Genomic DNA, 72,089 nt, shown 5'->3' on the forward strand with positions numbered 1-72,089 from the left:
AATAAAACAATTCATCCGAATAAAATAAATTTGACGTCTATATTGGTGATATAAAACAAGCAGACGCAAGTTAAACATTCATTTTAGGTAAAACATTTTCGAGTATAACTTGTCAGTCTCATGTTACACGTGCTTATTCTGGTTTAAAAAATTAAAATTGAAATGTCCATAAATACTTAGTTAAAATTGGAAAACATCGCTTGAATGCTTCAACTACTCATTATTTAAGGAGCAGTGGAGTATATATTTCAATACTAATTCATTTTAAAACGCACTTTAAGATGTCTTTAAATAATTGCAGAAAATTAATTTATTTATCGTTTGCATTTACGGTATTTAATCATCAGGTTGATTTCCCGAACCTTCATATAAATTTGAATTTCGTGAACCCTTTAGATACCTCAGAAATATAATCATTCCATTTGCAATGGTTGCAGCTCCTTACAAACTTTGTGTAAAAGAAAAAACTTGGCGATTAAAAAGATTGGCGGAGAGTTTATTGTCAGTTCTTCTGTTCCGTTCTACGCCCTTGATTTGGGAACTGGCAGTAAATGTAAAATTAGAAGCATTTAATGTATTTTTTTGACGCTCATAAGTGTACATTATGTTACCTACATCAATAAATGATTTTTGACTTTTTGTTCCACCTTTCCGAATAACGCGTTTTGGGCAAACATCACCGATGCCTGGATATCCATAGTTACTTCTCTGGCACTTTAAATCAATTTTTGTTTAGTTTTTTGTAATTTTAATTTTATTGATTAGTTTTGTATAGTATTTGTATGATCTCTTCGTGTATGTTATGTTTGCCTAGTGCTTGTGTCACATTAAAAATTGTATTTTCTGGTTCTTTTACCAATGTAGCAGTGTACCGAGCGTTGACAAGCTTTTATCAATAAAAAAACTCTTTAAATAATACAAATGTATATGACATTTGTAAATCTATAAAAAATATTATTTAAAGAAGCGAAAAAGTGATATAAAGAAATATTAACTTATTACAACGAAATAACATTTGCATTCAGCAATCTCAGAGGGTATAATAAAATGCTTGCTAAAATATTTTAAATTTAGAACCCGTTCAGTCGAACAGTTGAAAATAATAGGTTCACAATATGTAGACAATAGAATTACTCTATTCTCTAAAAACTGTTGAATTATTTAAAAAAAATCCCAGAATAGGTCCCGGATGGACGGCGGAATAAATTGGTAGTTATTTTCCGGCCCGCCGCGTTTCGTATTGACGTTGACACTTAACGGTACATAAATCTGTGCTAGAAATAATTAAACCAAATTGCTTTATAGACATTTTTGTACTACTCATTTTATTTCTATTTTTGAATTATGTCGCATTTAATTATAGGCAGTAAATTTTAAGTTCTCAATAAACTAATTTTAAATGTGTTTATTTTTAATTTATTCGGAACTAGGCACCCGTATTCTAGAATTGTCTGATGGTAACCATGGAAACATCCTAAACTTTTATTGTATTGTCTTTTATTAACATAACTTTTACACATTTAAAGGAAACACTTCTTCAACGAACGGCAGCTATGTATTATTATACATTTTTAATTATATTACATAATTTTAAATTTCGATTCATCTTCTAGTCCAACTCCGCGGAAAGAATTATAGATAATAACTTTTTCTACAGCTGTGATACTTTTTGACATTCATGGCCCCTTTGTCTTCAGTCACCGTGACCACACACGCTGTAAAGCACGCGAAACGTCGGAAAAATTTAAAATTATGAAATATAATAATAATTTTACAAAAATACATAGTTTCAATCCGTTGAAAAAATGTTTTCTTTATCCTTTTATTTCATCATCATCAATGGCTAGTCCCCTGTGATCCTTAGCACTTCAAGTACACTTGCATTGCAATAATCCTGCGTCCAACATCGAACCCCTAATGATTCAAGTTTCTTGACAACTCCATCCCACCAACATAGACATAACACTTTATACATATGTTTTCAATATGGAGTATGATACTTATTGCTTGAATGATAGAATCGTCTATGTAACTTAATATTCAACACACCGCCAAATTAATTTAATTGAAACCCAATCGAATCGTCTGACCGGTACGTATTAATTAGTTACATGTTCGAATCGACATGTTAGAAACAAGATATTTGTTTTGTACAGGTCTATAAACATAAATTCTAATTCTAAAAACCAGTCACCATATATGGGTTATAAATAGCAATGATCCATCAAGCTGGCGAAAAGTGCGTGTGTACAAAGTACACATTTCAGAAGTGAAACCTCTTTGTAAATTAATTATTACTAAAGTAAATGTATTTGTATACAATTATATAAATATATATATTTCTTGTGTGCGTGTGTATGTGACTGAACTCCTCCTAAACGACTGGACCGATTTAGACGAAATTTTTTGTGTGTGTTCAAGGGGATCTGGGAATGGTTTAGATTCACAATTTTGTCCGCTGGACAATGTTTTTTTAATTAATTTTCAATTTATTAGTTGTTGTTGATTTTGGAATGTTTTACATTGGATCCGACAGACGGCGCAGTGTCAGTTACCATCGCAGTGTCAAATTTTAAATAATATTCGAATTTTAATTTTAGTCTGTCCCAAAATTTAAAAAAAGTTTTATCATTGTATTATATCGTGTGTGACCATGTGCTGGATCGTTAGATATTGTCATAACATTTGAATAATAATTTTCATCAAAATGGCTTATTAAAAATTGAAATTTTGAAATTAAAGACGTGTAGACAGGACAACGTCTGTCGGATCCGCTAGTATAAATATATAAACAAATCTGCGTGTAGACGGTATGCGACAGAATTGCCATCTAAAGTTCTAATATATTACTACTAAACGAATAAATCAAACAATAACGTGTATATTTTCACGATCTCCCTTTCTCAACCAATAGCTCCAACTCATCCCATCGGTGGATTATTTTTAGAACGTAATGATCAATGTTAGACTGAGCAGGAAACCCCACAGATTGCTAAGATAGGGGTTATAATATACCGAGCACCAAAAGATCGTGCTGTTGTGTATTTTTTATGGAAAATAAATTCTCTACATCCAAAAAAAATCTTCCCCAGTGATATTCATAATAACATACGCCTGTAGTCTTACTGATTCAGTACATATTAACAGTTTGATTTATTCAAAATTTAAGGAGGAGATGAACATGTGCAACTTGTTGCAAATTGTCTGATTAAGTACTGTAATAAAATCAAAAGCAAAGAAATAAACTTAAAACACATCTGCACACCTGCTTTATATCCATACAATATCACAAATAATTTTGATTACATTAAGCAATTATATCTGTAATTAGCAGAATTAAATTACTATACTCGCGAATTTGGGATTCAGATTCGGGGTTCTCAGAACGAAACCATGATTGTGAAATATAAGGAGTAAATTGTTAATAACACTCTGTTCTGTATTTTGAAGAGAAACTTCTTTTAGGCGCAGATGTGCAGCAGCATGTAAAAAGGGAGAGAGCGATTGAGACTGATTAAGATAGAGTGAGAAAGGGAGAATATTATCGTTAGCACATATGAATATAGATATTCAAATACATGAAGCGATCATGTACTGAAACATGAGATCTACTATTGGGATTTTACCTTAGTAATAATTAATTTACAAAGAACTTCTGACGTACTTTGTACGCATGCACTCTTTTTTTCTTACAAATACATATCACCGATGTTATTAATGCAATATAAATTACAGTACCAGTTTTTTTCACTTGTATTCAACGAAGTACGATCACTTTCCTAGCGGTTTTATCCCTTGGCGTTGCGTAGATATGTGTGGTCTCTCTGCATCTTCTACATTATATAAGATGGAAAGTATTCAAAAGATTGTTCGGATCCTTTAGCTAAGTTTCATCATCGGTCGGTAGAATCCAAAATTCCACCCGTATCACCTCAACGTCCATAGTTCCACAGAAGATTTATTAAAGTTTTTGCACGCACCACCACTATGTGGAACCAGCTAGCAGCTGAATTATTCCCGAACCAATTTGAATTATGGTCCATTAATAAAAAAGCATATTGCTCTCTGATATTAAAAAAAAACATTAAATTTTTGGCTAGTTTAGAGTCTAAAATTGGCATTGTTCTCCTAAATGAAACATGTTATTGATAATTCTATATGCATAGTAGCAGTTATTTCAATAATACACGTACAACTTAATATGTATATGAAGCAATTGACATCTCAAGCACTTAGCTATTCGAGGAGTTGCTACAAACACATATAATATGTATCTAAATTGCAAGTTTCGCCGTCAAACACGAGTCACGATCTCGAATACTATCGCGTCTCACCTATGAGTCACTAGTTTACAGACCCCTTGACACACCGCGGTGTAACTATGTATATGCATTATCAATATACTTTATTCATATAAATTTCGAACGTAAATAAAAATATTTCTCAAATATATATTTTATAAGTGGCCCTTATTCTTAATAGCTATATGGCTAGCGAATCTCATCTTAATATAGATAATGTACCGAAAGAACTAATCAACCCTGAATGCAACATCAGGATTGTATCACTGTAATCATTAGATTTTGTGATTAAAGGTTGAATACGCTATATTAATATTACAGCTATATTAAAAAAGTATGATAAGTTACGCCTCTATGCATTTGAGGTGGTAAAAAACATCAGTAGCGTTCGATTCACGCACGTACTGCTAGAAAAATGTGCCAACCCTATACGAAAACCCTATCCACACACGAATCCATACCAAAACGTACATATTTATTTTCAACTAGAATTCCCGATTGTGAGCTGAAAAAGCGATGCGTATTCGAAAATATTCAACTCAAAGAAAGTTATTCCATTTTTGATTACGACAAGCAAATTTTTCTCTTTTATCAGTCTGTTCAAACTAACTTTTTAAAATTCAATGTTTGTGGGAGTTTGGTTGGTGTCAAAGTAGCAATATAGGTAGCAGTAGATTGACGTTGATTCTTTGACTGGTTTTGTATTTACTTCGTATACAGGTTTAACTTCTTTATTACTCAAGATGTCATATGGTACATGGTGTAATGGTTTCAGCTCCTTACAAACGTTGTGTAAAAGAAAAACTTGACGATTAAAAAGAGTGGCGGTTTATTGCCAGTTCATCTCTTTCAGTCTACGCCCTTGATTTAAGAACAGTAAATATAAAATTAGAAGCATTTAATGTATATTACTTTTTTTGACGTTCATAAGTGTACATTATGTTACCTACATGAATAAATCATTTTTGAATTTGAACTAATTATGATATGATGATAATGATAATGATGGCAGAGGTTGTTTTTATAAGTTCATGATATTGAAATCAGCTTATAAAAAATTGTTTCATCTAAATAACAGATGAGGGTATATTTTTCTAATCCCGGATCTTAGACTATTACTAAAAGCGAAGTTTAGTCGTGAACAACGTTTAGATAAATTCAGGTCATTCTTATTAGATTCAAATTCATGCTTAGCTTTTTAATAATACAACAAATAAATGATTACTAATAAGCTTTTGATTTTTGTCTGATTATCTTCTTTTTTTTATAGCGCCATTTCCTTGCGAAGGTTGGCAATCACTGGCTAGCTTAATTTTGGATCCCGCGCTTCTGAATAATGACTTGGTGCTTTGGCCAAACTATTGTCTAAGGATTATTCGACCAAGGCGTGCGTCTGCTGCCAGGTCTTCTAGAACCATGTGCGTATATGATAAGATGAAGGAGCTCATATTTTTTCGTGTGAAAATGATAATGATATCATACTCAAATACCATTGAAGCAATTTAATACAACACACGTGTTCTATTATACAAAACTCTCCTGTCTCTTAGCAGGCAGACACAAAGAGGTTGTTTTGATAACTGATAATTTACTATTAAAATTGCTTACTAATTATACCACCACACACTCTTCCTCAAAGCTCTGTTTGATAGCCATAACATACTTTATTCAAACCGCATTTCTAATTAGAATCTATTTTAGCTACAGTAGAGCAACTTTGATATGAAATACATTTATGTGCCCAAAGTTTGTAGTGTGCATAGCTTCCATTTGATGCTGGAAAACCGGAATTAAAACCGGTATGAAGATAAGAATATATTCGAATATTAATGACTCTTACATTAAAAATTATGTCCATGATTTTTTTAGTATATAGAAGCTGATATACACATTATCATATTTAAAATCTCGCCTTTTTATAGCTTTTACTTGAAAATCATGAATTTAAAATGCTTATAAAATTTATAAGTGTAGGTTTATTAGTGCACGCAATGTTTTTTGCCTATAAAGGTAGATGAATTAGATAAAAAAATTCAGCATTCTTGGTATGTATGCTGGGAGTTATGGGTATTCCTTTAGAAATAAAAGTAATAATAAATGATCGTAATTTGCCTTATAAATTTTCGTATTCGATTAAACCGGTTTTCGAGATCGGTTTTAAAAAGCGAATCGGTAAAATATCGGCTTATACTCCTAATTGCATGGCACAATTTGTTGGGTAATCGCCTTAAATTACTTCCATCTCTGTTTCATTCCAAGCATCTTTGTTGTTTTAATTAAACAATACGAAATATATTACAGTCAATTAGTATATTACCGAATAATAATGAAATGTCAAGTATTTTACGAAATAATAATGATATCTAAGTCATCGACCAAAAATGTATTGTCAATTTTTTATTATTTTTTTATAGAACAGGGGGCAATCGGGCAGGAGGTTCACCTGATGTTAAGTGACACCACCGCCCACACTTTCAATGCCAGAGGGCTCGCGAGTGCGCTGCCGACCTTTTAAGAATTATTGAATATTATTTTAAATTTGATTAAACAGTACTCGTCTCTAGGTGGATTTATTCTGTAGTAGGCTAATCGGTTTTAAGGAACGCATTGTTATATCCTATCGAACCAAATTAGCTGTTTTTCTGGTAATTTACTTTTTGCTTGACAATTATTTTTGATATTTTAATTTTATCTTGTATATTTTTTATTTATAGAGCAGTATCGGCCTAGTGGTCAGCGAGGCTGACCACCTACTTGCCTATAAGATTTAAAAATGATCATGAAACAGATTCAAAAATCTGAAGCCAAGACTTAAAGAGGTTGTAGTGCCACTGATTTATTTTTATTATTTTATATTTTTTTAAACATAAAATAAAAGAGTTTGTAACATATATAGATTTAGTACTATGTGGTAAACTTTAATAAATAAATAAGTAAAACTATCAGCATTGTTTTAATATATTAATTTGTTTATTATAATATTGAGTATATAAGTATGCATACATATGCATTTACATATGCCTACGATTCCGTCTCAGTGAAAAAAGCTCTATCGATACGATACTAATTCCATTTTCCACTTGACTGCGTGCAGTTAACAAGGAGTTGTTCATTTAAGTTCCCTTTAGTGCTCTAAGCGTAATAATAAACAAGAAAAAATAAATTGGATACCGTTCGTGTCGGTAGCTTTAACATTGTTCACTTTGTTCACTTAAAAAGCTAATTTTTTATACGCTTTATGAAGGAAAGTTTTATAAGGGTTTAGAAAATATTAACCTTCGCAACTAAGAACAGTTTATGCAGATAGCTATTCTAGAGTTCTTTAAGTAATTTATGTATTTAACGTTCTTTGTAGAACCATAACTGCCAGTAGTGCATTGATGATTTAGCATCGTTATAGATTACGTATAATTTCGATGAAGTATTTAATATATTTTAAAATTGCCAATACAAGTCACCTGGCCACGACTGGAACTGGATGGAGGAGGCCTATGTCCAACGGTGGACAAATCAAAACCTAACAAGCAAATGATTATTCATAAATGTTAAAGTGATTTTTTTTCTCAATTCAAAATCAATGAAACTATATATTATAATTAAGTTTTGGATATAAAGGCTATTACTATTACTAATACAAATGTAATAAATTAGGCACAATTGGGGTGAATCTCATATATTTGCCCATGATATAATACATACATGATTTACACTCACTCATTCAAACTTGCACCCAAAAACATACTCACGCGTATTGTAAACGCTTTGAAAAAATTATTGTAAAAAAAATGTTTTGGAATTAACTATGTTTGTTATTGAAGAGGGGGGAACGCTGACGAAACCTGTTTTTACTTAAAGGTTTCCAAATCTTACAGATAGCTTTGTAAATATTATATTTTCTTTTTCGTATTTTTATCTTTTTTAATCATACCATCTGTATTCAATTCATTTATTTTTTCAGACTGCCAGTATCCTATCTTACGTACAGAGTTATTATATCTCCACTAGAGCAAAGACTAACAGATATGTTTTATATTGCACGCTACATTCACACAATCACGCACACTTGCGCGTAGCCGACAACACTAAAGATGGCCATGGCCATTAGGAGAAAAACAAAACTTATAAAGACTATTAAATCAATATTACTATAAACGAGAATCAATTGCTGTATAATATACTTATGGTGACATCTTCTCCATCCAAAACATCGATAATTATTAATCATAGCTTTTATTAATACTTATTTTACTTATTAAAAGACAAAATATTATTTTGTTATACTTTACATTAGATAATAGTTAAAAAAGAGGTGAAGAACGAAAATTGTAATAGTAAATAGTTTCAACTCAATTTGAACATAGAAATGTAGCTTTATTGAAGTGTATATCATATTTGCATTCAATATGAATTGATGAGTAAAAGTTCCAATAGTATTCGCGCCGGTATTGCGCACTAGATAAACAAGGTTATCTAGTTGAAAGTTATCAAGCCTTTTAGATTCATTGAAAAATTAAGCTTTTCCCATGATAGCCACTCCATTTTTGTTGTAGTGAATTCCGACAAATATTGATTTTTTAATTAGAACTTAACTTATAGCAACTGCACAAAACGAACGAGTAATTTACAGATATTTAATACAACTTTTAGTAGGGAATTCAAATGTGAATTTTTTAACATATAGTTTCGAGTGCTCTTCAGAAATTATAGCTAAGCGACAGTCATTTAAGTATTATAATATGAACTAAAAAGATACCGTAGAATTTGCAAATATGAATCGATGTACCGGTCATATACCGGTATATAGCTTCATGTCAAGCCGTGAAGATAATTGAATAAATTAGTATTTATAACGATCGGATTAGTTTAGTTATTTAATGTATAAAGCAAATACAGTTTAAATTTAACTGTAACTTAATTTGCTAGACAGCTACAACATATATATTTTTGAAGTGAATCTTCTGTAGGCGCATAAGGGTAAAATGTTAGGTTTAAAGACTTTATTTTACGGATGAAACGTAATAATAATAATAGCGTCACGAATATGTGCAGCGAAAAAAGGGAGAGAGCGATTGAGACCGAGTGAGAAAGGGCAAACGTAGCGTGAAGCAAATAGCTATGGCGCGACAGGAGCAAGCAAGTGAGAAAGATCGAGAGAGAGAGAGAGAGTGATAGAGCGAATGTCGCCTCACACGCATATTACCATGGAGCGAGAGGTGAGAGAGATCTATACTGAGAAGGATTGAGAGTAAAGGAGATAGAGCAAAAAATATGCGCTATTGGTTGATTTTTTTACATTGTCTTCACATATAATTATTTAACTAATGTAGTAGTAGTAAGTGTGGAGTTTCTTGCACAATATTCTCCACACGAAACTACCTTTTGGAAGTGTTGTGATGTGAACGTTCAAAAGTGCCATTTTAAGTGGTTTAATTGGAATCAGGCCCAGTAGGCAAAAGAACAAAAAGTAGACCTATTACACGATGGGAAGACGACATTAAAGCGATAGCTGGTCAAAATTGGAGTAAAGTAGCTGAAGACAGAGATAAATGGGCGTCACTGGAGGCCTACACCTAACTTGGGGTTCCAGTAAAAAATATATAGAAATTTAGGTATAATTTAGATAAAATTTTGGAAATAAAAGGCTTTTTTATTTTATTTTATTTATTTTATTTTTAATTGAAATAAATGATTTGACTTTTTTTTCACTCCATGTCGAATTGGTTTAGCAATACTTCAGTAGGCAGCTGGTTCCATATAGGTTGTTTACGTAGATTTTTATTTAAAGGAATGTCAAATACATACCGAGCGTTTAAGGCTTTAAAAGCAATTGCGTCTTAAATATTAATCGATGAAGTATGAATCACACGTCTATTGTGTTTATGAAGGTTTTAAAAAATATAAAAAAAATTGTTTTATATTTTCACACACACTCGGCACTATTAGTGAGAAAGAGGTATTATATAAAAATTATAATTTATACTACTTTTAGTGGTTACATAAAATGTATGTATATTTTATCCGCAAACCCCTTTGTTAAATCAACATTGGTCTCTGTCACTGTGCAGACAAGTGAATGAAAACAGAAATAAAATTCCATTCTCTGGAACTACACTTCTATTTTATAGAACATTTGTACACATAATCTCAATTTAGGTTCTTAGCATATACAACAAGTTGATGTTCAACGGGAATTGAACGACAACGTAACGAGTTGTCTACAAAAATATAAGAATTTCAGTGCATAATATGGGTTACAATAAAAATCCTTATTTTTACCTTTTATTATTATATGCTTTTGTTTTTTTCTATTATATTAATGTAAGTAATATTATATCTTATATATATTTTTTATCTCACAGTGTTTGCCTGGAAGAGATCACTTGAGGCAGCTCGCACAGGCAGGAGATACGCCCTATATGATGTGATAAGATTGGATGATAAGTTAGTGATAAGATGGAGACTCACATTTCCATACGGGTCGCAAGTGCGGTGCCGTTTTTTTTTTCAGAATTGGTATGCTCATTTTAAGAAGGATACTGATTCCAATTGGTTCGTGATTAATTATTTTACTTGTACTGTATTTATATATGCAACGAAGTGTTAATACATAAATAAACAATCAAACTAATTTCTAAATATGTAGCCAAGTTCCCTTTGAATACTCAGTATTTCCTTGCTGTATTGCGATACTCATTCACTGAGTTATATCATTAGCTCTGGGATAAGCGATACTGTCTGTCACCAATTAATAATTTACATCATGGGTCATCGGGTGAATTAAATAATGTAAGAGTTTTTTCTTACTCTATATTAACCACTCGTGTATAAAAATAGAATATTTTATGAGCGAAATAATGGAATGTTAGTTGATATGTAATAAATGAATGCAATTTAACAGTCGATGACAGTGCCTACTTCTGGATATGCTCTCGGAGTGTAACTCCCATGATTTAGTTAATTACGAATGACTGCACTACTTATACTTTCGGGGTGTAACTCCGACGATTTAGAAAATCGTCATGCTTCTATGTGATTAAAAGTATACCAGCCAGTATATCAGCCAGGGCACGTAAATATTGCAATTGGAAATCATCACGCTTGTAAAACCAAGAAAGCTTGACTGAGCAGAATGTACAGCCTTGGCTCGTACAATTTATAAATGAAATTAAACAAGTAACAGTGTCATTTGGTACCACATTAACATAAGCCGAGCCGACGCCCCACCCTTATAAATCAGATAGATTTTTATTGTCACGCTTAAAAATTTGACTCATGAATAAAACATTTAATTTTTACGTAGCTAATGTAATTTTCTTGTGAATAGTGGGATCAGCAGGCGATAAATTTCAATATTTTTAGATTAATTTTTACTTCAGCTTTTATTTTATAGCCGTATCAAAAAAAAGAAACATGTTATTCAAATTATTACCAATAATAAACGTGGATGGCGTGCATAAACACAGTGATTTTAATGAATAAGTGTAAAAAGATTATTTATTTAATAATAAGTAATCCAACAGCTACTTAACACATATTATTATACAAAACACAAAGCCAAAACAGATTACACAGATTAAATAAAAAACAGATAACAAGCATTAAAAGACAAAGTGTAATTTAAAAGAAACACAAAAGAATAAAATTAAAAACTGCAAAATTTAAAAAAAAGCAACAAATAATACGAAGAATTTATTAATATCTACTACTAAAAAAAACTACTACTTAAAAAAAGGATTGCAATAAAAACTTTTAAAACTCTTCTATATAAACATTTCCTAACCTTATCATATTCTTATCAATAATATTGTATAATTCTTGTATTTCCTCTTCTTTTGTCGCTATCGCTATTAGCTTCATGAATCCTTAAGATTAGCTTTTTAGTGTTTAGTTAGTTATTAATATCCTGTTTTTTTCTCTAGATTAAGGTTCTATAGATAAATATTTTATTATATAACTTCTGGATATGCACTTCTTGCACTCATCATTTTTTTTATGTTTTCTTTTCTTACTAGGGTGGCCTGGAAAGATAGCTTGTTAGCGATAAGGCCGCCTGTTGTAAGTTTTATGTTTTGTGTTATTTGTGTTTCTTTGCAACGAAGTGTGAATAAAGAAATAAATAAAAACCTTAAATTGTAAAGCATAGACAAAATAATCTCTAAATATACATTATCTGCCAGTTTTTAAATCAATGACGTAAATCGGACAACAACTGGCAATAATCTCTCTGCCTCTGTTTTTAATCGCCAAGTTCTTGTTTTACAAAATCTGTGTTGCTGCAACGATTACACCATATTCCACATGACATCTTTAAGTAATGTATAATATAATAGTAATATTATAGTTAATAATAATAAAAAAAAACATATAAATGAAAAACGATATGAATCATCCCGATCACATTCATCAACGTATTTTGCGTTTATTATTATGTGCATTTTACCCTATTTCCTACATCAGTTTATGATGATAGACAATAGTTTCTATACACGTTATATTGAATCTAGTTTATTATTCCTGAGGCGGGTCACTCAGAGTCCTCAACAGAATTCAAGCCTAAAATCTTCATTTATTATGTATATCCTCTGTCATCCAGTAACTTGTCTATTTTATGGATGCGCTCAAAAGTAACAAGAGTATTGTATTATTGTTTATAAAATGTAAATTAATTTACCAATTCTTAAAAGGCAAGCAACGCAGTCGCGAGCCCTCTGGAATTGAGAGTGTCCATGGGCGGCGGTATCAGTTAATATCAGGTGAGCCTCCTGCGCGTTTGACCCCTGTTCTATTAAAAAAAACTAAAAAACTATTTGCATTTAAATGAAATTATTATCAAGTAATTTACTACTAAACAAGCTGTAAAAATTTGAATTTGGAATTCTTAACCAAAGAGAATAGAAGAAAAGATATTTGAAGTCAAAGTGGCCAGTACGACAGAACTTCAATTTCATATAAGAACTTTATATTATAATATACACCGCATCCAATATTAAAGAAGCAATGGCGTTGGCTTATCTGACCCGTCTCCTATTGTCAAGCCATACCCGTGGACAAACAATTGACTTGGAAATTCATAACCTCACCTTTATCAAAGCCTCAGATAAATGCATGTTTCAACAGTTATATTAGGTCGTATCTAAGCCAATATATTGATGATAAGAATTATTTATATCGATAATTTATTTTACTCTTGAGTCCGCGTTACGTTTTGTCGAGAAAACTCCTTCCCTATAAATTTTAAAACTATTTTACTTTGTATAAAAGTTATACGATTGTAATTAGTTACCTAAAAATTAAAAATATCTATATGAACACAAATAGTTCGGTAGGGTAGTTGTTCATAAATTTTATACTGTAGAAATGGAAGAGTATGAAGAGTACAAGGTACGAGACACTGATTTTAACTGCACCGAATTTCGTCGGAATCAAAGAAAAAAAAAACGCTGCACATCTTCGTGACGTTCCGTAAAAATGATACCCTCACGCGCCTAAATATATTTCACTGCAAAAAAACAGTATATATTTTTTACCAATACGTATGGAAATCTTCATTAGAGTAATACTCAACTTTATAGATACTTATATAAAAAGCGTCAATTTAATTTCTAAAGTTATGATGAAAAGATTTTATCTGCTTTGAAAGTACTTTCAATATATTTTTGTTGGAAAAATTGAGTCCCTTAAACAATTTTTATTTATGTCCCGGAGATTGAACAGTAATGCAACCACCGACATCAAAGCCTATTTTTATACTAAATTGGCAATACAGTATATAATATTGTGAACGTTAAATAAAACATTCAACAAAAATTTAAAAAAAATGTGGGGCTAAGAATTATTTAACGAGGTATTAAATAAATAAAATATCATTTAATTATTTAGTATTTACAATTTTCCTAACCTACATAGCAATTCTAAAAATAATTAAAAATTAAAACAAATTTAATAAGTTTAGTCCCCGTGGCAACACTGCTTTTAAGCTGGTAGCATTTCCCCGCTGTATTGTGATACTTATTCGTTGAGCGAGAAAAGGAGCTCTGGGGTCACCAGTATTAACATTAAAATCTTTGTTTCGCCTGTAAACTTGAGTACATGAGTTGCGCATGAGTCTTTACTTCAAAGGGAATAAAATCCAAGTTGAATATATGAGCAGATTATTTTGGGCATAAATAAAATATAATAATATAAAAACTTCCAGCATGCCTACGCGCTTCAGTGATTACTTTTCACCAGAAAGCCACGCTAAAAATAACATACATTTTATTTAATAGCCGTTAGAACATGCAACATATTTTCAATAAATCTGCTGCTATTAGCATGAATTAAAGCGAAATAACATGAAATAAACGTGTAAAAATATAATTGTACTGAATTACAGTTTTCTTTGTATTATTATGATTGTTCTTCGTACTTAGGTAATCACGATTTCGGTCTCTGTCGTTGAACAAATTAATCAGCATCAGTTTACTCAATACTTCATCCAAGATTTTATTCTTTCATCATACGTACTAATAACTATTACTAGCTATGGATTATTAATAATATAAATAACTTGACTCCAAAAAGAAGTTAATAGTTTTACATAACAATTTATCACCAATATAGTCAAATGCATAGAACGATGTTTAAATAATTCTGGAGTATGATAGTCTTTTTAGGGGTGGGCCTCAGATTCATGATATGTCAAACTAATATTCAAATCGGTGATCAGCCAGATCCTGTGCCTGACACACGCCATCAACTTTTTGGGTCTAAGGCAATAGATTTCCTCATGTTCGAGCGAATTTCATATGGTGCACATACACAAAAAGTCCATTGGTGCACAGCCGAGGATCGAACCTACAACCTTAGGGATCGCATACTGATAGCGGCTAAGACTGCTTTCAAAATGTGTAGTCTTAACAAACAAAACAAAAATAAATATTTCATATTAATTGATTTTTTGTTAGCCAATTTTCGAATCAAAAACTCAATGATGCAATTACATGGCACAGCGTTTAAAGTAGAAGGCTTTGTATATTTTATGGAATAGGAGGCAAACGGGAAGGAGGCTTTTCTCTTCTTCTCTCTTCTATTAAATCCAGAAGGCTCGCAAGCGCCTTTCAATAATTGCTACGCTCTTTTCTTGAAGGATCTTAAGTCAAATTGGTTCGGAAATAGTTCAGTGGTTCCACATATTGGTGGCGTCATAAGGGTATGTTAGACCCGTCTTAACTATTCGAAATGGCTGTTTAATTGCCTTTTAAACTAAAATACACATTGACAATCCATATTACTGATACTAATTGTAATTGTGTTTATAAATTTAATCAGATACATAGCAGCAATAAAGCTTAACGAAGTAAAATGAAATGAAATAAAAATTCCATATACATATATTGGGTAATTAATGTTTTATATGAATTTTTGGGAAGGATCAAAAGTGGGGTCACTGTACGGATCAACCGAGTACTTTTTAAAGCCAACCCTTTTAACAAAAATAATTTTGACGAAATTAAAACTCAAATTTTGAAACTTTATGAACCTGATTTTTACACTGTTATTAGATAAATAATTAGTATAATTAAAAAGTTAAGTGTTATTAATTAACTTGCGATTTATATAATTAAGCTGAAGAAATAATTTATGTCTGTTTTTCAGGTAACTACTTAATATATTTAAAGAATACAAAAACTATGCGATGGTTGTTACATATCCATTGCACCTTTGCCTTTGATAAGTGAAAGAGGACAATAGACATCGACAGCTCTGATCGTATACCTCGTTAATGTTTAATGTTTTATTTACATGAGAAACTTAATATTAATATGTATATATTATATACAATTAAGTTCAATAATTGTAATTGCAGTGTTGGACTGTTGGCCTAGTGGCATCAGCGTGCGACTCTCATACCTGACGTTGAAGGTTCGATCCCCGGCTGTACACCAATGGACTTTCTTTCTATGTGCGCATTTAACATTTGCTATAACGGTGAAGTAAAACATCGTGAGGAAAGAGACATGTCTTAAACCCAAAAAGTCGACGACGTGTGTCAGGCACTGGAGGCTGATCACGTATTTGCCTATTAGATTTACTAAAAAAACTGTTATCATTCAGAAATCTGAGGCCAAGACCTCAAGACTAAAGAGGTTGTAGCGCCACTGATTTATTTTAATTCTAATAGTTTGATAAAGGTAACAACTATATAATAACATATATTTTGTTTTAACACAAATTAATCACAATTCTCTCTGACAAGAATATCTCTATATATTGTATATATAGATATATTCTTGTCAGTTATTTTATCATATAGTATTCTGTTTACTGTTCTTTTTCCATAAAGGTTATTTTTTGCCAGCAATTTTTTCTCCGTAAACGATGGTATGTTTTGTTTACTAGATAGTATTACAATTATCAAACATTTCTAAAAACTCCTTAATTTTAAAAACGCTTCCAAAAACACGAAAAAATTAAACAAAGAAATTTCATTAAGTTTACCAAAGGTAACTGGGCACTTAGTTCGCAGATACGATCTAAAGCGAGCTAAAACAAACGCGGCACTAAATGTAAATTGAACGATAACTGTTACCTCTGGGACTACACACACGCTATCGGGCTTTGTTTTCTCTCTTTACATACGTTTTTAAAGTATATTGTTTCTTGTAGAACTTTGAATAGTAATAATACTAATTATATACTGTATAACTAACTGAAACTTAAATCTTTATTGCATTCCTTATGTAAATATTTTACACTTGACACGTTATAATTTATATAAGCTATATATATTTCTATTTCTACTAGATACTACTAGAGATACATTATTTATTTGCTTTGGCTTTACATTGCGAAAAGGAGAATGTACTTGTACTAATATACTTAACTTTTATAAATAAATCAGTCAGATACTCTGGAACGGTGTACTTTGGAGTTGTATATAATATTGCTGTTTTTATTTCAATCGCTTAATATGCGCTTTTTTTAATATTGTCAAGATCTCTGTTTAGATATGTTTTACTCGCTTTGTTTTGTAGCAATTGTTTTGTCTATGCCTTGTATGCACTTTTTGCTCTCGCCTTATTTTATTTTTCGCATGGTTTGCCTTGAAGAGATCGCTCGAAAGTGATAAGGCCTATATGTCCTCCTCTTTAACTAATGATGTCAATTGTATTATATTTATGTATGCAATATTGTGTTAATATACAAAATTAATGATAATGATTCTAAGTCAATAAGTTGCTACAAAACGGACAAATTAAAAAAATGTCTAAATATTGTTCAGTATATGTTGACATGAGTGAAAGAAAAGCTAAATTATAACTGTCTTTACTAGATTGTATAAGATTAGAAATTATACCAATTAAAACATAAAATTGTTGTTTCTTATTAAATATTAACGAATGGATGTAGAAAGCCTCAGAGGCTTAAGATATAAACCACGGCCAAACACGTCATATCAAGGCTGAAAATCTAACCCCTCGCTCACCCTAATTTGATTCGACCGTAAGGATGTCATCTACAAACTTCTGTGATTACGTCACCCATCTTTACACATAGGTTAGTTACGTACAGACATAGTATTTTATTCATCACTCTATCTACGAGGTTTTAATCTATACAGACAAAGTTTATAGGAGAGTTTTGTCAAGTCAAACTTGTATATCCCATTCTTTTCAGTTGACACACTAAATACGGCCATGGATAAGTGAGTATACACATAAAGTTTATTCATTCTCGTTGCTGTCTCCAGTGGACTACGAATGGTATGAAGCTCACGAAACGCCAAGTGATGTAAATAGTGCTTAATGTACGATTTTTTTATATATAATATGTGGCAAATGGGCAAAGGTTCATCTGATGTTAAGGGATATTACCGTCCATGGACACTCACACCAGAAGGCTCGCAAGTGCGTTACCGCCGAATCGGTATGGAAATACTTCAGCGGCCAGCTGGTTTCACATAGTGGTGGTGCCGGCAGAAATTGCCTTAAGAAACGCTCAGTTGTGGAATGACGGAGATCGAGGTGATACAAATAATATTACGTATTCTGCCTTGAGGTCCGATGATGAAATTCAACTGTAGGTATTAGTCCGAATAATTTCTTTTAACACTCTCCATGGTAATAATGGCAGAATAATAACGGCAGAAGATTAAGGGAGAACCCACATCTCTACGCAACGTCAAGTGATCAAGACTATATATATGTCATTGAAACATTTTCGGCTATTCCATTTTTAAATCGTAGCTTCCGTCTCAGAAAGAAATAATACTAACCAAACATATACCGGCGAACAAAAATTGTAATGAGATTCTATATTTTGACCTTAAAATTTGCCTAAATATGTCCTTAGACTATTGGACTGGAGACTTAGTGTAACCTGTCTTAATATGACATACTTTTGTTTGATCATGCAAATTTAGAGTGCCAAACAAAAAAAAAACATCTAAATATTGTCTAAACTTCTAATAATTCTCAGTTCGCGCATAAAACCCCGTGATTCGATATGGCGCGACAATTTGTTTTAAAATAATGTTACTATTTATACTCATTACACACACTGCATTTCGTGGCGACATAAGTACGCTTCTAGACACCTAGTACCACCTTTAGACAGTTGTAAGTAATCTCTGGAATTATGTGCACTATTGCCCTATGTCCCCGAGGAACAAGGGCCAAAGTTAGTGTTAATAAAACCGTTATCTGACCTTTCATCAGTCACCAAGTTAACTTGCCGGCGCCACGAGTCATACAAGCATCCGTGTATAAACTTATTGTACTCACGTTTATGATGCTGAAGGATTATAACTTATGGCGTCTATAAACGTCAAAACTTTCTTATTAAAACAAATATTCAAGTTACGAGCTGTTAGGCTGACACTAAAACCTGATAAGTACCTACGTAAGTGTCTAATTCAATCTTAGTAAGTTCTCAGAACGTTATCTTTATTAAGACTTTGTAATTATTAAGGACATCATCAAAAACTATATTGAACCAGCTTCCCTGTAATGTATTATATAATATAGCCCCGAGCCAATTCAACTTAAGGTCCTTCGAGAAGAGAGCGTAACAATTCTTTTGGCCAGCAACGTACAACGCGAGCCATCAGGCATTGAGCGTGTCCACTGTATCACTTAACACCAGGAGAGCCTTCTGCCCATTTGCCCCTTGTTCCATAAAAAAAAATAAGAACAACTAAATAAACTTGGAAATGCGTGGGCCAGAAAAGTGGACCAAAAACTACTAGACTAGTGCCCAGGGCATAATAAACGAAGAAGAAATATTTCAGAAGGTGGATGGACCAAATTATGGAAACAGCAGGTGGTGCATGACAGAGAGTACAACAGTATAGACAGGAATGGCGGTATTTATATGAGGGCTTTTCCAAAGGGTACACAGAGAGATAGAAATTTAAATTAAATATGTGAAATCAAATGGTATAATTATTAATTACGAAGTAGGCATTATTGTCCGATACGACAGGTACCGCAAAATTGGGCCCTGGACTGAGCAGCTTTAAGAGATCCTCTGAGGCTTGTCTTCTTCGGAGAATCTTCGGAGAATCTGCGAGAAATATTAGTAAAATTCATATTATCCCAACTATTGCTAATTGACTTCAACAGCTCCTTTGTAATTTAATTACAAAGATATTGAACACAGTTTAAGTATTACTCTACTAACGATATATGGACCTAAAATGGTCTGAATTTTTTATTTTATTTTATTTAAATCTGTGCTGCCAATCAATGGCCTGCTAGCTACCTGAGCATAACGATACCCTTGCTGAGTAAAAAAAGATAACTAAATATTTATTCGTTTCTGGAACCAAGCGGGGTTCAACAAAAAAGGCTACACAATAAAGACTTAACGGAAAAATATGTTTTAAATTCCGACTTGTAAACAAATTATAAATTATATATTATTATTAAATATTTGATGAATACCAAAATAATCAACTTTGTTTCACAATTATTGATTGAAGTACTCGACTGAAAACCTTTTTTTATATTTGGAAAACAATTTGGTATCAGCTTCCTCTTCGTTGTTGCCCCGAGACATCTAAATCCAGGTCAGCTTATCTTCTTACGCCGGGAACAGAAACTTGATAGTTTTAATAACAGTAAGTTTAAATAAATATGTCCATTTATCACCAAAGAAATCACGAATATGCAATGTTATCGGCCGAAGAATACTGCGATAATCTTAAAGTCGTTCCCACAGTCTGTTCCATTACAAAGGGTGCATATATAACAAACTAAGTATTACTCTATTTCATACAACAAACTGACAAATCTTTTAATACCTTAGTGAACGTGCTGTTAATGTTTCTGCCATCTGGTGTCCCCTTAGTGCGAGACTAATAGGTCCTTCTTGGGGCCCTAAATAGGCTATTTATAACAGGGGTGCCTTAAATGGAGATCACGAAAGATTAATCGATTCACGAATTGATCTCGGCTTTTTAATATGAGAATCGAATTAGGTTCGTATTTTATTCTCACTTCTGGTTTACACTTAATTAAATTAATTATATTGCAAAATGATTTTATTGTTTTTAATATAAACTAAGGAGCAGGGAGTTGACATAAAGGACCTACTTAGTTACTATTAATGTAGAAATAATATTTAAAAAATTATATATCTTGGTTATAGAATGTCAGTTTTCTGTTTTCATGTTGATAGTAGTCTGTGCATGTTAAATTATGTATTATTTTAATCGAATTAATGAAGATTCAGTTAATATCGAGTATGTTCCTCTTAAATCCTAACCAGTTATTATTCAACTTTAAATACATTAACATAATTAATAGCTGTTTTTACTTTACCAACTTAAAATTATTAATTTGACACGTTTTGGTATTTTTAATAAGAAAAAAGTCCAGAAAGCCTGTTATATTTCATTTTTGTATATTTATTTACATATACACCAAAAGTAGTAATTAGGAATAACAAGTGTAGTTAATAATTTGGTGATTTTCAATAGCACAGTTTCAAAACGGTTAACTATATATAAAGGATTTTTTTTTAATTATAAGAAACTTCTTTGAAAAAATTCATCATTGTTTGCGTATATAAACGTAAATATGAATATTATTCAATTCTAAACCACTTCAAATATTAGGCGTAAAATCTGTTTACAGTGGTTTGTATAAACAAAACATCCCTCGAAAAACCTACATAATATTAAAATTAGGAAGTATAAAGTACAAAGCGGCATCATAAAAGATTCCGTAAAAGCCCTACCGATTTAATTTCCGGATTTTTATGAGAAAAAATTATACAACATCTGTTACACTTAAAGGGGAAAATGTTAACGTTTTGAATTTATTAATTCTAATCGAGTTACCGGACAATTTACTTACGGTTAAATTTGTTTGTCAAAATAATATATTTTCATAATTTGAAATTGTCTCACAGCTGAAATATTTTTCTGTTGACTTATTGTACTTTTTTTATTCACTTATAAGCATAAGATTTTTAATTAAAAGAGTGTGTGTACTTATGAACACGCGTTAGTTATACTTCTTTGGCGTATGGGATAAATATTAAAATTAATCAAAAAGGTTTTTTTTAATAAATAAATTATTAGTAAATACTATCACCGTCGTATATGATTGATTTAAAAACACCAAAATAATATTTATTCACACTGTTTAATTGTACTATTACGGAACACGTGTTCCAAAACAAATGTAAAATTTAAAGATTCAATGTATATTTCTTTTTTGACGTTCATAAGTGTACATTGTGTTACCTATATGAATAAATGATTTTTGTTTTTTTTGTTTTGTATTATAAATGTACGCGAAACCAATAAAACCGAAGTACATTATAATTATAAACTAAAAGTTACATAAGTCTTAAACAGTATTGACATATTGGATGCTTGGTTGTTGTATTCACTAAGTGACTTCGCTCAGTTTCCAAAACTGTGTAACCCCAAACCAATTTCCAAAACTTATAGGTATACCCGATAACGACCCTACGTTTTTATAAGTTACATATATCATTTTGTAAATCATCTGGTTTGCGGCCTATGGGAGTAGAATACTAAGTATGGAACGGGAGTGTTAAGAGAAAACTACGACATTCATATTGAATAGAAAAATGAAATTTTATTGCAAAGTTACCGTCTAATTTATGTTTTTAAATGTAAAACTGCCTTTGTCTTTGGTCTTCCAGTTACTAGTAAGCAGTTATTGTGATGCTTCGTGCAACTGCTAATGAAATTTATATCACAAAAGGTATAGGGATGCTGTGATTTTGAAGGCTTACAATAATTCACCATAAACACTAAAAGATCTTCCAACTAGAGTTACTAAAAACTGACTTAATGTACTTTTGGAAAATATCTATGATTCAGTAAATAATTATTTCGTTGAAACATTTCAATTAATATTAATTTGATAATGTACGATATGAGACGTATGATACTAATCATTATAAGAATTTACTACTTATGGCTCATAATTTAAACTGTAAAATTCCTTTAGAGACAATTTTGCAGGCCATTACGTGTATGCGAATTTACAATGGTAGCATTTACATGTTTGTACCATATTCTTGCATATATATTGATTACTATAAAATATGTACATTACCAGACTACAACGAAAAATCGACGTGTGTGAGGCACAGTCGTATGATCACCTTCTTGCATTATGGTAAAAATGTCACTTATTCTTAAGTCTAAATTTCATAATTTCCAAGAGGTCATAGCGTATATAGAATCTTGATGGTGAAAGATGTTTTCCAACATCCAATCGGGGGATTAAAGGATTTCAAACATTTTAATGTATTTTTCGATCAAAGAATTATAAAGAAAACATCACAGAAAAAGTACCAATTTATTTCGCATTTGCAATTAAATACATATATTTTAAAATCTTTTAATTTTTTATATACAATCTAAATTACAAGGCATAATTAATGACGAAAGTTAATATAAATCATATTTAGCCTTATGTCGGCCTTTTATTGAAACTTCATTAAGAGATAAAAAGTTGACGTTTCGAATGATATACAACAGTTGTGATGAGAGAGTGAACACATGATGACAAATACGCCGTCAAAGAAGTTTTATTTCAATGAGTAGTATAAATTAAATACAACTCTCAGCTTGCTAGCATTATAATATGCAATCATGGCTACACTAATTTAAATAAAAGTTATTAAAATCTTTTCAGACAATTAAATTAATCTGTATTAAAAATACAACACTATTTTTCTATATAATACATTCCTTACTTCCATTTTAAGACATCGTTAGGTATTCGAAAGCAATCGAAAGTTCTTCGTATAATCTAAGTTTAACTTATAACGTCATTAAACCGATAATAACAACGTTTCAAAGTTTATATTTCATCCTTTATTTTAAATCTAAATCTGAATTAACTACTTTCTTAAATACACGAGGAATTGTTATGTGCGAATTTATTTAAATTTATATTTACAATTCTTATATATATGAAATAAACATGAAACTCCTCTAGTCGACCCATACATATAACGAAGTTGTTGATACCACTGACAGTGAATTTTTTTTTCTAAATTCGCATTCAAATTTTTCTATAAAAACAAAATATACCTAATATACGATTTTTAATAAAACAATACTAGAGCTAATATATATAGCTATCATTGCTTAGTTTATACTTACAATACAATAAAAGCACACAAAATGGTCAAATTTAAAATTGATTGCAATAATCGACTTCCGGAAGTTTTGTAATATTTCACCTCGTCCTGAGTAGGTGGCGAGTAAGAAGCCTCTGAAATAAGCTTACTAGGACAAGGTAGTAAATCTTTGGGAATGTCAAGTAGTTTTTTACGGTATTCGATTTTCAAATCTAAATCTGTGTCCTGATCTTGCAGAGTGTCGTCATATTCTTCGAAGTCATCTTCGTCGTAGGTTCTGTCGGTTTTAGCAATTACTTTGTTCGGTTCGTTCCTTTGGGTTTTAATATTGATCAAGTTGGTTTTTAGTTTGTTATCCATGATACAGTTCAGGCGGTTAAGAGACGCGCGGACGCGTTTGCTTCTAGTCTCGTCACGGAGTTTGTGCAGCCAGGATAATCGACAGTCACAGGTTAGCTTGTTGCCTGTGAACAAATTGTATCATTTAAAAGAAATTGTAAGATTAGTTCTTTTTAACTAAACCTTAAAAACAGAGTACGTTTAAACTAAAGCAATCATATGACTCTTTTCATAAATACGATTTCACACAAATAATATATACATATATATATATAAATGTAAGAAATAGTATGTAAGTGACTCATTTATTGCAAGTACCTACAATACTTTTGTTGAGATGATGACGACGAGCACGCGAAACGTCGGAAAAAATAAAATTATGTAAAATAATTATAAGTTTATAATAATACGTAGCTTCAAGCCGATAAAAAAAAGTTTTTTTAAACTGTGTAAAAGCTATGTTAATAAAAGACAATACTACTATTGAGCATATAAGGTATTGTTTGTGAGATAAAAATGTCCCATAACAACGATAACGATGAAGATCGGATACAGTCCCAGTAACGGAATTAGTGTGCAATTCTTGCCCGAATACTGATAACACCAGAAATATAAACATTCATTGAATGTTTACCAAATGATAACATTGAGGTCACCGAATGACGTTATGATAAGTAAGTGACACAGAAAATTTAACTTGTGTTCAGAATTATTTAAAAAAAAATAAGCACTCCTATTTAAAAGATAATCTAGTTGTTGCCGCGCATAAACGAAAGTTGGAAATAATTTGTATGTCTATGTAAATAGTTTTACAAAATGTCGTTTCAAATCATTTATCAAAATAAATATGAAATGCTCTGCTGTGTTCGGGAAGCTGGCAGAGCATTTTACGATTAAAAAAAGACATTCTGGATGTCCAGAACTCTTTCTTAAATTTATCAAGAACTATAGAACTATTGTGTGTGCTACTAGAACTCAATTTTTTTATGCTCTGCTGGTAAGTGCTCTGCTAACTTCACAGGCACGTAAATATTAGGCAGACTATTTCTTTTATTATAAACTACTGCATTAAGTTAATATAATTATACAAATCATAAAAAACTATGTGTTCAGAATTGTATATAACGATTAGACAACTGTTTTTAAGAAGCAAATAGTATGTTTATCATTTTCCCAGTTAAATTTATAGTAGTATATTTATATCTTAACTAACAAGCTTATATAACTGCTAGCTCTTATTTAAGCTGTTTGGTATTCGTAAAATATACAACAACGAGTAACTAATAACCCTAGCCAATAAATAGAGTACAGAAATAAATAATGAACCCGGGTAATACATTAAATCATATCTGAAAATGCAAGTGCAGCCAGCAATTTTGCGGCGGCCATATCTTACGACACGAAATACACTCCATTAAAATGTCACTTGCTACATCTAATGGGACCGCTTCCGTGGCTCAGTTGGTCACTAAGTTTGTATGCGTAACAATATATCGGTTATAGATATTTTCATTCTAAATGACGAGGAAAAAATGTTTGCTTCAAGGTTAAGGGGACTATTTTTTAACATTTTTAGCCAAATATTTGTTGCTAGAAGTAATCTTGCAATTATGCGGGCTAGTCAATTTACGGAAAATAGTAAAACAAATAAAAAAAAGTGTTTATTGATTTACAACCTTGTTTTATTTATCTTTTTTCAACCGTTATCAACACGCCTGAGTGCATGAGTAAGTGTGTAAATATATGAGTGAGTGAATGAGTGAGTGAGTGAGTTGTAAATTTCTGAAATCAAGATTAAAATATAATATGAATGATTTAACTCTTCCTTAACTTTAAATACTTCCAGCTAAAAATTATAATAAAGTAAAAGTCTTTTTGCCATCTTGACTAATCGTTAACATGTGTAACTTCTGGACATTTGATTCAATAATCTGGTTGCTACATGCAGGCGCCGAAAGCCGAGCTCTATATGATTATCAATCATTTTAATTCCATAGTACTATCCACTAGTAGGAGGCCTTTTCAATGACACAAGTCGTAATTTTTTTTTAAAGCCTAAGATTATGATTTTCTTAATCTTCAAGGCATCATTATTTAAAGACTAAATATATGATTTTAATAATCTGGGGTACATTTTAGTGGGTCCAATTTTTATACCATATTCGTGCAATGAATAAATTATTATTATTATTATTATTATTATTAAAAATAATTATTCAAAGGTTATAGCAGCAAAGCCATAGTAGGCAACAAATGATATATTTCTCGAGGCTTTTTTACTGTTTCGTCTATACGTAATCACATATAGAACTTATTTTTTCGGACGAATTTTACTTTTAATATCTCGGTCACTTTAAAGTGACATTTATTTCCGAAACTTTATTCTTAATACCTAAAGAGGATTCAAAATTCTCGTTAAAATTTTCGCTTCGCTACATTATTAGGCAAATGATTAGATGTAATTAACACAAGTTGTATAGGTAGTTAAGTTGTTCAAACGTAGGTAGTTGTTGAAAGTTAATAAGGAACGTAGGGGCGTGCGTCCTGAGCAGTTAAGTTTCTAACTTTGGGTAACTAACTTCTGATGTAATTAAACGCAACATTTTGAACACCTCCAATAATTTATTGTGAAATGTTATGAATAATTTAACTAATTAGTTGTGTTTACGTCTAACGCATAGTTGTGCATAGAAACTTAAAGATTTAAGAAAGAACATTGTCGTGCCGCTGTTGATATTTTATAATGATTGATTCAAAAATCTATCTATCTATCGTATCTAAAAATGGAACGTTGGCTGCTGTGCTCTCTTGTGTCTAATTTTTCATTATATAAAATCAAATATAAAAAGTTAAGTCTATATTTTTTTAGAGTTTTACGTTTAGTTCATTTATCTATAGAGTACCCTGATTTAAAAATAAATTTACAAGTATAGTAGCTAGTATTTCAAATAAAAGCCTTTAAAGAATATTGCAAAAGAAAACTTACCGTCAAGAGAGATTAACGCATAATTGGATTTCATATTATCTATAACGTTCCCCAGCGTCTCGTGTTTTAACGTTTCCAAGTTATTGTTTCGTAAATCCAAAATATTCAACTTTTGTATATCATCAAATACTCCGTCATCCAACGTCGCTAGCTTGTTATTGGCTAGGGAAAGTTTCTTAAGTTGTGTCAAGCCACCAAAACCTCTTTCCGAAATGAACTTTATTTCATTCCCATCTAAATAAAGTTCTTGTAGACCCCAAAGTTCTGCGAACGCAAGATCGCCTATCATACTCAATTTATTGTTTCGCATATCCAAGCTAATCAAATTAGATAGCCCCTGGAAATTCTCTCTGATTACAACAGTCAACAAATTATTATTCAAGTCAAGTTTGATTAAATTGTTCAAATGCTTAAAACACCCGTCGTGCAAAACTTCTATTGTATTCTTTGAAAGGTACAGTCTCTGTAAATTAGGTAAGATGTAGAACACATCCTTTGTTATCTCCGAAATCTGATTCTCTACAAGACTCACATTCACCAACATAATTAAATGAGCGAATGACATCTTATCTAACCTCGAAATTTTATTTTTGTGCAGCGTTATTTCTCTTAGCGTCGTTGAATTTGTGAATGCAAAGGATGGTATGCTGTATATGTTTGCGTACTGAATATTTAAGTATTGCAAATGGTCCAAGCGCACAATAACTTTTGCGGGTATAAATGTGAGCCCACCATCCGTTCTTACATTGAACGTTAGCCGTTCAATTTTCGGTTGAGAATAGAAGTTGGACCAAAAGGGGTCATCTTCGGCAATGCCGCCATTAAAAACCCAGCAGTCGGCTTTAGTTGCTGTTTTAATTTTTATACTTTCGCAATAACAATGCACTTTTGATGCTCTGTCTTGTATGTCGCAAATATTAACGAAATGCGAATAAGGAGACTTTTCGGATTTCCATCTGCGTTTATCATTTTGACGACTCTCAGTGAGATTTATTTCGACTGTTGCAAAAGCTATCATTAGGATCAGACACTTTAAGCCCATCTTTATTTCCACTCACATTGGGTCCTCTTTCATCTGAAACAAAAAAGTTATATTGAGACCTCGTTTAACTTAAAATGGTGAAAGATACATTATGTAACAAAGTTTTATGACACGATCTGTACTTTGCATAATGTTTGTTTTTAGTCAAAATGGCAGAATTTGAAATATATATACTTCTAGAAAGAAAATCTTTTATTTCTAATTAATATTAAATCAGATTTTCAAATTATAATAAAGCAAAGCACTAGAACTAGTAACATAACATTTATCATTGATAACATATTTTTATTTTATCAATAATTAAATTTCCATTTGTCACCATATCTACATATTTTTGGGTAATTAATTTTTAGGCTTCTCCTGTCTTCCAACACAATAGGCGTTTGTTTCGCCCAAAATTTTACAACATTTGGGATATAATGCCTTTAGAGTAACATTTGGTGGAGTGGAATCTAGTTTATATAAGAAGTAAGACTTGTGTAATGATATATTCGTGAATATAAAGTAAAAATTATTTATGAAATATAACTATTAACATATAAAATGTAATAATATTTATCAATAAGAAAACACACACAGAGAAAAATTATGGAAAAAAGGAATACAGTAAATTTTAGGCCCGGCATTATCTTGTGGAATAGACGTATTCCACAGCGCTGGTTATGCTGCCAGAGACCACAACAGTTTGTTTGCGCCTTAGACACAAAAAGGTAAGAAATTGTAATAATAATAGTAGAAATGTTTATAAATTATCAGTGTCAGTTAAGTCTTTGAAGAATTTGTGTGTAAAAGTATATAGAGAATAAAACATACTAATAACCATATAAGAATATATTTGCCCCGTCGTTGGCATCAAACAACTCGTACTAACTTTTACCTTTACAATATAACATATCATAAGCAAGAAGTGGAATATGTCGTATGCTTATACATATTCCAATCTCAGACGCAGGTGCATTTCTCGACAATGCATTGCAGCCTCTTGACAGTTAAATTTTGTTACCCTAGATATTAGTCGTATATGAAAATACATGTATATTAATTTCGCTTATACGCATTATTCGTGCGTTGCCGTTAGCAAATTGTTTTGTGTCCTCAATCATTATATTTAAATTTGTAGATACATAATATATATTAGGTATTGCCCGTTACACAACTGAGCGTTTATTAAGGCAGTTTTTGCCACGGACCACCACTATGTGAAACCAGATGCCCACTGAAGTGTTTCCGAACCAAATCGACTTTGGATTCTTAAATAAATGAGCGTACCAATTCAAAAAAGGCCGACAACGCACTTGTGAGCCTTCTAGCCATGTGAGTGTCCATTGGCGGCGGTATCATATAACACTAGGCGAGTCTCCTGCCACTTTGCCTCCTACTTCATTAGAAAAACACACAAAAATCTGTTTGATATATCCAGTTTCGCTTTGCTACCAACATTCATATATTATGTATGAGTGTAATAAAATTTATTTTTAAAAACAATTGAGTGTGTATGGGGCCTATGGTACATTGGTAACTCAACTCTACACTTTACCATGTTTTTAATGCCTACATATTATTCTTTCGTGGGATAAGTTCCACATGAACAAAATCGTGTGCATCGAGTATAAGCACCGAAATCGTAAATTTATATTTCACGAACAGAAAATGTTCAATACATTTCTCTCTCTGACAGTGTCTACTCTAATCCCTATTATTTATCGAAGTTTAGGAGCCTCTCGAGTCATTTATTATTTGCTATAGATAAGAAATATTGATAAGAACAAAGTAAGCGTACCTTTTAGCAGCGCTCGTAAACATAACTGGGAGGTATTATTTATTAAAATTTCTCGAAAGAAAACTCGTAAAAATATTGAGATTATGAGTGTATGTCCTCCTGAAGTTTGCAAGAGCAACTTTAGCTCATATTACTTCGCGTTTTTATTACGTCTTTATAGAAGTTCAAACAATATGTTTGATTCTTACATTTTTATAAGCTTTGAAGTATTAATGAGCTTTTATTGTAACTTTTGACTTCAATTTAGCCTGTGATTGTTGAAGTTGGGAAGTAATTACTGAATAGAGCTGTTGTGTGCCTTTATTACAAAAGTTTCTAGATGGTGTAAAGATTTACATAAAAGATGTGAAGCCAAATAAGGAGATATTTATAAAGAGCTTTTATAAGTTTTCCCTTAACAATATTCTTTGTTAACAATGGTATATAATTTATATTGAATTTGTTATTTACATAGTAATGGAGAAAGTATATAAAGCAGCAGATAGCTTCTAAGCATATACACGCATGAATCTATGATTATACCATTACATTGGTAATCCCTCAAAGGCCTCCGTTGACTACCCTTTTTGGGCATCCCGTGAGCTCGTTGCCACGTTGATAGAAACTAAACCCTTATTTGTAAGAGAAACTTCCATTAGCCATGTAACCTATTCAGATGGCCTATACGTAATTAAACATTGATCAGCCGAGGTCGTTGGTTCGATTCCCAGCTGTGCAATAATTAAATTTAAGTCTATGCTGCGGTGACAGGCACAGGAGACTTTTTCTATTAGAAAAAAACTGATTATCAAACATCTAAAAGGTACGAGTTAGTTTTTACGACATTCCTAAGTTTGTTGATCTTCTTCTTGTGGTGCCTCTCCTCTACTGGAGTTTGGCTGTCAGCTCGTCATACTTCTGCTTATTTGGCGAAGAATCATCAGTTGTTCTACGCTGGCCACTCCCGTCCATATTCTGATATTGAAGAGATACCCCTTTTGCCAACGCGTCTTTTCCCCTCGATCTTGCCCCTCATGGTGACTTGAAGCACATGTCCCAAGTATCTTCTTCTTTTTAATAGTCAAAGTGAGTTCTCGCGATCATTTAGCTCGCCGAAGAACTTCTTCGTTCGTGACTCTATTGACCCAACTTCTTTTTCAGTAACACCACATTTCAAAGGCGTCCAGTTTCTTAGGTGTTGCTTCCTTCAAGGTCGTTGTAGTAGAATTTGTTGATATGAGAAATATTATTAAATATTACATAAAAGATTACCGTATGTTTTAGGTAATTTTTTTACTTGTTTTACCACATCACAAACTCGGTAATCGTCGTAAATAATAAACAGTACAAAAGGGGTTTACAGAGCAGGCTAATTAAGTAATTAAGTTTAATTGTCCATGTGACAGGATGCTGGCGCGACAAAAGATTTTGATGCGGCAATTCCGTTTATGTCTTCATACTAATTTCGGTGTTAAGATTAATTTATTAGTAGAGGGTGTTAAAATAGTGTAAAATGATTTTAAAGCAGTCAAAGCTTTGGTGTATCAATTGCTTATATTGAATTATATTTGCACATAATCAGATACTCAGGTTGCCGAAGCTTTGGGAAGACTGAGGAATTAACCTAAGATATTTTTGTTTCAAATTGTTTTACAATATCACTACATAGTTTAAAACAAAGTCGCTTTCTCTGTCCCTATGTCCCTGTGTATGCTTAAATCTTTGAAACTACGCAACGGATTATGATGCGGTTTTTTTTAATAGATAGAGTGATTCAAGGTTTATATGTATAATAACATCTATTAAATAGTGAAGAAATACTGTTATTTTTGGGGTTTCTAATATTGTGATGTCGTAAATAATTACATTTTTTCCGCTTACATTGCAAACGCAGGCTGAACCCTACGACTTTTATCAAAATAATGTACTAAGTATTGTACACATTGAAGAGGTCTACAGAAAAGTCCTTGATGGTATATGTCTATCTCTTATGGATAACCCACAATAACTTTTTTTTGTCATTTACTTTTTACGACAAATAATGGCTAATTTTCGAAGCGATTTTAACCAATACAGATTTAGTCGTTAACCAATTAAATGCCTTGAATACATTGTTCATTTAATATAGATCTATACAGCCCATTACAGCTTATTTAGCAGCGATCGGAGCTTTCCAGCGACGGAAATAACAATACACAATAAAAACCTGCTTTTCATCAGCATTGTACCCGTGCGAAGCTGAGGCGGGTCACTAGTATAAATAATATGGTAAATATTTTTGGGAATTTTCAATCGAAATCCAAACAAATTGAAGTTGTTAAAACTGTAATGAGTTATACTAGTTTAAACATACATATACTATAATATTATAAAACACTCCTATTCAGACAGCATTATAATTCTTAATTAAACATTAATTAACCTGATTAACAGCCAGCACGTGTTTCTAAGTATTATTTTCGCCTGACCCTACATAATAGTATCAAAGGACCCATAAATTAATGGTTCTAGTTAGTCATAAACTCGCTAGCTTCATTAAATACTTTGCGAACGTTCAACTCTCTAATGAACCCCAGTGTTACAGTTAAATATGATTTTATTAACTTTTTATTGTAGAGCCCTCAGGGTTGCCACAATACACTCATTTAAAAAAAACGTTTATTAAAGTAAAGTAAGTAAGTGGTTCAGTGAAGAGTAGCGTTTTAATTATTGTACGTATGTATTATGTAATGTATTATAAAAATGCTACTAAAGATTATTAATAACGAAATAATATAAAACATATATACAATAATAAATTTACCCAATGATCTGTATTACACAATGCATGGTGGTATTACATAAGGATGTTGATACGCGAAAAAAGCAGTTTTTTGTTCATAGAACGGGCAAACGGGCAGGATTTTCACCTGATCTTGAGGTCCTGCACTTACAACTTTTAAACCTCTCCATTATAAGGCAAAGTTTGATTTTCTGCAATTGCAATTGATGTTAATGAAACTTTTTTAATTGATATAGTACATGAAAAAGTTATATTATCACATCAATCGGTGAATAACTTCAATGCCTTTGAAGTTAAATAAAAACTCTTCCAATAGTGGTACCAAGTACATATGTTATAACAAGCTTCTCATATAAAGTAAATAAACCCAATTACGATCCTAATAAATTAAATGCTGTTTAACTCTTTCTGTAAAATAGTTTCTCATTTAAACAGAATCAGACTGATTATTTTTTTTATATGGGAGTTAAGTCAATTATTTATAACAGAAAATGGAAAAAGGGATCTAAACTGTCGGTCTACAGCAGTTCCTTCTAGACAAATTAGACGTAAAAAGTATATTACAACGATTCGTTAATATTAACCAAGCAGTATTCGCATTATCCGATCTTATATAAATTATTTGAATGATAATAGTGTTTAGTCAGCACTGGTTTTTGACTAAAGATAGAAGATCTTTGAAACATATAACGTATTAAAAACATGTTTCAGTAGCCCTAGTACATATCGACATTATCAACGAAATCTAAATTTTCGCATCGCTATTTTTACTTATTCGTACCTAATTTCTTAATTATTGCTGTGTTCAGAACATAATGCTTAATTCTGTTACAACTTTACGAGTATGAATGGAGCTATAAAGTGTAATTTACTGTTTTACTGTTAGTTAATCATATTTCATTTGCGTTAACTTAATTATTTCATTTATAAGATTAAGTTCAAAGCAAGTTATTATAGGTCCTGGCTTTATAAAGAATTAAAGTAGTGAAATAAATTTTAAATTCAACGCATAAGTATTGAGAATAATGGGGCCGATGACTTAAGCGTGCGACTCCCAACGCTGTGGTTATGGCTATCGATACACGGTTGTTCAACAATGCTCATCTTTTATATATTTTTTTAGCGCAATATTTATTTATTTATAGAAACACTCCTGCTTTAACAGGTGACCATAATTGACCCTAATTTACAACCGAAACACAAAAAAATAAACATATGAAATTACAAATTAAAAATATGAGAAATTTACTAACTGTAGGAACTAACATATAATATTACATTTGCCAGCTTACTCAATGAAAAAGGTCCGCTAACTTATGTATTTTGTTAAGTAAATTAACACACAGAATAATATGTGTCGCTTTGCAGAAGGTTAGTCCTAGCTGTGGGCACATGAAGTAACGGCAGAGGATGTCGCTTTCCGACGAACCCATCAGACTCATTGAAGCCAAGGCACTACAGTACTGGCGAATCACTATCCATGCTATGGCAAGGACAGTAATTCGGCAGTACATAAATAGTACAGTAATATATAAATGTATAAAAAATATTTTATGAAATGTGTCGAATGGCTGATTTTTTTTTGTTAAGAAAGAATAAGATGATGACAGAAACGAACGCAATCACAACAGGCACAGCGCCACTGAATTATTATTATTGCTTTTGACATTATTCTAACTACCAAAAGCGGAAAGATACCTTTTTAATATTATTAAAGCACAACCCTTAAATAATTTCTGGTTGATACAAGTAATACACATTAAAATAAAGTATCCTAAAAGGATATAAAGTTATCTCATTAACCACTTGACCTGAATCCGCTACTATACGATTCAAAAGAGATAGATTTTATTTTAACATACACTTACAAAAATAAAACTACAGGCATTACACCTACTGACTTCCATCTTAATAGTTGCTGCAAATCGATTGCAATTAAAATAACGAGTCACACGAGTCTAATGACAAACAATAATATTTGACAATATAAGCAACTTCCCAAAAGCCGTGTATACTTCTAGTAAGCAATCTTCAAGCATCACGAATTTGCACGCATAGGTTAGTACATAAGCCATGTCAAAACCCTTTGAAACATTAATTCGATTGAGGAATAGTATGTCAAAGACGACAGCTAATATCATTCAATTTACTTGCACGGCTGAAATGTTAATCAAAATATAAAAACCCCCAGATGGAGCTTTATGCGTTTTAGTTGATAATTATTACAGGTAAGTTGAAGTATACATTTTTTAAATATTTTAGTTATTAATATATACTATTACAGGTGATTATTGTGTACATAAAAACAAAAAGTCTTGAAAATTGCCGACTTCACCATATCACCAAAACTGCTATCTCCAAAATAAATAATTATTACAGAATTTATAAAAAAAACAATTTATGTGAATAATACTTAATGTGAATAACTGATTCAAGTGCATATTATATAATTGGTAGAGCTTAATTAAAGATGCAATTATATTTTATAAGGAATTGAAAAAAATAGCCGAAGAGTCTCTATCGATAGTATTTCATTATAAACATTTTTTGTAGACGAAGCGATTTTACTAACCCTACTATGCAAAACTGGTGGTATGGTGGACCTAGTCTCTGTATTTCAACTATAATTGGTCAGTTGTGCGAAAGTCTTGGCTAATTAAGCCAATCTCCTTCCAGAAGCACAGAAGTCTTCTGAGCACTTCACAGGCTTCACGGTTCGATCTAAATGCTCCGAGAATATCTGCTTTTTGCGTGTGTGAATACAAAAAGTTGATGACATCCCTGTTTGAAAAAAATATATAACGAACAACAAATATAATAAACTGAGTCAAAGGTATATGACTATTATATTACTATGTTAGTTAGGTAATTAATTGTAGTAAATACTCTATATTTTTGAGTGTAATTAAGTACGTAAGTTAATATAATAGGTTTAAAATATTAGCGCTTCAACGAGAATATTCATTGTAAAATCAATGTAAGTCTAGAATATTTTTAAGAGCGAACAAACTGAACAAAAATTCAAACCTCTAGCCACGATGCCATTATACTCCTCAACAAAGACATTAATTTGTGTAGAAAGTTTCGTGTCAACAACGTGACGGGTGCAGTAAAGTTTCGGAAACAGCTAACAAAAAGCTTGTAAGAATACAGAACATTTATGCAGCTAGCTGATATATAATGCCTAAAGATTTAATACTTCTAAAAGATTTTGTATTACACAATGTATTCCTTTTTATATGCATGGAATAAACACTTTCGTTGCATGTTATCATTTGTTATGTGATTTTCTATGAATACCATTTGGAACAATTGAATATCCTTCTTTAAGAAAGACATAATAAAGAATGCGAAAATCAATGACCCCAGTGCATAAAAAATTTAAGTCTACAAAAAAACCCCGTTCGCAAAAAACAAAAAATAGCGTATAATCTTTAATGTCCATCCAATATTTCCACCACAGCAACCGTCCAAATCAATGACATCGGAGCATTAACATTTTAAGCCTACTAAAAATCTCTCTCACAAAAAACTTAAAAAACACGTTTAATACGTTGCTAGACTGTGAGGAAATGTTTGCAGATGAAATCATGAAGCCATACTACATACTAATATACCATCATTGGCTTAAGCCCGTCAATATGCTACATACCAGATGCGATGATAGAAAATGGTCATATAATTAGTTTTTAGAAACTAATTATATTAAAAATATTAACGTTAATTAATGTACACACCATACGATGGCATTTTTGTGTGTCACTGTCTGATGGTATTTTAAATAACATAATATGAACTCAGCATATCCGAGAATACTGGAATAGAGTATCAATAAATTGGAAAAGGTATAGAATCAATTTATTGCTTTATTTAAATGACGTAGTACATAAGTAATATTGCTATATCAATCGGCATATTGGACTACTTCAATACCTTTGAAGTCGAATGAAGAGTCTTCTAATAGCGGTACCAAGAGGCCCATATTACGCGATGAATGTGGGCGAAAAACCAGTTAGTTTAATATGTCGTCTATGGACGTAATAAGGAGTAAAAATAATTTATAAATAACATTTTTTTCCGCTTACATTGCAAACGCAGGCTGAACCCTACGAGTTTTATCAAAATAATGTACTAAGTATTGTACACATTGAAAAGGTCTACAGAAAAGTCCGTGATGGTATATGTCTATCTCTTATGGATAACCCATATTTTTATATAAAACGTTCACAGATTTTCTGTGGTGTATTTAGTATCAGCATTGCACCCGTGCGAAGCCGGAGCGGGTCACTAGTATTTGTATAATATAATCGGAAATTTTCTAAACGATTATTAAAGTGTCATCTCCACTGACTGATGGTATCCTATGTCATATTTTCGGCAAATATCGTCACGATGTTAAGGGAAAGAGATATTATTCGAGATAAAACTATTCAGTTTATTCACAAGGGAATTTACATTTTCCTTTGTATCTTCGGTAAACGAAATATTTAAACGTTACTTCAGTTTGATTTCTAGAATTTATTTTGTGTTTTCGAATGTTAATGTATACGTTATATGTTACACGTATAATAATAGTCTGAGTGAGAGTATCTTTTTCGTTAACATTGTTGTCTTAATGAGTTTGGAAATTGAAGAACATGCACGATGTTTAAGAAGCATTCATCGATTTTGAAGTGTATTATTTTATAGAACAGGGTCAAAAGGGGTAGGAGGCTCTCCTTCAATAGGGCTCGCGAGTGCAGCAACAGCTGGTTCGTGGGCGTGGCAAAAACTACCTTGAAAAACGCTCCATGGTGGAACGGCAGACGTCGAAGTTATACGGGTGGAATTTCGTATTATCCATCGACGTCCGATGTGGAACTCAGCTAAAAATCCTTAAGTTCTCATTAAATATATTTTTTAACTTTCATGGGGTTCATAGTGTATACTGACTGTGTATTATTAGATCTATTTTATTTGAACTTTGAGCGGGGGATGAAATGAAAAACTAGATGAAGAAAATCGTAACGACTACTTACTGAAACGTAGTAGGAATAAATATCGTCGATGTAAATAAGACCTCTATTCTGCGAAGTAAATTACAAATTCTACATGAAGACATTCATAACATAATGAAAAAAAACGAGTGTGCTTATGACGTCACGACTGAAGTGAAACTTCTTTCGCTCCATCTGTATGTACATATATATGTGTGTGTGTGTGTATAATATATACATGTATGTACATATACTAATTTTCTACAAATATTTAAATTTATTTTCCAGTTTTTATTGGTTTACCAATTCAACTACTGACTGAAATATTAATAATTTTATTTAAATTAATATTTATCCCCACTCAACTTCCGTTCGCCTATCCCGATCACACTTTTCGTAACGCGTTCGCCAGCTTACTCCCCAAGTCAAGCGTGCGTAAAGAAGTTTCACTTCAAAAAAATGATTACGTGAACTAACGTACGCGATCCAAAACCTACCTACTTGCTCATGCAACAAAGAAACGCAAATTTTTGTATCATATTGTACTGGGTAATTAATGTTGTAGTGTGATAAATAAACGTTGAAGAAGATTTTATACATAAAACATTTTCCACAAACAGCACTGTCCCATCTACTGGCAGCACAATAAAAACAGTGGACGATACGTCGCGTATATAGTTTAACTTTTGCACAATATTTATTTAGACAGGCGTTATCTTTACGGTTGAAATGGAAACGGTGAGCTTTTTAACATTCAATATTAAGTTTTATTCAATATTCATAATATGGAAAAGGTTTTTGTGTTATAAGATTAAAGATTGCATTAGACGCAATTGAGTTTTGAAAGCAATTTTATGTTTTGCCTTAAGACTTTAAAGATAAAATGTTACGTATGTTTCTAATTAAATAGGCTGCTTAACATCTACCCTCTCACCGCCTACAACCTAAAAACCCTAATAAAAGACTGGCTTATGATCACGCCTTATGCAGTGTTAGAGCTACTTTTGAGACCCACGATATAAATACACTTTACTCATTCACTCTCTCAGACATTCGCACCCACACACTTACTCATGCACACACTCAGGTGTGATGATAACGGTTAAAAAAAAAGAAAAAAAAAACTAATTGGTAAAGTTTGTTATGGAAGAGCTGGGAACCCTAACACAGGTATATTTACTTAAAAGGGTTCCCAAATCTTACACTAAGAAAATAAAGATGTACCTACTTAAAATGAATAAAGACTTTTTTATTTATTTATTTATTTACGTATAATGATTTTCAAAATAGACGATAATTGGGAACCACAATGTTAAAGTTATTTTCTAAGGGCCTTTTGTGTTTAAAAATTTTCTATTTGACTGGTTTAGTAGTTATGTCACTTATTTCTGATGGAATTTTTTTTATAGAACTGGGGCAAACGGGCAGGAGACTCACCTGATGTTAAGTGATACCGCCGCCCATGGACACTCTGCAAGTGCGTTGCCTTTTAAGAATAAAAAATTTAATGTAAGCTCATCCTAAATCCTTAATAGTTAGGCTTACGTCAATAACCTCCTATTTACATCACTCTAAACTTAACATAACTGTCGTTAGTAGTAGTATAAACATCGATATAAGTAATACTTCTTGTATTTAATGTTCAAAACTAAAACAAATTTTAATTAATTTGATGTAAATTTAGAATGTTACATAAAATATTCCGCCTCACAAAGTAGTATTAATTACATACGAATTATGTCAAAGTTGAATTTTTCTTGCCTCGTCACTATATTTAAATGCCAAGTTGAGGATAATTATACATCAGCCACAATATAGGTGCTGGGGTAACCAAATGGAGTTGGTAATTAATACTGACCGATGTCATACATATAGCTAGTTAATATACAGATTTCTGTACCTACGCTACCCTTAATGTCGTGTATGCGGTGATGTTAGTTATTTCGACTATGTATTTGCGTGTTGTTCCCACGAGAATGTAAGTGCGTGCTCCTATTTCACCATGCAAAAAATTTAAAAAGAGTGGCGGAAAGTTTCTTACCAGTTCTTTTACTAGCAAGCCCGCTCTACGCTCTTGATAATTAATTTAACTTCTTTTCTGAATATCATAAGTGTACTTGTTTACCTATATGAAAAAAGATATTTTGAGTTTGAGTTTCAGTCCATCGGCGCTTGGGAATCGAACCTACGACCTTAGGGTTGAGAGTCGCACGCTAAAGCTACCAGGCCAACTGCTCTGTTAATATCTAAACACTCATGCAGCTATTTTTAAGGTACAATTATCAAAATCAATAACGGTCCTAATCCAGTCAAGAGCACTCGAACTAGAATCGACTACATCGATACGCTAATAGCTCCCACCAAATCAAGTGTCAAGCAGTACAAGTGAAGTACCGAGTGATTACACAGACCACATTGAGATTCGAAGTTAATTGCTGTGTAAAAACGTTTGGTACAATAGCTTCATTAGTAAACGTATTGCGAATTGTATTTGGTGGTTGTGATAAATTGATGTGTCGATTTAACGATTTCGATGAATAAGCGGTTTGAATTCGGAATTTCATCGTCTCTCCGGGTACGCAAAATTGCTATAATTTGTGAATCTATACTATAATTGCCGGCTAAAATTTGTAGCCGCAATTTGAAAACACGATATAAATTCGAATGGGAAGCGTGCGAACTTCACGCTTGTAAGTCGATGACAATAGGTAAACGTTTTAAAACTATTGATTTCTTTCTAAGAACGACAAATGGTACGAATTGTTTTAATCATTCATTCATTAAGTGGTCGAAGTGGTCTTCATTTTGGTAAATTAAAAGGAGGTTTAATATTTTTATGTGTGACAGCTGAACAATTTTACATAGAATTTGATTAAAATAAATTGTCAATAGATCTTTTTGAAGTTAATAACTTCTAAAAGAACAAAGCCTTACAAATCGTCCGTACGAAAATTAGTTTGAAATTCAAAGATAAACCTATTCAGAGGTAAGGAGATTGAATCTTTTTATATGATATTTATTTACCTGACCGAAATATACAACTAATAAATCAAGATTTCTACCTAATCAAGCGTAGGCTTTTAATATTACTTGGTAATCCTTTGTTTATTTGCTTCATAAAAATATGGGGTTATATTTAGGCGGCTTACTATTATACAAAATAACTGAAGATGACAAACTCTTGTTTTACACAAGAAAACAACAAATTAAATAAAAAAAATACCTCTTGCCAGCATAACCTCGCAGTATTGTAATGTTGTATTGTAACTATAACCTCTTTGTTCTCCAAAATAATGGAGTGGAATCTCTGATTGGGATAGACTAAACCTAGTCCAATTTAACCCCAAGAAGACACAGGTTTGCGCGTTTTCCGCTAATAAAATGCCTAAAGTTAGAATCTTTACATACAATAGGTAAAAGTTAAAAAAAATAAAAACAAACTATATAAACGACAAAAATACGGCAGCAAAGTAAAATGCATATTTTTTTGTATACCTACGGTAATAACCAAAATCTCTCTCTCTCTCGATCTCTCTCTTAATCTCCTTCTCACTAGATGGTCATTAGTGGTGACCAGCTCGTTAAAAATATTTTACTTTAATAATTTTTTTTTTTTTTTATAGAACAGGGGGCAAACGGGCAGGAGGCTCACCTGATGTTAAGTGATACCGCCGCCCATGGACACCCTCAATGCCAGAGGGCTCGCGAGTGCGTTGCCGGCCTTTTAAGAATTGGTACGCTCTTTTCTTGAAGGACCCTAAGTCGAATTGGTTCGGAAATACTTCAGTTGGCAGCTGGTTCCACAGAGTGGTGGTGCGCGGCAAAAACTGCCTGGAAAAACGCGCAGTTGTGGAACGGCGGACGTCGAGGTGATACGGGTGGAATTTCGTATTCTGCCTCGACGTCCGATGATGAAACTCAGCTGCAGGTATTAATCCGAACAACTCCTCTGAACACTCTCCATGGTAAATGCGGTAGAAGATGCAGAGAGACCCCACATCTCTACGCAACGCCAAAGGATCAAGCCGCTTGGAGAGATTTTGGTCGTCAACGATTCGAACCGCTCTTCGTTGAATACGGTCAAGTGGAAGAAGCTGGTACTGGGGAGCACCCGCCCAAAGTTGGGAACAGTACTCCATGTGGGGCCGAATTTGCGCTTTATATAGTTGCAAGCGGTGGCCCGGAGTGAAGTACCGTCTCGCCCTGCTGAGCACACCGAGCTTTTTGGAGGCTAATTTTGCCTTTCCCTCCAAGTGACCGCGAAACTGAACGTCGTTCGATATGTCAACGCCAAGTATTCCAATGCTGGCTGTGGCTTTAAGGAGAGTGTTTTCGAAAAGAGGAGTAGCGACAAAGGGTGTTTTTTTAGCGGAAAACGCGCAAACTTGTGTCTTTTTGGGGTTAAATTGGACTAGGTTTAGTCTGCCCCAGTCAGAGACTCCACGTAGTAGGGTTTCTACTTCAGACACAAGTTTGTTCCGGTACTCATCGACATCTGCCCGAGAAATACTTGCCCGGCCAGTGTAAAGAGTGTCCCCAGTGCTGTCATCCGCATAGCAGTGAATGTTGCTAAGTTGCAACATATCATTGATATGCAGAAGAAACAGGGTCGGGGATAAAACACAGCCTTGTGGGACCCCAGCGTTCACGGGTTTAAGGTCGGAACATGCTCCGTCGATGACGACCTTGATGCTCCGATCGGCCAGAAAGCTGGAGATCCAATCGCATAATTTCTCGGGAAGCCCATAGGCTGGAAGCTTCGAGAGCAGTGCTCTGTGCCACACCCGATCGAAGGCTTTCGCTATGTCCAAACTAACCGCTAGAGCCTCCCCCTTGGACTCAATTGCCTCCGCCCATCTATGCGTAAGGTATACAAGAAGGTCACCAGCCGAACGACCACGACGAAAGCCGTACTGAGAGTCACTTATCAGCTGGTGGCCCTCCAGATACTCCAGGAGCTGGCAATTAATAATGGATTCCATTATTTTGGAGAACAAGGAGGTTATCGCTATTGGGCGATAGTTGGACGGATCGGAGCGATCGCCTTTTTTAGGGATCGGATGTATCGATGCGATCTTCCAGCACTCCGGGACAGTGCCAAGCGAGTACAGGTACCGGAAAAGGCGCGTTAAGACCGGAGCCAACTCAGGAGCACAAGTACGCAGCACAATTGGAGGAATACCATCCGGCCCGCTCGACTTATGTATGTCCAAGGAAGATAATGCTTTACGGACAGCGCGTTGCCGGAATGTAACTTCCGGCATCGAAGAATCACACCGTGAAATGCTCAGTGGTGATCTCCCTCGGTCATCCAAAGTCGAGTTGGACGCGAAGAGACAGCCTAAAAGGTCGGCCTTCTCCTTCGCAGTGTGGGCCAGCGAGTCATCCTCCCTATGCAATGGTGGAATGGAGGGCTGACAAAAATTCCCTTGGACAGCTTTGGCTAGAGACCAGAAGGCTCGAGTCCCCGAAGGGAGTTGGGCCAATCTCTCGCCAAATCTGGCAATGTGCTCTGACTTTGCTTTAGTGATTTCCCGTTTGAAGGACCTGGAGGCTGAGTTATATGCTTTTTTGAGTTCGCTGGTATTAGCATCACGAGATTTCGCCGCTTCTGCCCATGCCTTAAAGCATTCTCGCTTTCGACGCGAGGCTGTCTTGCAAGAACGCTTAAACCAGGGCTGAGACTTGCCACCGATCGGCACCGCAGAAAAAGGAATAAAGAGTTCCATTCCCTGCAGAACCACTTCGGCGACAGAGGCAGCGACGGAATCTGGAGCTTCAGACGAAAAGCAAATAGGCCCCCAAGGGTAGGACGCAAAGAAAGACCGCATCCCGTCCCAATCTGCTGACTTGTAGTGCCAAATACGGCGAAAACCCAAAAAGCGCGACCGCGAAGGGCGCGTAGATGGCACAGTACTCCGGACCACACAATGATCCGATGAACCCAATGGCGGGTCAACGGAGACTTGATAGTTCTCCGGATGCGAAGTCAGCAGAAGGTCCAACAAAGAGGGTTTATGACCGTCCACATCTGGTATTCGCGTAATCGCAGGGACCATTTGTGTCAGGTCGTAGGCTAAAGCAAAGTCGTGAAAGGATCTTCCCGCGTGATCGGTGGTTTCAGAACCCAGCCAATCGGCATGGTGGGCGTTAAAATCGCCAAGTATCACGATTTCGGCGGTAGGAACCCTTTCAAGCAGGGAATCTGTAGCCATTTGGATGTGCTCGATGAGTCGGTCAGTTTCGTCATTTCCGCTATGGGACCTATACAGGCATGCATAGAATCGCGGATGGTCATCGCAGTCTATGCGGAGCCAGAGGTTAGATAGGTCCCTTCCTTCAAGCGTCCCAAGGCGACGAGAACAGATATCCTCTCTGACGTACACGCAAACTCCCGCCCGCGGCACAAATGAATGTTCCAATTTGTACCCCGGGTAGGAGAGGTAAGAAGTATCAGCCGGGGAGGATATCTGAGTCTCAGTGAGGAAGAATAAGGCCGGCTTCGCAGATTCAAGGTGAAAGTGAACCGCGCTTAGGTTTGAATTGAGCCCCCTAACATTGGTAAAGTCCACTGTGAGCGTGGAAGGGGTTGCCTTCGGCGAATTCTTCCGTTTGCCCCGAGATCGAAACCTAAAACTAGAACTGGATGTTTTGTTTAGAGCGCAGTTTTTGCCCACCCCAGAATACGAAGGGCAGCCTGTGCATCCACCACCGGATACTGATTGTTCCGATGATGGACGCCCAGAGGGGGATTCTCCACGTGTGGTACCCCCCTGGGGTAATCTTTCTTTAAACTGCACCGTCATACTCTGGGGAAGGGGGGGGGGATGGGCTCCGGGAATCTCACTCACCGAACGAAACGCGAGTACAATAAGATAAACCTATTGCATCACTTCACGCCGGTTTTCTGTGAGACAGTGGTACTGCCCCGGTCGTGCCTGCCCATTTGGCTGAAGCCCGAAAGCAACAGCATGGCACTCCCACTAGGAAGGGGGTTGACTGATTGCACTGGTGAAATAACCTCTTTCACAGGTTATTATTAATTAAGATAAGAGACTCAACATCCTACTCTACAATGATTCATTTGATACAAATGAATTTCTTTAGATGTGAGTACCGTAATTCTAATGATAAAAATAGAAATATAGTAAGCATAAAATAAAATAGAAGAAAAATACCAAGACCGCAATGAATGTTTTATACGGCGATTTTCCAGTCTCGGAATCTATGGAGCATTTAGTTTATATATTAATGAATATCATCGTCTATTTACATAACCTCTAAGTCACAATTCTTTGCGGAACAGTTTTACTAATCACTAGCGGACCCGACAGACATTGCCCTGTCTTAACTATGAATTGAATTTGAATTGGTATAATTAACTAAACACATATTTCAAAAAAAAGTGTTTATTATTGTAATGCTTGTTGATAAACAACATTCTTTGTTTGGTTTTCTGGCGCGTATATAAATAGCTTTGTTGGTGTTCCGACATGGGATCAGGTTTGCTATCGTGACTAAATTCAGGATTAATATGGTGGTTATTAAGCTTTTGAGATAGATATTATCGCGGGCTTTGAGCGCGGCGATCGAATCAAGAAATTCCGTAACGAAAAAAAACCTAACACACGATGACGAAATATAAGTGCGGCCAATACGCGTTAGAGCGGGACATAACGCATACTGCGTATTCACATCTCTCTGACGAGATCAGTGACATAGTCTGATAGAGTGGTAGATTGATTTAATATACATTGAAAAAAAATACTGCATAAATAAAAACTAAATAAATAATGTGTAGCTTTGCCGCGGCAGTCCCTGAGTGCCACACGTTTTTTATTTATTCTTAAATTTTCCAATTTTTCGCGCAATTTTTTAAATATTGGAGCGAAATCGGTCCAGCCGTTCAGGCGTGATGCCGTGACCAAGTAAAATAGGGATTCATTTATACATATATGTATTACTAAGAAAAACAATTTTAAATGGAATTTTAATCAAGTAGCAGTCAGGCGAGCTGGTGATTAGCCTTACCTGTCGCCTAACTAGAATTAATTTACAAGACAGAACTTTCAATGCCCTGAGTGCTATGAAAGTCATTTATTAAGCGAATAATAGCTTTGTAACCTGTATACATACAAACCATGATTTATAGATCGCTTTTAAGTGAAAATAGCTTTAGAATGTTGAATGTATTGTTAAAGTTGTATTGCATTGTTGAATTTGTATTGGTTTTATGTTTTTTTAATTTGATACATATATCTTACTAAGATTATATTAAATGTTATACCATAGGATAATGTGTAACATAATAAGTATATAGTCTGGATCTGCTGTTAAACATAAAATTTCAATTTTGTTTAATCTAGTAATGTAATATTATTAAGATACCTAGACCTACATATTTATTATATGTCTTAGCAACAAATAAAACATATTCTTTTCGAAACAGCCACCTTTGGCTTTTCTACAGGCCTTAAATCTGTTTGGCGATGAAACTATGGATTTACGCACGGTTTCCAGGGGAAATTTCGCCACTACTTGCTCCAAAGATTCTTTAAGAGAGTTCAGATTATGCCATGTCTTCTAAAACTGATCGTAATTTGAAGCTGAACTTAGTATAATATAATTATATTTATAAAAAATGAGATAAATAGAATTAAAACCAGCACATAAAGCAAGCACCATATTCTATAAAAAAAACACATAAATAAAGAGATAAATTAGCGATAATTGAAGAAAATCCGTCTGTGTGGTGATTTTGCAAACAAGTTGCTTTTATTGAAAGTGGAGTTAAAACGTTTAAATGAAGCTTTAGCCGGACTGAATCACTTTTAATTATGACAATTTTAGAATGATTAAATTGTTGTTTAAAACTAACATTGCAGCTTGCATGCTTTGTACGCTGCATGACTCGTTTTAATTGTCATTAAATTTATTGTTGTTTCAAAATATAAAATACATTATTGTGAGTGCATATTAGTTTTTCGTTTTATGAGCGTCCGCCTATCATACCTTGACGACAAATCTCAGCATCAATAGTATTATATTTAAATATTTATTTTTATTTAAGTATTGACATTTCGTTGTATTAACATTTTTTTTATAGAACCGGGGGCAAACGGGCAGGAGGCTCACCTGATGTTAAGTGATACTGCCGCCCATGGACACTCTCAATGCCAGAGGGCTCGCGATAATAAAAATTGAACATAATTAAATGAAAAAGAAGGCAACTGGCGGCCTTATCGCTTTCGAGTGATCACTTTCAGACAACCGTTGTGAAAAAATGTATTAAATTCGATAAGGTAAGCAAGAAGTTCAAATACAAAATGTCAAATAGGCAAAACTAAACTAAAAAAGGATACATGAAAAATAAAATAAAAATGTGGGCTTTCTGCGAAAAGTCGACGGCGTGTGTCAGGTAAAGAAGGCAGTTAAAAAATATTAAATCAGTTTTTTCCAGAGTTAAACGTTTAAACCGTATCTAATTCAATTGATCTCCCTTCCATGATGAGCATTACAAAACCTGCGAAAATCTTTGTTTTAGGCCTGATTACTATGTTGTTCATTTTACTAACATCAAAATTGTGATATAGAAGGTTACAGAGTTTTTATAAGTGCCGATACGTTTCAATTTGCCCTTGATCTATAAAAGAAACATTTCATAATTAATACTGTCAAATTACAGCAGTACAAAAGTATCTCGCCTTCTATATACGAGTACTTCGTATATTTTAATCCATTCCTTTCTGAGATAAGTGTAAAGTGTGCACCGAAGTGACGGTGTCATTCAAATGCAATTTAGCTAACAATAGAATATTTATTCTGCATTGTGAATTCAATTCTGGCTAAATAATTGTTAGGATAGACTTGCATAAAAATAACAATATAAATGTATTTTTAACGTATTAGGGTATTTTTTATACCACTTACTCCCGAACCCAATAAGTAATCCACAATCTTAGATTGAAAACAATTTAAGTAAATTATTTACTGGAAAAAATTGCATCACACTGTGATAGTCGATCGTTCTCCTACCTGCAACCCAATAACTAAAATCTACGAAGACAATCCATTTTTGGAGATGGATAGAGTGCAATTTCTTCGCTCTTTATAATCAAATTCGATTATCAATATAAACCAAATAAACTAAATAAAACCGTACAAATAATATTAAAATGCCTATGGTTAAAGCATAACAAATAGCTTTTTAATTTTTTTTAAACTGCTGTAAGTTAAAATCTTTAGATAGGATATTGGCACAGTTAAACTGTCATTTTCATATTTTCATACAAAGGTCTATCTACATACACCGATCCAACCTACCATGGATAGCTTTTTGCTCTTTGACTTCTTTTTCTGGGTCAACACGAGGCTGAAGGTTTGGCTGCTTAATTACCAACCGAACTCTTTCCAGAATCCTCAACCTTTCTTAAGTCCAATAGAGCATTGCATACCATACCGATATACATACAATTACAGAACATTCAATAACGTGAAAGGCAACTTCTTGTAAGGTGTCAACAAATAATTGATTAACTTCCCAAATGACTAGTTCGTGGATATATGAATGGTAATTGATATGAATTTAGCATATATATTATTCATGTACTTTGATTTGGATCGTAATGACTTTTACAAGGCATAAAGGCTTTTTAATACACTTTCCGCGACTGTGATTTTCACTCATAAAACTTAGTGTACGGTTGTTAAGTTTTTTCAACGGTGTGCATTATGGGAATGTAAACGATTGAAGTAATGACTTCTATGAATTATTTGCTCACTTATATTAATGATTTTAATTTTATCTTATCTTATATCTCTAAACGAGCAATTCTTATATATAATTGGAATCTCGGAATCGGCTCCAACGATTTTCATGAAATTTAGTATACCCTCCGTATCGGTTTCTAGAAAATGTCATTTTATTTGTGTTTTATCAACTTAAACATAGAATTGCTCGTTTAAAGATGTCAGTCAAATAAATAATTAAATATGAATATAATTATCTTTATTCGATAATTATATTTATATTTCATAATTTTATTAGTATGTAATTCGTACTTAAATAAAATTTTAAAAAACACGATATATAAAAAAATACCGCTATATATAATAAGCTAAGCTCGGTCATCCAGGTCCTAACTTTAATTTAAGGAAGGCGTTTATATCGATTGAATCATATAAAAGTTAAGGAAAAAAACGTCAGACACGGTCGGTGATTGCCGTATATTGGACGCTTTTTATTAATTAATTGTCGCTGTGTGATTTTTTTTAATTTTTGTTATAACTTTGTGAAAGGGAGGATTTCTTTAATTATTATTTGGGTTTAGTTTTATTTTATTGTGCAGCTATTTGTTCTTTTTTTGCTTTGGGTACAGCCCTCAATTAGATGTCCAACTATACATATAGAATCATACAATTACAATCTGTTTTGTGTGCTAACATTACCACATATAATAGCTTTGGTAGTATAAACCCATAACAATCTGTTGATGACGTAATACGTCCAAAGTCCAAATTAGAAATCACACATGCCATTAAATTACTAAGCACAGGCACAAATGTCGTTGCAAAAATGCTCATAATAAATGTATGTTAGTTAGTATAAATCTATAAAATCTATATATATGTATAGAAATACAAATCTAATTCTCTTAATTCGATAAGTACTACACAACTTTTATATAACTTAGTGAAAATAAAGAAAAAGTATTTTGTTGGAGAGCTACGTATTCCATCTTCTAAAATACCCAATACATTTTAGTGTAAATAAATAAACATATTAGTATTTTGCGTTACTACTTAATCATTGACTGTCGCTTCTTGATAACCTCAAGAGAACAAACAATATTTATAACCTAATTTTAATTGCTCTGAATCTCTTTTCAACCACAGTTTTGAATATAATTTACTATTAGTACTAGATCCAAATATTAACGTCAAAATGTCTAGAATAAGCCAATTCTTTCCTACTATAGAGTTCACACAAAATAGTGCAACATGCAAGAATTACAATCTAGCCTATGCAATAACTATGGCTGATAAGTATTATGTTGACTTAATTCGTTACAATAATAGTGAGTATCTTAAACTTATTCATTAACAGTATTGTTTTATAATGTTTTGACACTATATTTGTGTCCGGATGTAATACTAATATATTTTGTGTTAATCCTACTATTTCATTTCACACTTGCACAAAGTATTAATGTTTTATACACTTTATACTTACGACATGAACTGATATTAAATAAACGTAATTAAGATATGTTAAAAATATAAAACAGATTACATTGTATATAATAAGTACGGAACTGATATTTGTGACATTTTTGAACTGTATCTTGTTAGACACATGTATACGCGACAAACATACATACATAAACGTATATTTACGAGCTCTAATAGCTCCATTGCATTCAAATATTCCATTAATATCACAAATCAAAGTGATACTCCTTTGTAAACAAATTGGTTAAAATATGTATTGATAGAAAAAAAGTACTGTAAGTTCTACTCATCTAAATAAAAATTGAATTTCATATTTTCACCGGTACTATACACTAACATTGTGGCTTGCAACCTTATTATTCGTATCACTATTTAATTTAATTAAATGACATTTAAATTTAAGATAGCGTGTCAAAGTGCATGCTTATTATGGTTGATATTTGATTAAATGGGGTGAAACCATTGGGGTGGAAGTTTGTGGACGTAAAATGTGGCTTACTCAAAAATATAATTAAAGGTGTGTTTTATGACACAAGTTTTAGTTGCGTGACCATAGTGCACTATGGTGGAGCATTTAATGGATAATTAGAAAGGCTTCATGTAATTAAAATAAATTTCAATTAAAGTTTGACACATTGTTATTAAAATATACCATTATTTTGTATTGATAAAAGAGTAAAACTTGTGGTGTGTATAAATAAGGTGAAATAAAAATCTCGCTATCATAAAATCACTTTAATTTCATTTCTCTTAAAACGCAGTGATGTATAATTACACGCATTGTATTAAGGTACTTAATAATTTAATTTAATCTACGGGTTTATAATATACAATATGTAAACTTTAAAACGCTCATTTTGATTTACAATGGGCGCTAACACATTATTAATGGAGAGCTTAATCGAAGCTTTTACAACTTTGATGAATGTATACGCGCCAATGTACTATTTATATTTTAAGATTTATTGAATTACGAGTTTAAATGTCTTTTAAAATTTTATTAGACTACTAAATTTGATGCCCTATTCATAACATAAAATGTAATCATTTCTGCTGCATATAGCAAACAATAAAAATTCACATTGTATAATAAATGTTAAATGTAAATAGGGAATTACATGACAGGAAGGAGCTCAGCTCAAAATAAAAGTAGTTGAACAAATACAGCCTTTTTTTAAGCAAATTCGTAGAATCGTATGTGTGTGTTAACTGTGATGAAATTGAACTATCAAAGTCTCCTGGACGGTCAACGCCGCATTGGTATCGATTAATATCCTATAATGGTCACCAATTTACATGTAACGTGTGGGATTTCTAGGTCATAAAAAAATAAGGTTTGTATACGTATATACTTAGATCAATTTGTATAAACTATAAATTATACTGCTGCCAATGCCATTGCCATTGCCATTATTAGTATGAGACATCATCATTTTACATAATTACAGTAATGAGTCTTTTATGTCTTCAGTAAAAAAAATCATTTTATTTACATAAATAAGATTACATAATAAGGAAAAATACAAATGACTTAAATACGGTCTTACTTTTATAGGTAGTTTCTTCCATCTTAAATATTAAAAAAAATGTGTTAAGTTAAAATTCTTGTTTTGATTCATTATTGTAGACGCTAAACCACTGGAGTTACAAACTTGAGAATTTGCGGCTAATTATTTCCATTGATTGATGTAACTTTTGATAAGGCTTGTCTTCAACTTTAGTCATGTAGAGAAAAGCAATTTTGAAATCGGTTATGGGCTCAACCCTACGTGGTTCGGTTCACAGCTAAAGTTACGAAACAAAATGTTTATGCCAGTACGGGAAATCATCGGGAGGCTAAATTAATAATTATTTACAAAATATAAAAATTTAAAGAAATCACTTTTTTAACAGATTGAAGTTATGTATTATTGTAAACTTAAAATAATTATTTAAACATAATTTTAAAATTATCAGACGTTTCGCGTGCTTTACAGCGTGCGTGGTCATGGTGACTGAAGACAAAAGGTGTTGAATGTCAAAAAAGTATCACAGCTGTAGAAAATGTTGTATTATATGCATTAATTTTTCCGGAGTTGGTATCAACTAAAAGGTGTAGAGTTTCTGCAGAAATTGCTCACGGTGTCCTCCATTTTCGCGGATTGTTTGTGTTGAGATTTTAAAATCTAGATAATACAATATTTCTCTTCTATCCGTTAAAAAAGTATTTTCTTTAAATGTGCAAAAGTTATGTTAATAAAAGACAATAAATATAAAAATACTACTTTTATCATAAGATAATTTCCAACATTAAAACATAAAACAAAATCTGTTACGGTTTTAAAAGTGATTCTTAATTTTAACACAAAAAAAAACTTTAAGATTGCGGTTAGGTAAGTATCGTCAATAAAAACTTTTCCCGATACATCCCTGAAGCTGCTCGAGGGGTGAATTTTTTACTATCAAAAGAGATATTAAACTTTTTACTTAACTTGTCTCGTAAATTTTGTGCGGCCTTTAATATTTATACCTCGGCTTATTAAATTGGAAACTCTGATATTTTATCTACGCTTCAAGTGGGCAACTCTGAATAAATTACGTAATTTTTAAAGGTTATAAACAAATTAATATACTAGGAGCGGGCATAAAGTAAAAGCATTGCCATTAAAAAAATATATACCAGAAGTCTCCTAGTGTTCTATATTCGAAATTTCATGACGGCAGACTATAACCTCCATAATTAAAGGCGATTAAATATACAGTTGTCTACTGAATTGTGAAAGATAAATGTCGATGTGTCAATGAAGTAGTGTTTGCAATGATTGTTTTATATTAGCCATGTTAAAAATTTACAAAGATTTAACGTTTTATTTACGATGTAACAATAGGGTATACCAAATACTTTTTTATATGGAAGTGATAAATGGAATATAAATAAATCTACTACGAAAAATAGTGTTTTTAGCTTTCTAAACAGAATTCAAAGTTATCAAAATCAAGTCACGATTTGTTCATTTCCATTACTTAAATGCGTATACGTAAAAAAAATATACATAATTTTTTTATAATCAACATTAGAATTATTTTAAATTAAACCATCAAATTTGTTGGCTACGAACAAAGCAAGAAATGATAAAAATATTCTTTATCTTCTAGATTATTTTAGACATACATACCAATTTAAAATCGGGGCACGTCACTGTGAATTCTAAAAAATTCACAGAACAGTTTTACATAATGAACCTCCTTGGATATTTCGCGCCAATAAACCATAGAGTACACATAAGCACAGATAAAAAATTTACATGCTGTCGTAGTGTTTCGCGCGCAATCCTAAGAAAAACAAGAGTAGATCACACGTTTGCCAGCTACGACGCTATCGCTGCGACTGAAGTCCGAGGCAAAACTTTACGAAGTCCTTAGACGGCTGGTCCTCGCGTGTAGCTTTAATATTTAATTGTATAATTTAAATTTAATGCCGTAGTGTGTGAATTGCTAAATAAGTTTAATATTTAATTTGAGCTTGTCTGTGAATATATAATGATTTTAGTAGCCAGTTTTTTGAGTTTAGAGTTTGATTTTGTGGGAGGAAATTTGATAAAAATCGACTTTTTAGGTAAACAAATTAATATTCCAGTATTTTTTGTAACCTAAAAAAATAATATAGTATAATTAATATACCACTTGGATTGCCTACCTACATCGCTGTATGGTTTGTGTACATGAATAATTCTTAGATGTTTTTGGGATTTTCGAGTAAAACATGATTAAACAAATGTAATCTCGAGTCTGAAAATGTCTCTAAGAATTTTTAGATAATAATTAATTACTTAAATTGAAGGTTATTTTATGAAGCTTACGAGGAAAAAGACGCCTTGGCCCAATTTATTAATAATATAAATCGTTATTACATTTAGTAACAAAGTTACTGAGTTCTCAATTAGAATAGAATAGAAGGATAGATATAGAAATACCATGTTTGGGAAATCCAAATTCGAAGACTTTTTTTTATGACACGATACGCAAACGGGCAGTAGGCTCACCTGAGGTAGGAGATTGGACGCGCCCACTCACACTGCTAAACTTGCAATTCGCTCGGATTGAAGCTAGCTACATTCAACACCTTTTTTCTTCAATCACCGTACAAATACAGTACAATAATCTACGCACGCTGTAAAGCACGCGAAACGTCGGATAAATTTGAAATTATGCTAAATAATTGTAAGTTTACAATAATACATAGCTTCAATCCGGTAAAAAAGTTTTTTCTTCACACGTTTGTTTTACTATCGCTAGTTATGAAAATATAATAAACTCTTTTTACATTCCAGTCTTCATACTTGTCCCCTTAAATTTCCCGAAAACACCAATTATGAGTCAACGTCTATACGTGACCCAATAAATATATTTTGTCAGAACATTACCGAATATTGCTTATACGTGCCCCGTTAGACATTTTTAGAGGCTTTTACCGTTTTATGCCTCTTAAAATAAAGACCCTTCATCTCGTAGAAATACAGCCTTTAGTAGTTTATATTTACTTATTTTTCTAAATTAAAATTAATTCCAATTATTTACGAATAAGTTTTATAATTGGCAAACGAGCAAGAAGACCTGTTTTTATGTGATACTTTTTTTACTTAACATTGTTACTTACACTGCAAGACTCGCAAGTGCGTTGCAGACCTTTTATAAATTTGTCTTTTCTTGAAAGATGAATTAAATTAGTTATATATAGAGTATTTAATAAACGTTCATTAACTATTCAGTGACACATTTTTCTTATTACTTACAAGATTATTAGTTAATTACCTTACTAGTGTGGCTTTTCTTTTTGGAGTTTACTCCTTAAGAATCGATTTTCATATACCTATATAAGGCGCCCTGTATGAGAAAAATATGACAGGTAAAATACACTGATGAATAACCTCGTTACCTTTTTGGTGCGCAACTTTCTAATTTGGTTGGATTATTAAAAAAAATAAATGATAATTGTCAGATAATAATAATAACATAATTTATCAACATTCCTAATGAAATATTTGTGCACATCTGAAATTGACTATTGTGAAAAGTCTAATGTAAAATATTTCGCCGATTAGTTATAATAAATGTATATAAAATGAATAAATATATATTTATATATGTATATTATTTTCATTAATTTGTTGATTTACCCTTTCATATGGTATTAATCTTATTTTCAGTTGGATAAACTCTTTTTGCGTATGTTTAGACAATCGTACTTAAGGAGTAAACTCCAGTCGTGCGTCGGAGCTGACACACACCCAATTTTTTTTCATTGGAGCTGCGAACCCACCCCTGACATTTGCTTATCAGGGACCTTGTTTTGCTTTATTTATTTGTTCATTAATTCATTTATTTACAATTTTGTTTTTTTTTTCATTATTTTTTTTTATTTACTTTTGCTAATATTTGGTTAGGATAGTATTCCTAGTATTATATTTGTAGAGACATTTACGTATCAATACATAGGACCTTGAGCGGGACTTATCAGCATTATAAGTTTAATTTAATAATAATTTTACATACTTATTGATTGCAAGAATATGGTACAAAAATATTACGGTGATACAATCTAAACTTCGCATATTCTTTCTCACATTAACAGGAATTTTACATAAGACTCGACTATTATGATTCATATCATTATAGTCCAGTCTTATATTATTTGTAAATATATTCGCTACCTGACCTAATCTCAAAGGGCGATGAGTTAATAATGTAGCGTATATTAAACATTCGTTCGTGTAAAAGAAAATTCACCCAAATTCGGGTCAACTGACTTATAAGTAGAAAGGGTCAATATTCAAACGTGGCAGATTTGTGAGGGTCCCAAGTGTAGTAGGTGGAAAATATCTCGATCGGATTTGACACCTTGATATCGTAACATCATTTATTGGGTTCGTTAAATATGAGGTGGGCTTTTTAATATGTACGATATTTTTTACAAAAGTGCAGGTAGGTGCATAAATGTTACAACACACATTGTGTGACTAATGAATTGTAATAATTTCTTAGACGCTCGTACACAGATATAAATAAATGGTAGAAGTATTTTTTTGTATGTTTTGTAACCTATTTACGTTTACATATTTATGGCCTATATATATATGTGTGGATTTTTTTACTTATAATTTATTTATTTTAAACTGGAAGGCATTTTAATAATTATTTGTGCGCCTTGGTACATTATTTCTATATATTTTGATTGCGATTTATATTGATTTCATAAAATAATTCGATCAATGTTAAAATCAAGTTAATGGCTTAAATTATATTTTTATTTACTCAATCAGTGTTAGGTGGATTCATAATTTTGATTTTTCGAACTTTGCTGTTAATAATTTATAAATTAAAAGAAATTTAAATATTAATTATTTTTCAATGTGATTATGATTTTACATTTTGAAATTTTTACATTCCACCAACTGTAATGTTTTTTCTAAAGTTATAGTGATGTAAATAACAAGGTAAAATAATTGATATTTTAATTGATTGTTTAATCCTTCAAATATTCCAACATATTATATCTTTTTACTGTTTCTCTATGTAGTATAGAATAAAACATACCTACATATATAGGTATGAGCAATGTTGGCCTAGGGGCTTTAGCGTGCGAGTCTAATGCCTGAGGTCGTAGGTTCGATCCCCGGCTGAGCACCAATGGATTTCTATGTGCATATTCGATCGAACGATGAAGGATAACATTTGAAGGCATGCGTCAGGAGAAATCTGAGGCCCAGACAAAATATTGTAGCGGCATTGATGTATTCATTTAATTCACAGGTAATCGCTTTCCATGAAGCGATTTTTTCAGATAATGCGATATTTATAAAATATTCTTCTGAAGTACTTTTAAAGTCAGAAGCATATAATATGTATTTTGTGAGAAGGCTAAATAAACTTCCAGTAATTCTTTTTGTTATTCTTAATACAAATTAGAAGGCAATCTGTGGATAATTATATATTTACTTATAGTTAATATAGGCGTATTGTAGGCTCCAGGCTGCGACGAACTTTCTTTCTGTGTGGTAAAGTTAAACAAAAGAAAAATACTCATTACTTCTAAAAGTTTTACACGAGATGGAAGTATGTTCACCAATTTATCTATAAATAAAAATGATATAACAATCTAAAAACGCTAGGTAAATAGCTGTGTTAATATAGTAATGTTTATTAGTTTAGAATATTATCCTTTTAATGACAAAGTATATCGTTTACGTGCAGCAAAACAAAGCTTATTTAGAATTTAATCTTAATAAAATTCAATCTAAGCAAAGAATTGTGTTGAGTCATATTATTTTTATTAAATTAAAGCTGAATTTTATTTTGCTTTGTTACATTATTTTTCACTGTGAAAATTGTATTTATAAAACTACTTTATTATTCTTAACATATTTCATATATAGAAATTACGTAATATGCTATTAGACAAACTCAATTATATAATTTTCGCATATGTAAGTTGATATATTATGTATCAAAACTTCGTTAGTATATTGAAATTGACTAAAACTGTTCCAAATACATATCAGATAATCTGAATTTGCTATGGTTCATTTATTTTTACGAAAGATTTTTAGATGACGTTTATTAGACTTTTAGATCAACAAAAGGACTCAGTATTGCCATTATACCGAATATTAACTTAAAACGAAACTTTAAAAGCGAGGCATTGTCCAAATTGGCGTTATTGTTCTAAAATATAAAAGCCTATAAAAAGCTCCACTCCATAGTTTGAGCACTTCGACAGGTGCAATTGATATCTCTTTATTTTGGTTATAATATCATCTTGAAAAGGATGATTAAATATTATAAATAAATTTGATAGAGTCAATAGACAAGTATAAGAAATGAAAATTACGCTAGGAAACTGGTATACCTTAGATTCAATCATTATTTTACAAAACAGGTAAGTACCAAATTCTGAGACCAATATCTATCTCTCTCGGTCGGCAGCTCATTTCTGAGCATCCTCGTTAGCAACGAAGCATCTAGAGCGGACTATCTGCTTCCACCGGTTTCTGTCCAGCGCTTCTCTTATGACACTGAGACCAATACCTAGACCTAGAAAAGTATAAATATACTAAGTTATTTACATGTTAATTTAGTTCAAGATTAAAAGCCAAAAATCCAAATGTTAGTATAGCCCTTGAGCGACAGCTTAGAGCGATAAACTCGTCTGCGTCTTGCCTGTGTTAAATAGTAAAAATGTCTGATGATATTAAATTAGCTATTATGGGGTTATGATATTATGAATATGAAGTTAACCCTAAATAACAATTTAATTAATTCTATCATCAATCTATCCGAAACCGCACCTATTTGTGTTGCAGAGTGAAACCAAAATAGTTATTGTTTGATGAAATTATTAATCGGGATATGAACGTTATATTTTAGACTAAATAAATATAAATAAATTCTAATACAAAATGTAGTGTTTATGTTTTCTGTAATGAAACTATTATATTTAAACTAGCTGCCTCCGGCCATTTCGTTTCTTCTTAATGTGATGAAATCTTATCTACTAGCCTACCTTTTTAGTACATCATGAAATACTTTGATATGCTACCCCAAAGACTATTCAGTTTTCCAGAATGCACAGTAACGTAAATACAAATTGCCTACTCAATTCCCTGTCCCGTAAAGAAAATCCAATGCCCATACATAAGATCTCACTCCTTACTGTACTGAAAGCTAAGAAAACGGGCTATTCTTTATACTAGTAGAACAAATCTAATCTTACTTTCAGCCTGATATACCTCATATAAGTGTTAAAAGATCACCTACCCAATGTATATATACCATAAACAAGACTATCCCTAAGCCAAGTTAAAACAAGTCAATGAAGAATATAATATTCCACAAAGTTATTTCGATATTAAACCGCACGTCCGTCGCATGTCTAGTTAGTTTGAAATAAAATGCCTAAATTATGAACGTTATATTCACAAAACCACTAAAAGTCATCAAGCTTGTCTAAATAATAATAAATAAATCAGTGGCGCTACAACCTCTTTAGGTCCTGGCCTCAGATTTCTGCAGCAAGTAGGTGATCAGCCTCCAGTACCAGACACACGTCATCGACTTTTTTAGTCTAAGACATGTCGGCTTCCTCACGATGCTTTCCTAAGAAACGAAAATTCGTAGAAAGAAACTCCATTGGTGCACGGCCGGGGATCGAACCTACGACCTCAGGGATGAGATTCGCACGCTGATGCCACTAGGCTAACACTGCTCTGTCAAGAAGCAAGCTTGTCTAAACCTAGAATAATTCGAGTTTCAAGTTTATAAATAAATAATTAAGCCAGCTAGTCCGGGCAAATTTGTTCGGAGCAAAAAGTACATAGTTAATGTTTTACAAAAATAATGACTAAATAAGGGCGTGCTATAAAACCTTAAAGCTTAATCAGTTATTTTGTAATCGCAATTAAAACTTAAAAATACTATAACAATTACTTGTAAGGAAGTAAATTAAAAATGAAAAATAGGGTTATTAAACGCGATAAAAATATGGAAGTAGCCACGCGGGCGTTGCGTGAAACATAAACATGAGGGCCGCGGGTTTTTGATTTATTCCTAACATTTGTCAGGGCTATACCTAATATGCTGGTATTTGACCCCTTGATAAAACTACTGACCCGCAACTGTATAACACGCCTATAAAGAACTACTCCATGATGCATTTCTTTTGTTTTTTTAGGGCTATACGTATACCGAACACCGACCTCCATTACCTGGACGATTAGAATTATGATTGGAGTTGATATTTATTCAAAGATACACTATTAAGCCATGTAAGGTTCTCTTTATGACAGTAATAATAATAACAATGAACCCTCTTTAATTCCATACAATAAAAATCAGATGGGTGTAAGTTTTGTATAATATATAGAATTTCCGAACATTCTTCTGAAAATTGTATTGTATGCCCTATGTACAGTAATGTGTGAAGGATGGATTACTGGCAAGAAACTTTCCGCCACTCTTTTTATGGCTAAGTTTTGAGTCATACAAATTGTTTGAACAAATCAATCCCAAGGATTAGGATCATTTAAATATTCGTCAAATTTATAAAAAGCTTTATTGATTAATTTACGTTTGACGACAGCTTAGATTTTATTTAGTGATCATTTTTTAATTTAGCTTGGGAGTGGTTAAAAACGAATACAATTTCTATATAAGGAATTATTATTAAATAATTTATAGCTGTTAAATAACGTATATAATATGTAACGAAGACATGAATATAAGAGTTAGTTAAAATATATCTTTGTTTATTTCCAGAGATAGGTTTGACAAATTACCTTTACAAAAAATAAAGTTGAAATCGTTTTTTAAGTTACGGTCGAGTGTTCCGAAGTAATTGGAAGGTCAGACTAATATATTGGCTCTCTTTGTCCATGAGGAACGGTGATGACGTCATAAATATTTTTCCTTTTTCTAGCCTTATAATTTCCTTCACGGGTACTTGGTTTTTATGAAAGTAACTTAGTACGGTTTAGGCTGTTGTATAATGGTATTTGACTAAGTAATTTTGTTGAGATGTAAATCAGGATTTAATTTTATTATTATAGGTTGATTAAAAAAGTTGTTATAACGTAGAAATAACAAGAAATTGACTTGAAACTGGCAAAGATCAACTATTTCCATAAAAGAAAAGAAATTGTAATTGTGTTTTGGTAAAATGTAACTTTTAATATAGAGTCCCAAAATCAAAAATTGTATTAAACTTGGAATATTAGAAGGCTGAAGTTTTTATTTATTTCCAGACAGTTATCTAAGGAAATGAGTTATTTAGAATAAATACGTTTGATATACGGAGACAAAATATGGTAAATGACAAATAATTTTAAGGGAATTAATAATTTTTATTATTATTACGAATTAAAACTCATAACTTTGACACAAACATGTAATTTGTGTAATTGGATAACATTTAAGTATTTTTTAAGACTTCTTTGTTTTGTTAAAAGAAACAGTGTCAATAGTAGTTTCTAAGATATCCATTTATCGCATTTTTTACAGTTATGGTATTTTTTTCAGTTAACGAGTATACAGGTAATTTATTTAAATTATTTTTACCATCTGGTGATAGAAAAATAAAAATTAAAAAATTTATTGTATACGTATACCAAATAAAAAGGTATATAAGGTATTGTTAAGAATTAGTTCAGTTTTATTTCAGCCTTTGTATTTTTATTTGTTCTTATTAATATTTTTGAAATTATTAAAAATAAGTAAGTTTATTTGTTGACCCTTAAATCATAGGAAAGTATTTACACAAACCATTAAATATTTCGTTTTGTTAACGTCCAAGAAACAATAAATACATTTCAGGTACTCATTTATACTACTATCTAAACGAAAATCTCTAACTACACTTTTCCGTGTAATTGTACAAACATTCAGTGAGTCAGCCCTGAACGTTTGTCGTGACGATTGTACATTAAACCAGAGATCGGCTATTTCGAGCGTTTTGCACGCCACCTATATTCAATACTAAACAACACTATGTAACATAGAGATCTAGAATAGCACTCCCTTTAGGTCGGATAATGTGTTCTCATGTATCATCTTTTAGATCGATAATATTATTAGAGATTGGAAGATGTGCTCTCCCTCCAACCCAAAGTTATCCTCGTAATGAAACCTCGAAGAGTTAAACCACTGACTTCTTGACACGACAGTTATAAGACGCCTATAGAGAGTTAAACGTTTTGAGTTAATAAACCTACCGGTAATAAACCGGTTTCTCAGACACATGAACATAGTGTCAAAAAATTATAGAACATTAAAACTGTTAATGAGCCTTAGTTTAAGCTATTCATTTCATTTTTAGAATTAAAATTTTTGTAGTGTTTTACTATTAGGGTTTCTAGTATCTATATATCTTTGTATGCATACAATACTCTCTCGGAAATACATGGAAAAATGCCGCATGTAACGGTTATAATTGACTATTAACTTAACGTTTTAATTGTAGAGGGCGCCTTTGTAACGGTCCGATCGGAAATGGGAGCTCTTTAGATTTAAGTGAGCCGGAATTGTATCGGATATGACTGGCAACATTAAGTCTTAAAGTTACCAATTTCCCCGGCACAAAATAAATTTATATAAGACAATTCTTTATGGAATTTATACTTTAAGTAAAGCAACAATTCTCGTCTTAAAATAATGTGAAATAGGAGGGAAGTTTCATATTAAGTCCGTAAATTAATTAAAAAATAAAATAATGATAATAATTTAACAGCTATTTAATACCCCCGACGACTAATTATCGGGAAATTATCTCGAAAATATTTATAAATAATAATAATTTAATAACTCCGGTGACCCAGGGTTTGAACCTCGCTCAACGATTAAGTCTCAATATGACGAGAAAATTAGAGGTACACTGCCACCCGCACCAAAATTTTACATTTCATTTCATTTCATTTTCCATTTATTATTTTTATTGTAGGGTATTTTTATAAGCCTTTATTTCTGACACCCATTATAGTAAAGTAACACTTATTTAAGTTACATAAAAAAACTTAATTCTAATACATAAACAAAACTTAATCTAATACAGCACTTGACTATCCAAGCTATTGTAAATATTTATATTTTGCTTTGAAGATTGTGTCAATAATCATTTCATTAAATTGATAACAATAAAAATCCATAAATTATTTGAATAAAATATCTTTTTTCATTTGTTTCGCGTTTTTTACTGTACGAAACTTTCAAACACTAAAAAACAAAAAATATATATATTACCTTTCTTTCTTTCGTCTTAAAATTATCGCTTCACAAGTCACCAACAGTTATGAAACATAAAAATTATGTTTTGAGATAACGTTTAATTTTATTCGCGAAAGAGGTTTAATACAAGTAGATTTATTTCGTTTATAATTTAAACCCTGACTTAATCTTAATTCGAATAAAATTGCCCGACCTCAACATGGTAATACTGTAATTTGCGAGCGTCCCGTTCAGTAGATTCCCGCCTAATCTTATTACGGGGAAAATCGGTCCGCTTTTGTTCGTGAACCATTAACTGACCTGAGGCATTTTTTTACACATTACATTTACTAAATTTTAACGTACACATTTATATTGACTTTATATCTTAGTAGAATATTGTTTGCCTAGTGGCTTTAGTTAACGACTCCCGTTATAGAGGTCGTACTAACGGACCAGACGTCCCGTTTTGAACGGGACTGTCCCTTTTTCCAATTACGAGACCAGTCCCCGAAATGAATTGTGGGACGCAAAATTGTCCCATTTTGAGAAACCACGTAAGATTTGTGATTCATCATCGAAAGTCGAGGCAGAATACGGAATTCCACCAGTATTGCCACGACGTCCGCCGTTCCACAACTAAGCGATCCTTAAGGCAGTTTTTGCCGCGCACCACCTCTTTGTGGAATCAGCTGCCCACTGAAGTAATTCCGAACCAATTCGACTTAGAGTCCTTCAAGAAAAGAGCGTACCAATTCTTAGAAGGCAACGCACTCGCGAGCCGTCTAGCATTGAGAGTGTCCATAGGCGGCGGTATCACTTAACATCAGGTGAGCTTCCTGCCAGTTTAGCCCCTGTTATATAAAAAAACCGCGTGAATGTTTGACCCGCAGAATTGTTTAAAATAAACTGCATGAGTATCATTGTTATTTGATCGTCACCAGCTATATTTTAATTTTAATTTAAATCATTTATTATAATATATAAAAATATATAAATACTTATATGTTCTGATAAACTAACTTTTAACATTTTGGGAACCTATATTTTGTGATTCAAAGCCATCTAACTTTTTATAAATAAATAACTTTAAAGAAGTGTTTTGTTTTTATTGCCCTAAATTAAAAGATGGTCTTGAGCCTAAGAATAAATTGTCACTTTAGTTATAATATGGAATATTTGCCTCTATGCGCATTTAACAATGACGGACGGTGAAGGATATCAACCATGCCTATTGCCTATGGCCCAAAAATGCTGATCACCCACCCGTGTAGCAATGCCCAGTTTTTTTTAAATATCTAACGAACTTAATTCAGGAGTATTCGCCGTAATACATTTATTTAAACATGTAATGACGTAACTTGAGAAATTCGTTTATTTCTAAAGAGGTATGAAGATCTTACCAGCCACGCCCTTAAAATAGATATGTACAGAACATGTATTAAAATAATGAGTGACTGTTATGTTGTATATAGACGAAAGAAATACTATAGCTTCATTACACAGACTCTGAGGGATGGCAAAGCCTTACCTTAGCAACAGAACAAACAGAATTTGCTCAAATATTTGCAAAGGTCGTCGCGAGGGAATACCGCGAGTTGTGACAAATAAATCGTTTTTGTTATTAAGCTCTCAATTGACACCGAAGTAGTAGAAATACGAAATATTGTATGACGAAAACTGCTATGGAGAGAATCTTACAAAATATAAATAAATACAATTAATATTCATTAGACAACAACAACAATCATAATAATGTATAATGTTTGGGAATCCATTTCAGATAACAAAATTCCTATGTCAGTATTCCCAGCTCTTTCATAAGTAACTTATACGTACCTTATTTTAATTAGTTTTGTTTTTTCAACTGTTTTTAATACGTGTACTCGGGGTACATGTGAGTGTGTGAGTGAATGAATGAAATGTTTAACTACATAATAGGACTCAGGAGCATGTCCAACACTCCATAAGGTTTTTGTAAGCCAGTCCTTCAATCGATTATTTATTTTTTTATATATAATAACTGGTTTTACGTAAATTATACAAACTATATTTCTTAAATGGATAAAAACGTAAAAAAATAATGAAACTGCGTATACTACGAACAAATGAACGAATAAAACTATTTACAATATTTTTTGGAACGATAAAATTATGAATCATTGAAAATACATTGTGTAAGAAAGTGTTTTATAGGGAATAAGTGATTTCAAAATTGAGATTTTAATTAATGCAATATCTATGTAGGAGCAAAGAAACATAAATAACGATTTACATTAGGTAAATATTTCAAAACGTCCTCCGTAAGAAACTATGAAATGCTATATTCACATGTATAGTCAACTTATAAATCATACTAATGACTTACACTAAAACAAAGTATTTCGGCCACACCTCAAAACATTTTCATTTTATATTCCTAATGTCTCATTGACACGAATATACTGTTTATTTAATCTAAATAAAGGATTAAAAGGCTCCCATTAGACCTTTTACACATTTTGAACTAATTTTTTTTTTTTTTTTTATAGAACAGGGGGCAAACGGGCAGGAGGCTCACCTGATGTTAAGTGATACCGCCGCCCATGGACACCCTCAATGCCAGAGGGCTCGCGAGTGCGTTGCCGGCCTTTTAAGAATTGGTACGCTCTTAAATTCATTAAGACGTAAATTTTTATCACTATAACACAGCTCTAAGTTTTTAATTAAGGCATAACCGAGATAAGACAGGTGTTTGTTTTTAAATGTAGATAAAATTATTCAAAACGTAAATAATTTTTTTTTTTAGATTAGATTCACGTTTCATGGCGTATCAGCATTGCAGCAAGGTAAGCTGCTTTTAATTGAATTAATAAATAACTTGAGAAGTGTCAAGGGACACCCGGATGGAACTGTTACACCCCTAGATTGTTAGCCATAATGCTAAGTAATGATCTGCATCATCAATGCAGACTTTTAGAGGATTAGGTCGTTTGCGTCTTTAGATAGTCTGCGTGAATAATTCTATGAGAGCGGTTGTCTAATTTTTGTATTACAATTTCTATTTTAATTAAATCCTTTTTTTTAAAGGCGTTTAAATTCCACGGCCTAACAGAACGAAGTTCCTTTCGATTAATTAGTGAAGGAATTGTAATATTTTTTTTAATATAAACTTAATCAGTAGGCTCAATTTTAGCAATTAGAGAGCCCAAAATCATTATCTTGTATTTATTTATTGTTTCATATCGACAACAAATCTGAAGATAGAGATCTAAATTTTTTTACGATAAAGTTCGGTTACATCATATAGATGTCGCTAGCTTCGTCGTTACAACTCTTCGTCTTAATTCTTTCCGTCTGGCCCCCTTTCGCAACGCGCGATAAGGAACTTCATTCCAAAAATATCCTTTTTTTTCATTACATAATAAGCATAGAAGTTTCATTGATTTTGAATTGAAAAAAAATATTTTTTATATTATTATCATCATAATGCTATTCTTACATCTGACTCTTTCTCTCTACATTCACTACATATACATTTACTCCTGACATTTTATAAATATTAAATTAACCACACATTTTACAGTCCACTAGCAGGAAAGCTGAACAATCTTCATCTCCAAAAAGGCTCAAAATAATCCTGAATCTAGACGAATAGCAGTCTTTTCCGGGAGATCAAGAAGTCCAACCGGATAATTAAAACGTCATTCATTCCTCGAGCTGTTGGAGTCCGGTGAAATGCCTTTTCTTTCACATTGTACCTTTTCGAAACCTTTCTTTCTGCCTTAAGCATTTTGGCTTTTGCATTATTTTAAGATTGTTAGCAGAGGCTTAAGTGACGTGGTTAATTGCTTTAAAATTCTATGTAATTATTTGCTAAGCTAAAAATATATTATTAAATAATATTTAATTTGTGATAATAAATATTATTGGTTTTAAGCATTAACTAAAAACAAAATATAACCTATGAAGACGGGTATACCTAATTATAATAAAAAGTGTTTATTCATTTTAACCGATAAATACCTGTAAGTGAAAGTATAAGTGAGTGTAAGTGTTCGCCAGAACGCACCCTAACACAGACTAGTGTATTTTTCTGTCGTTTAACCATACGCTCGAACCGCGACGTGACGCCAACGACGCGTCGTGTCAGTATCAACACGGATTCTGATGTAGAAACATTGCTATTTACGTAACTTATTCGGCGTCGACTGAGAAAACAAAAACAATATTGAGTGTCATCGATGGTTGCATCAAGATAGATAAACTGTCACTTTAATGCATTATATCCTTAACTGCAAACTTATACGACCTTAAATGTGCGTCAATGCAAGTACAAGTTGCACGTATGCCAAAAGACGCGTCTATAAGTACTTACATGCGCTTCCAAAGACGAGGTTTAAGCGCGTAAAAAAACGCTAGTCTGAATAAAAATAGAATTAATCACGTGTTCGTTGTAGAAAGCCGGTTCCTTAATGACATCCGTATTCAAAAGGTTCGTTTCCTCAAGGTAGCGATTGATGAGTGTAAGCCGTTAGTAATTTGTTTGAGAAGTCACAAATTGCTCCAATATTGTCATGTACGAGGACGAGGTAACATTTATAATCTGTCTAATAGTTCGGTATACTTAGATCATAATATTGTTATACTCAGCGAAGCTGTCACAAAAAACTCCCCTTTACAAGATCGCCTGTTTACATCTAAATATATAAAACAAAGTCGTGTTAGTTATACCACTTATAATTCAAAATCGGCTGGAACGATGTAAGTTAGCTCTGTAGTTTTTCGTGGATTCTTCTTCGCTCCGAATAGGAGTATAAATAATAAAATATCGAATAAGTAATTGAAATAAAAAAAATAACTAAATTAATTTTACGAATTCAAACAGCATGTGGTGCCATCTGTTGACAAAACTACGCATCATTTTACACGTGTTCTTAAGTGATACCGTCGCCCATGGACACACATTTTCAGAAGGTGTACAAAAATGCTTCCAGCCTTTTAAGAACTTTGGTCCGGAAATACTTCAGTGAGCAGCTACATAGTGGAAGCGCGGCAAAAACTGCCTCAATTTTTTATGGACATCAAGGTGATACTGATGCTATTCTATTCTAATGTCCGATCCCAGCTTCGATATATATATATATATATATATATATTTACACCGCGTCATCTTGATCGAGACTCATCGAAATTGGGTACACACTAGACGTCATCACTATTGGAAACGTATGATACAGAATAAGAAACCTGTAATATTAAAACCATTTCCACATTTTTGTGAACACTGTATTTGTGAAAGCAGAAGATAAGCCGGGTTCGTTAGATGGAACAGGCTTCTACATTTATAAGCCTAAGCCGCAGATTAAAGTTCGGTACAAGTTCTAATTAACTGGAATTTTATGTTTTAAGGTTGACTCGGATTTGCGCTTAGTAAACTCGTGTCACCAATGGTTTTTCGCATTTTAAATAGTTAGCTTTGAATTATTGACTCTTAGCGTCCGGGATGAGAATCATTATGTAAGTATAAACTGATAGGCTAGTGTTACGTAGGGTAGGTAGGTTTCATATAACATTTTTGTAGTAAGAGTGTAAGACATACTAATAATGTTTTCTAACTATTGATGGTAAACATATAATTAATTAACCATTTTCTCTCGGCAGGAACGCACAAATAAACCTAGTCCATAGACAGATCGCACAACTGACATAAAAATTAAATTTGCTTTAAATTTAAAACACATGCAGCCTCCGAGTGTTAACACTATTTCTCATAATAATTCAATTTCAAATTCATTGTTCAAGTAAAAACAGTATAATATTACTAAGGGTGAAACTTCTCTAATTTAACAAAGTTCTTACAATAAACAAATAATGTATTGTTATTATGTTCTTGTGAGTAGTATAAATTACAATTATCATATCAAGTTTAAGTGAGATTGTTCACACTATTTATACCAAATATTTAACAAGACATTTTGAAATCTTAGTAATAGTGCTTTGGTACATTAATAGAAAACAAAAAGAGATGGTCTTGCATTTATTAGATACGTAGTAGTGTGAGAGAGAGATAGTAGTAATATTAGAGATCTAACTTTAAATATCTTTATTCGTAAATTAGGTTTGACTTAAATTACTAGTATTAAGTTAAATCTAGCTAGATCCTAATTTTTCATGATGATGATGTAATATTAACTTAATACTAATACAATACTGCTTATTGATGAACAAACTAAAGTAAAGATATAATATTAACAATAGATAAAACCTAAACCTTTTTATAATTAATTAAAAGTAATGTAATTCTTATAAATTTAGCCAGTGTGCAACTGGTTATTAATGTAACTATTAGAAAACTGATTGACAATAATAAATTAAATAGCGAATTGTTGTCGGAAATAGCCATATTCAGCTAGAGTTGGAAAAGTGGGAAAATTCCTTTTCAGTATAATGAAGAGATCTGCACTCAGTTCGACAGTAAATGGAATCTCGGCCTAGTCCGGAAATCCGTCGGCAATTGAAAATTCTTTGTGAATCCACAGTGAACGTACAATGTATGAGAACTGGATATGATTGGCCTATGAAGACTTCATTGTCATATATTAAATTAATTCAATCAATGTATATTGAATGATTTATTATTCTGATTAAGAGTATCTTAAGAGTTTCTTAATAGTCCTTGTTATGCCCTTGTTTTGAGGGCTTGGAATAAATGCACATGACGGTCTTTTCACTTTTGAAATAAATTCCAATAAAATAATAGAGAGAGCTACAAGAGAGAACACCAATCACAACCAATATCAACACAAGATTGGTAGTGGAATACATTTATTTTCCTGTTTATATCTGTGTGTATACTTATGTGTAAGAAGACCTATAATGACCGAATAGCTGGTTAGAGAGTAACCGTCTCCTTAATTTTAAATATTGTAGAATTGTTTGATGATTTGCTTTTTCTTAAGAGTTTTTTACGCCGGCTTTTTCTCTCGGCCAACACCCTCTGTCTTCTTTGCCGATGAGTAGGGATGCGAACAGGCTCGAATTGAATGACGTATTCCACGTAGTGATACCATGATGATGTTATGTTCCAAAATAAACGTATTTTTTTTAAATATTTCTTTTAGAGGAAATTTCTGAACTTCAATAAAACGACTACAGCAAACTAAGAGAAGACGAGTTTCCTTTTATTGTCTTGGAGGGAAGGACTCATATTATCAGGTTTCTGTGGTTGTAGACGCAGTCAACGAATGAAAGTAAACCAGAGTTTTACAACATTCTTAATAAAATAACTCTTGTGTAACTGTCACATGCATTTACTCGATTAATATATAATATGGATACAGGTAAATAAACGAAGTCATAAGAATCTATTCCATCACAAGAGGTAATCCATTTATAAATGAATGAGGTAATTGAACGAGGAACTTCCAGCTATATTAATTCCACTATGGCTAAGCTCAGTCACAGGTCGGCAATGACGTCTGTAATAACCATTCATCTCATTCAATCCCTTTCGAGCGTTATAAAATACGTATGGTATAATCATATAAGGATATTACTGTTACCTTACTAATATTTTTTCTTTATAACACTTGCTACATTACAGCTTGCTAGTCAGTGGACTATTAAATGTGTGTTTAAACTTTATATGTATTGAATGTCAGGAGTAACCGTATAATATATGTAATGTATGTTTGAGCAAGCGACACTGGATGACTAAATATATGAGAGACGTAAGAACCTAACAACGCTACGGATACCTAAGTAAAATCAAATCAAAAATTTTTTTTTTATTCTTTATTACTCAAGATGTCATATGGAACATGGTGTAATGTTTGCAGCTCTTTACAAACGTTGTGTAAAAGAAAAAACTTGGCGATTAAAAAGAGTGACGGAGAGTTTATTGCCAGTTCTTCTCTTCCGTTCTACGCCCTTGATTTGAGAACTGGCAGTAAATGTAAAATTAGAAGCATTTAGAATTGAATTAAACATACGTGATCCATGTCAGTAGTTGGTTGATGTTCAGATGATGAAATCTGAATACATTAGATGGTTTATCGTTTATTCTACTTAATTTAAATCTAACCGCTTATGTGAAAATAAAATTATTGCTAATATGTAATAATCATCCAGTACAATGCGCTACAATATGAGTATCAGTTTCTTTGGTTATTTTTATTTCATAAACAATTACATGGACAATTATTTGACTGATAACGAATACTAATTTATTAAGCCTTAACTAATTTTCTTTCGCTGTTTCGGCGGGTAATCAATTGTCGAATTCAAAGTCTCATTTCTGAGTCATATTTATTCTAAAGTACTTAACAAGTGCTGAGGGAGCAAAATAAATTCTGAGACGTAGTTAAGTAGCCGGTTTATTTACATCCGGATTCCGGTTTTCTCTGCTCTTATTTCATTTCGAAATAAGGCCTTTAAAGAGCTTAAATTAAGGAAAATCACAGGTATTACAATCCATGAGTGTTTACTGAAAATTGTTTTATTTCAATTTACCCAACATATTAAAATGTTTTTGCTTTAATCTGGATAAAGTTTTACTTTTTTATGAGCTTTATATAATTATAAGCAGTGTTGGCCTAGTGGCTTCAGCGTACGACTCTCATACCTGAGGTCGTAGGTTCGATCCCCGGCTGTGCACCAATGGAAATGAATCTATGTGCGCATTTAAGATTTACTCGAACGCTGAAAAGGAAAACACCGTGAGGAAACCGACATGTCTTAGACCCAAAAAGTCGTCGACTTGTGTCAGGCACTGGAGCTTGTCACCTACTTGCATTTTAGATTCAATGATCATGAAACAGATTCAGAAACCTGAGGCCAAGACCTAAACAGAGGTTGTAGCGCCGCTGATTTATTTATTATTTATATATGAGCTTTATGTTGCTAAAGGAAAAAGTACACATCACACTTCAATATCTAAGAAAATAAGAAAATCAAGTCTTAAATATTATACAAACAAATCTATAAATGTACTAAATTCAATATATAATATGTTTACCTTTAAGCCCATATAATTACAGCCTGTAGTTAAAAATGGAATTTACAAGGGAAGATTTGCCTTTAAATTGTAGCAGGCGCGATTAAGTTCATATACCTGGCTTCTATTTCTTGATTGATGATTTCAAAATATTTTATATTACATCAGCAACTATGGATCGCAAACTCAGAAATTTAAGGCTAATAAACTCGTGATGAATTTACACGTAGCTTTCTATTATTATTCACACCAGGTATTTTATTGTTCCTACACAAAGGTTGATATGTGTTTCGACTTAATACTTGTAACTGCTCTTAAGAATTTATAACAAATGAAGAAGTACGCTTCAA

General features: G+C 32.4%; 1 protein-coding gene across 1 annotated transcript; it reads right to left on the reverse strand.

Moving 5' to 3' along the window:
- Positions 1–23,109: 23,109 nt before the first annotated feature.
- LOC110999698 (connectin) lies at positions 23,110–53,389 on the reverse strand. The gene is made up of 3 exons (XM_022268930.2): positions 53,189–53,389; positions 27,244–28,318; positions 23,110–24,382 (listed from the first exon to the last, which is right to left on the reverse strand). Exons 2-3 carry the CDS (start codon positions 28,283–28,285, stop codon positions 23,937–23,939), a joined length of 1,488 nt encoding a protein of 495 aa, XP_022124622.2. The 5' UTR covers positions 28,286–28,318; positions 53,189–53,389; the 3' UTR covers positions 23,110–23,936.
- Positions 53,390–72,089: the final 18,700 nt, after the last annotated feature.

The sequence above is a fragment of the Pieris rapae genome, chromosome 19 (assembly GCF_905147795.1).
Source record: "Pieris rapae chromosome 19, ilPieRapa1.1, whole genome shotgun sequence".
Taxonomy (NCBI): Eukaryota; Metazoa; Arthropoda; class Insecta; order Lepidoptera; family Pieridae; genus Pieris; species Pieris rapae.

Bases quoted from the DNA above. Each gene is read 5' to 3' on its own strand.
- LOC110999698 (XM_022268930.2), bottom strand. From the start codon at position 28,285: ATGGGCTTAAAGTGTCTGATCCTAATGATAGCTTTTGCAACAGTCGAA. The intron at 24,383-27,243 runs GTAAGTTTTCTT...ATTTGTTCACAG, and splicing joins TGCGTTAATCTCTCTTGACG to GCAACAAGCTAACCTGTGAC.